The sequence below is a fragment of the Prunus dulcis genome, chromosome 2, assembly GCF_902201215.1.
Source record: "Prunus dulcis chromosome 2, ALMONDv2, whole genome shotgun sequence".
In the NCBI taxonomy this organism is placed as follows: Eukaryota; Viridiplantae; Streptophyta; class Magnoliopsida; order Rosales; family Rosaceae; genus Prunus; species Prunus dulcis.
In genome coordinates, this window is record NC_047651.1 from 16,532,274 (window position 1) to 16,603,453 (window position 71,180).

The 71,180-nt window shown below is 37.4% G+C and overlaps 9 protein-coding genes and 1 long non-coding RNA gene across 14 annotated transcripts in view; 7 read left to right on the forward strand and 3 right to left on the reverse strand.

Moving 5' to 3' along the window:
- The window catches only part of LOC117619208 (serine/arginine-rich splicing factor RS41-like), a 4,516-nt gene extending 2,260 nt beyond the window's left edge, over positions 1-2,256 (forward strand). For all 3 annotated transcript variants that reach the window (XM_034349100.1, XM_034349102.1, XM_034349101.1), the window contains 3 exons: positions 359-594; positions 1,079-1,567; positions 1,860-2,256. In XM_034349100.1, the coding sequence (XP_034204991.1) occupies positions 359-594; positions 1,079-1,567; positions 1,860-1,896 (762 nt within the window). In that variant the 3' untranslated portion in view covers positions 1,897-2,256. The remainder of the gene's footprint in view (positions 1-358; positions 595-1,078; positions 1,568-1,859) is intronic.
- A 3,178-nt stretch (positions 2,257-5,434) lies between these two features.
- LOC117619266 (protein CELLULOSE SYNTHASE INTERACTIVE 1-like) lies at positions 5,435-9,025 on the forward strand. Of its 3 annotated transcripts, XM_034349178.1 has the most exons (3): positions 5,435-6,008; positions 6,193-6,306; positions 7,099-9,025. In XM_034349178.1, exon 3 carries the CDS (start codon positions 7,146-7,148, stop codon positions 8,826-8,828), a length of 1,683 nt encoding a protein of 560 aa, XP_034205069.1. In that variant the 5' UTR covers positions 5,435-6,008; positions 6,193-6,306; positions 7,099-7,145; the 3' UTR covers positions 8,829-9,025. The 3 variants fall into 3 exon arrangements, with proteins under 3 accessions (XP_034205069.1, XP_034205070.1, XP_034205071.1); XM_034349179.1 differs by lacking the exons at positions 5,435-6,008; positions 6,193-6,306 and adding an exon at positions 6,701-6,841; XM_034349180.1 differs by lacking the exons at positions 5,435-6,008; positions 6,193-6,306 and adding an exon at positions 6,735-6,863.
- A 702-nt stretch (positions 9,026-9,727) lies between these two features.
- On the reverse strand, positions 9,728-10,831 carry LOC117618263. The gene has a single exon (XM_034347859.1). It carries the CDS (start codon positions 10,829-10,831, stop codon positions 9,728-9,730), a length of 1,104 nt encoding a protein of 367 aa, XP_034203750.1.
- A 3,834-nt stretch (positions 10,832-14,665) lies between these two features.
- Positions 14,666-15,713, reverse strand: LOC117618264. The gene is made up of 2 exons (XM_034347860.1): positions 14,806-15,713; positions 14,666-14,705 (listed from the first exon to the last, which is right to left on the reverse strand). The coding sequence occupies exons 1-2, from the start codon at positions 15,711-15,713 to the stop codon at positions 14,666-14,668; spliced, it is 948 nt and encodes a 315-aa protein (XP_034203751.1).
- Positions 15,714-20,385: 4,672 nt separating this feature from the next.
- On the forward strand, positions 20,386-21,801 carry LOC117618266 (receptor-like protein EIX2). Its single transcript, XM_034347861.1, has one exon. It carries the CDS (start codon positions 20,386-20,388, stop codon positions 21,799-21,801), a length of 1,416 nt encoding a protein of 471 aa, XP_034203752.1.
- A 10,265-nt stretch (positions 21,802-32,066) lies between these two features.
- On the forward strand, positions 32,067-34,930 carry LOC117618267 (receptor-like protein EIX2). Its single transcript, XM_034347862.1, has one exon. It carries the CDS (start codon positions 32,067-32,069, stop codon positions 34,776-34,778), a length of 2,712 nt encoding a protein of 903 aa, XP_034203753.1. The 3' UTR covers positions 34,779-34,930.
- A 9,813-nt stretch (positions 34,931-44,743) lies between these two features.
- On the forward strand, positions 44,744-46,123 carry LOC117618268 (receptor-like protein EIX2). The gene has a single exon (XM_034347863.1). It carries the CDS (start codon positions 44,744-44,746, stop codon positions 46,121-46,123), a length of 1,380 nt encoding a protein of 459 aa, XP_034203754.1.
- Positions 46,124-53,661: 7,538 nt separating this feature from the next.
- LOC117620343 (receptor-like protein EIX2) lies at positions 53,662-57,135 on the forward strand. Its single transcript, XM_034350510.1, has 2 exons — positions 53,662-56,656; positions 56,823-57,135. The coding sequence occupies exon 1, from the start codon at positions 53,773-53,775 to the stop codon at positions 56,638-56,640; it is 2,868 nt and encodes a 955-aa protein (XP_034206401.1). The 5' UTR covers positions 53,662-53,772; the 3' UTR covers positions 56,641-56,656; positions 56,823-57,135.
- Positions 57,136-58,752: 1,617 nt separating this feature from the next.
- Positions 58,753-59,977, forward strand: LOC117619686. Its single transcript, XR_004584605.1, has 3 exons — positions 58,753-59,072; positions 59,156-59,273; positions 59,806-59,977. It is a non-coding gene; the product is annotated as an uncharacterized LOC117619686 (long non-coding RNA).
- Positions 59,978-67,443: 7,466 nt separating this feature from the next.
- LOC117618269 overlaps positions 67,444-71,180 on the reverse strand; it is a 5,298-nt gene continuing 1,561 nt past the window's right edge. Inside the window, exons 2-3 of the mRNA XM_034347864.1 lie at positions 70,151-71,180; positions 67,444-70,015 (exon numbers count right to left, since the gene is read on the reverse strand). The exon at positions 70,151-71,180 is cut by the window's right edge and continues 142 nt beyond it. Of these exons, the coding sequence (XP_034203755.1) occupies positions 67,444-70,015; positions 70,151-71,180 (3,602 nt within the window). The remainder of the gene's footprint in view (positions 70,016-70,150) is intronic.

Genomic DNA, 71,180 nt, shown 5'->3' on the forward strand with positions numbered 1-71,180 from the left:
GCATAGTTGTTGAGCATTTTGGCATCGCACAGAGCACGATCCTAAACATACAAGTATAATACTAGATCCTGACTTTTCTGTCTGGCATGCAAATTTTAGCTTAATCTATTCCTTTACATAATTTTAATATTGTGAGTGTGTTGGTCAAAACCATATTCCCTATACCTCCTTGCTATATTTTCTGAACTTATGCATGCAAAGGGTACATATGTTTGTAACTGCTTCATGATGCTCGACTCCTCTCATTTATATAAGTTGGTAGTACACAAGATCAAATGGATAAACAAAGTCGCAGGATTTACTTGATTATTTTGTCAGAATTTGCACTCATTTAATCACATTTTATTCTGTATTGAAGCATGAAAGAGGGATTAGGAAACCTGTTGATTCAAGAAGACCTTCAGCGAACACGAAGCCCTCGAAAACCTTGTTTGTTATCAATTTTGATCCAATCCATACCAGGACAAGGGATCTGGAGAGGCACTTTGATCCATACGGAAAAATAGTGAACATAAGGATTAGAAGGAATTTTGCATTCATTCAATATGAATCACAGGAAGATGCTACAAAAGCATTGGAAGCAACAAATTCAAGGTTCTATTTTCCTCGATAACTTCTAGAATGATGTTTGCTTGATTTACAAATTCCAAGGTTTTTGCCTTTGGACAACCATCTCAGCATATGATTGTTTGGAAGTGACTTCAAATGGAGAATGGCTCTAACTTCTGTAGGAAAATCAGTTTTGATTGAGTGAAAAGCCATGTCATTTGTAGGCATTTCATTGCAGCAGCTTAGTGTAAACATTATTTACAAGAAATTTTACCAAAAGAAGCTGGTATACGTGGTTGCAAAGAAAATGAAATTTGCTTTTTGGTATTGTCGTTATAAAAAGTCTTATAAATTTGTTCTTGAGATTTAAGTTTTACCCTTTTGAATTAACATTTTAAAAGAAGAGACAACTACATTTAGATAATATTCTCAATGGTTTTATTTAGCAAAAGATATTCTGTATGAATCCATCTCAACAATTTGCAACTTGCTTCATATTAACTTTAATTAATTTCTTTTTGAGGTACAGCAAGTTCATGGACAGGGTTATTTCCGTGGAATATGCTGTTCGTGATGATGATGATAGAAGAAATGGACACAGTCCTGATAGAAGGGGCCGTGACATGTCTCCTGAAAGAAGAAGCAATGATCGTGGGCGATCTCCGAGTCCATACCGCAGAGATAGGGCTAGCCCTGATTATGGCCATGGCTCCCGTATAAGTTCTAGATCTGATCCAAGAAGAAGTCCTGATTATGAGAGAGCTGAAAGCCCAATCAATGATAGATCCCGTCCTAGTTCTAGACCTGAACCAAGGAGGAGTCCCAGTTATGAGAGGGCTGCTAGCCCAGTCAATGATAGATCCCGTCCAAGTTCTAAACGTGAACCAAGAAGAAGTCCCAGTTATGAGAGAGATGCAAGCCCAGTCAATGATAGATCCCGTCCAAGTTCTAAACCTGAACCAAGAAGAAGTCCCAGTTATGAGAGAGCTGCAAGCCCAGTTAATGATAGATACCGCAGGTTTGAGCTTTTAGATCCTGAAATTATGAACCTTTTTTGTTTTTTTGTTTTTTGTTTTTTTGTTATTTTGTTTGGGGGGGTGTGGCGAGGTGGGGGGGTTGTTGCAATGCATTAATAAAATCACGTTCAACTATGTGTTTAATTGCTAGAGGGCACCAATAGTATTCATCTCTTTTAACATGATTGATTTCTGTTTGCATTTCCTTCTGATTTGTCAATGTTGTATTTATATGTAAATATATTACATATGGTAGCCCCATTTTGAGTAACCTTTTTATTGTTGATAATGCAGCCGTTCACCCCCACCGCGGGAAAGATCCCGTTCCTGAGAACCAGCAGGATGGAGCCTCGTTGTAGTGGTTAGCTGGTCTTCTCTTTCATTCGTAGTTGACAACTGAAGTTTGGTTATTCCTTTGTTGTTAGTATTCAGAGATATGATGAGTTTGAACTTTTAAAGTGATAAATTCGGAAGTTTATTAAGTAGCCAATCATGGTTTATGAGACTTTGTGTTTGATTTCTATTTGTTTTTTAGTTTGTTTTCTATAAATTTAAACTTGGAAGTTCTCAGTTGTACGGTAGCTAGTGAGGGTAAGGTCAATCTGTATCATTGTTATTTCGTAAGCCTAGTTTGGCATGAATGTTGGAGGTTGCACCTCAGTTTAAAAATATATTATTTTTTCCTTGGAAAGAAGGCTCACTTTATGGATTTGGGAGGAGATAGAACAGTCTTTTTTGGTACTTTGCACAGGGAGTGATTCTTGGGTTTTGTATCCTGGAATTAGATGGGTTTAAAATTTTTGAAGTTTGAATTTGTACCATCTTCGGGTATAATTTAATAAACTTGCTAGTTGCTAGTTGTTTATAAATAGGGTTTGGGGTATCAAATGACAGGCAATTTGCGACGTTTTTTATGCTACCTAGGTCCAGCCTGAAACCACCACTCATGAGTTTTGTATGTTTGGTATTTTATTCAATTTCTCTGTTGGATTCGAATGTTTATGCCTCGTTTTACTGTTTTTTTACATACAACATAATTTGAAATTAGCATCTACCAGACCACTACTCTCTCATCTCAATGTTACTTAGAGTTCTGCATTGACATGGGTCTATAACAGGAGGTGTAACTCAAAAATAAAAAGATCCATCTTGAAAGTGGGTGGCGGTCAGTTGTTGATGTAAGTGACTCTCACAATACTAACCGGTGTACAGCTAAACCAACCTCGCTTAGCGCCTTACAGCTAAACCAACCTCGCTTAGTGCCTTACAGCTTAGCCAACCTCTTAGACTTAGGCGACTGTTGTTGTCGTAACTCATATAAAGGCAAGCAGATTTAGAAGCGCCATCGTCAAACGCTGATATGGGAAGTCCAGTTGTAGTCCTATAGTGAGGAAATGGTGGAGAAAAGTGGAGCGCGAAAAGGACAAGAGAACGTGTGAAGGATACACAGCCGACAGGCAACAGCGTCACGTCCCCGGCCACGCAAGGCCAAAGCCCAAGGCGTTTGTCTAGATCCACTCGCTCAAACTCTAATTTCAATTTAGGCTCCTCCTCTAATCAGTAGGCCCCATTTATGAATTCCCAAAAGCTAGGTGCTTTGCTTTGTTTCCTGCAGCCATTTTGAAATTGAAAGCCGACAAAAGAACAAGGACAGTTTACCACCTTAACCAACGACTAGTTGATTATTTTATTATTAGCAAAAGCAATTTACTACTTGATTAATTTAACTCAAATTCAGCAAAAATCCCAGCCATAACCGAAAAAGTTGGTGAGAAATAATACCATGAACTGTTTTTTTTTCCTTTGAGCAATGATCAGCCCTCATTGTCAACTGGGTGCCATCATTTGGCAAATGTCAAATGTAAAATGGTAAATTTGAAGTTGAACTGTTAAGTGTCCATTTGACAGTCCATCCGAAATGTCAATAAAAATCATTTTATTATTTTTTGAGCTGGTACCTATAATATTATTAAGAAAATAGAGAGAATTTTAGTGATGCCCCCTAGATTATAAACCTTGTTCCATTTTGCCTTTTGAACAATTCCTCTAATCTTTCAAATGTTCCCTCTTTCGTCAAATTTGCTAATTCTTCCATCAAACTCAAGGGCTTTTTTATCCATTTAAGTTAGGATTTAGTTTGACCCACTTAAACCCTAATTGACTCGACCCATTCTACCATTCAAACCTCATTTTCATTTTTTTTAATGTCCATTAAAAATACAATTTGAAGGCATAATGGGCCGAATCAATTAGGGTTTAAGTGTGGCAAACCAAATTCTAACTTGAATGGACAGAAATACTCTTGAATTTGACAAAGGAACAACCTAAATTGAAATATTAAGGAAGCTCAAAACCAAATTGAAAGTTGGGAGGGCAAAGTAGAATATCGCCTATATATAGTTGAGGGGACATTGCTAAAAAAACCCCAAAAAAATATAATTCCCGCACCCAAAAAAGAAAAACAAAAAACAAAAAACAAAAAGAACTGAAAGACAACATACATAGACTATTTACAACAAAGTTTAGAATATAAAAATAACTATGGTAAATAAAATAAAATTAAAGAAACAAATATCCTAATTCTCAAACCATCATGATTCACCATACATGAATATATCATATGTTTTATAGTTTACTAGATTAATCTAGCTTTATTGTCAATTAAATTCTTCCTTTAAAATCCTTCGACCTATATGAATTTGGAATTTGTTAAATAGTAACTTTAAACCATCGTGAAGTGGATTTGGAAGACTTATATATGGTGAATCATGTAAATACTCATGTAATTTTTCTTCTTCTTATATGTTTCTTCTTCTTTTAATGTTAGCCTAAATGACTTTGGACTTATCTTCTTGTCTTATGGTGAATTATGTAAAACTGGTGTCTTTTTTGCTTCTTTTTATAGTAAAAATACAACCATTTATGTGTATACCTCAGTGATTGAACCAGTCTCCTTGTCTTGTCTATTCTTATTTTTTGTTGCATGTTTTTGGCATTGTAATCATTTTGATTCCTAACTTCCACTATGTTTTTGGCATTATAATTATTTTGATTATTGACTTTTCATGTGTTTACTAGCACAAAAGGAATAAAATATCAAGTTAGTTCCAAGATTAAAATTCATAATTCAATACATGAAAATCAGGAATTAGATTAATTAGAGAACAATTCATCTCATACCTATTCATTCTTTCCTTTATTCCAAACTTTCCCGATTCGTGATTGAATTCCTAAAAGACGTAAGCATGAATTTATTATAGTCATGTCAACCACTTTAGTTAGAAAATAGAATAAATTTGAAATATATTAGTTAGGTCAGTTAGTCAGGATAATTTACCCACTTATTTGCATCAAAATTTAATTTTCCTTCTTAAAAATTAGAGTAGTTTAGACTATCACTCGTTAAAAGAAATTTCGATTTGTAATAATGTTTGTAAATAAGCCTTGAGCTTGTGGGTTTATATTTTTTAACCCCCGGATATATCAGTAATCTTAATTGAAAGAAGTTGAGATGATGCCCCATCCATCTTCCACACATTCAAAAGATCTTCAACTTCTGTGAACCATAGCAAAGGTTATATAGGTAACTTCAGTAACATGTCATTTCCCAACAAACTATGTCTCTCACGGAAGTGACCATCTTGAAAAGTCACAAGCCGTCCCCACCTCACACGTGGCTACAATTCCACGTAATCACATCGGTAACGTAACAATTCGAATAATTAAAAGAACATTCAAAATTTACACTATAGGCAACGGTCGGATTTTCTGTCCCACTCGTAGTCACAGCCGTCCGATCCTGCATCATGTTCGACATTTAAAACCTGTTGCCTGAAGGCTGAAGCATGAGCACACATTTCTCTCTCCACAATACATAGTGAAAAGATACTTCCTTTTCTAAATTATTTTCTTCCATTTAGAGAGAGAGAGGGACATAGACATTTTGTCATTTTCATTTAGAGAGAGAGAAATTTGAATGTGAATGGGATTTTATACGTCTATATATTTCTCTTGTCTGGTTGTGTTAAAAAAAGCTCGAAAATTTGAAGTGGGTTCAGTTTGAAATTGAGCATCCTCAAGGTGTTGAAGATTCGTTTCTATTTTCCAGAGTCTGTGTCTGTTTTTTAATGGATTTCGATCGTTTCGTCCTGTTTCTCAACTAGCAAACAGAAATCGTTTCTGGGTAGTTTCGGAGTGAGAAAGAGAGAGATTAAGATCCAGCTGCTCTTTGATTGCTGATTTTGGAAGCATTGCTGAGTTGGGCTGCAATTCGTAAAGAGAGGGGAAGAGGGTTTTAGAGAAAGGGAGGGGTCTGAAGGTCAATTTGATCTGGGTTGCTGACCCTTGGTCACAGAAAAAACAGAGAGGTTTGAAGGGCAAGCTATAGTGGGTTGCTTTTTAAAGAAAAAAGTATACACGTTTCTGTCTTTCTGAGTCTTAAAGGTTGGTTCTTGGGCTTGTTTTTTATGCTTTCTTTAACCCCTCCACTTCAGAATGTAAAAAAGCTAATTTCTTTGTCATTTTCTCTGGATTTTGTGATAATCAGTTTTCACTGATACTTCATAGCTAGATATTTATCCCATTAATTTCAGTTCTGGGTATCATTGTTTCCCTTTTGTGCTTGCAGGAACAGAAGGGACTGATAGCGAGAGAGAGAAAGAGAAGGGGACATTGTCTCATTGCTTGTGGCTGTCAATGGTGGAACCATTTGAATTTTTGAGAAAAGTCAAATCAACTTGAGGTATTGTTTCAGAATTTTTTCTTTGAATTTTCCTTGAAAATTATTTGTGGGGTTTGGTCCATCTTGCTGAAGTTAAACACACTCTAGTTATACAACTTGGGATAGAGACTGGAATCTTCTCTTTGAAGTAAAGTCTAACTTCCTCTCTCTCTACCCACCTAGCTTCATTTATGAGGAAAAATGGCAACAAAGCTAAGAATCCCAACTTTCCCAGTCTCTTTCCAAGAAATCTTAACCCTTGGATGTCGATAAAAATCAAGTTTGTGAAATCCAGTAAACTAATATGATATCACAGTTACCATGGTCATGGTTGAAAAAGTAAATTTGTAACAAAAGAAACATGTGCCAACTACGGCTTCTTAATTGGACGGCACTGCTTAGCCTTTAAAAGCAACTTCATTTATTGTCATCAACAATTTCATATTATAAAGTTCAATGATCATTATAAATCTTATTTTTTTAGGATTCCAATTTTCGTTTGGGGATTTAATGATCACTTACCAACAGTAAGATGGACTCCTTGGGCATCTTTTAGGTATTTCCATATGGTTGGTCGGGTATGGTTTTCAGCGAAGCAAGCTTTCTGTGATCATACAAGATTCTCGAAGCTCTTGATGTTGGCCCAATTGTTTTATTATAGCTGATATTATTTAATTGCAGCCCTGATACATAATTTATGTTTTTATGATTGCAACTGCTCCACTGCCTTTTTAGTTTTATATGCACATATCTTTACTTTGCATTTTCTTATCCGTTTAATCCTTACAAGGCTTTGTTTTCTTCAAATTTCAGGTGGTTGAGCTCTGGTCGCCAATTTGATCAATACCCATATTGAAATCATGGTGGAGAATGGTGGCAATGAGGTTTTGACCGGTACCCGGTCAGCTGAAGAATGGTTATCACATGCACGGGAGCTTGTTCCATTGGCACTGAATAAGGCAAGAGAGGTTAAGGGATTTCCAGGTCGGTGGAAGATGATCATTTCAAAGTTGGAGCAGATCCCGTCACGTTTATCTGACCTGTCTAGCCATCCATGCTTTTCCAAGAATGCTCTTTGTAAGGAGCAATTGCAGTCAGTATCTAAGACACTGAAGGAGGCTATTGAATTGGCTGAGTTTTGTGTAGGGGAGAAACATGAAGGAAAACTTCGGATGCAGAGTAATCTTGATGCGTTGTCTGGGAAATTGGATTTGAATTTGCGAGATTGTGGGCTTTTGATCAAGACCGGGGTGCTTGGTGAGGCTACGTTGCCTTTAGCTATGGCTGGTTCTTCAACTGAACCCGAGGCTGCTGCTCATGGTAACATAAGGGAACTGCTTGCACGGCTTCAGATTGGGCACTTGGAGGCAAAACATAAAGCTCTTGACAGTCTTGTTGAGGGCATGAAAGAGGATGAAAAGAATGTATTGTCAGTTATGGGTCGTAGCAATATTGCTGCTTTAGTCCAATTGCTCACTGCAACATCTCCTCGTATCCGTGAGAAGACTGTAACTGTAATCTGCTCGCTTGCTGAATCTGGAAGTTGCGAAAATTGGCTTGTTTCTGAAGGGGTTTTGCCACCTCTAATAAGGCTTGTTGAGTCTGGCAGTGCAGTGGGTAAAGAGAAGGCTACAATTTCACTTCAAAGATTGTCAATGTCCGAAGAAGCAGCCCGTGCAATTGTTGGGCATGGTGGGGTTAGGCCACTGATTGAGATATGTCAGACTGGTGATTCTGTTTCTCAGGCTGCTTCTGCTAGCACTTTGAAGAACATATCAGCTGTCCCAGAAGTTCGGCAAACTCTAGCTGAGGAAGGGATTGTAAAAGTTATGATTAATCTCCTTGATTGTGGAATTTTGTTGGGTTCCAAAGAATATGCAGCAGAGTGCTTGCAGAATCTCACTGCAAGCAATGACAATCTAAGGAGGTCTGTAATATCAGAAGGTGGAATTCGGAGCCTGTTGGCTTATCTTGCTGGTCCATTGCCACAAGAATCTGCAGTCGGGGCATTGAGGAATTTGGTTGGCTCAGTTTCTATGGAGGTTTTGGTTTCTCTTGGTTTCCTCCCATGTGTGGTTCATGTGCTTAAATCCGGTTCACTAGGTGCACAGCAGGCTGCTGCATCCGCAATTTGCCGGGTTTGCAGCTCAACAGAGATGAAAAAACTGATCGGTGAAGCCGGGTGCATTCCTCTCCTTGTGAAGATGCTTGAAGCTAAATCAAACAGTGCCAGAGAGGTTGCTGCACAGGCAATTTCAAGTTTGATGACCCTTTCACACAATTGCAGAGAAGTGAAAAGGGATGACAAATGTGTACCAAATCTGGTCCAACTGCTTGATCCCAGTCCACAAAACACGGCGAAAAAGTACGCAGTTTGTTGCCTTGGATTGCTCTGCTCAAGCAAGAAATGTAAGAAGCTGATGGTCTCATATGGAGCAATAGGGTACCTCAAGAAGCTCACAGAGATGGACATTCCCGGAGCCAAGAAGCTACTTGAGAGATTGGAGAGAGGGAAGCTGAGAAATTTCTTCACAAGAAAATAGAGGGAAGAAATGCAAATGTACCTCTTGTAAGCCCTTTTTAAAAGATCTTTTTCTGCATATGTAGTTGTTTCATGGTCTATATGAAACGTAGTTTATCGTATTGAACTGGAATGCGCAAGCCTGGTAATATATGTTATGTTGTCTATGTTCTATTATTTAAAGTAGAAAATTTTATGAAAATATTATCTCTACAAGTCTATTATGTTCTTCAAATTTGGAGCTTTCTGCCATTAATTTGTAAATGTTTCTAGGATGCCATAACAGCTTATCCCTTAAATCAAGGCTTCCCCATCTCCTCCAGTTCTTGAAATTAATTAACTCCAAACAACCCAACAGCTAACTAATTATGATCTGGTGAATCATAAGATCAAATCAGATCAGATCATCAATTCCTACAATCCAAATATCCTCTGTTGTGTATCCGTGCAGATCAACAATAAGTTGAAAAGGTGATAAAAGAATATTGAATTTGTGGTATAAAGAAAGAAAAACAATTCGACTGCAAAGTAGGAAGGAAAAAAAAACCCTTGTTGCCCAAGCAAGCAGGCAGCGAATCTATAATTACGTCAATAACCCACCCTTCTTTTCCACCAACCGCCCTCCCTCCCTCCCTCCCCCCCTCCTCCCTCTCTAACAAAAGAGAAGAAGAAAAGAAAAGAAACAGAGAAACAAAAAGAAACAGAGAGAGAAACAAAGGGTATTCATTTCATTGGAACCCCAAAAATCAAGAGAGAGTGTTGAATTTGAATTAGAGGAATATTATTAGAGATGATGAATGAAAGCAAATGAAATTAAAGGTTAATTAAGATTCTACATATGAGATGATGAATCATCTGATGGATTCATCAATCCCTCCAAATATCTAATGCACTGATCTTCATCTTCATCTCAGTTTAAATTCAGTCGACCACACAGAGGTTCTGGTACTCTTCGTCAGCTATGGCTGCTTCCATGAGATGGCGTCGGCCAATTTCCCCACCATTGTCCAAGAAGGACTTAATCAATGTGTCGGAGATGCCAGCCAACAGTGTCACCCGTGGGTGAGGTTCTTCTATACGGGACATCCACCCCCCTAAGTCGTAAATCTGCCAAAGCAAAATGTGTGGCATCGCATCATCCCCATACCCTTGCTCCCTAAATTTGCTCCGCATTTCCTCATACGGAGTCTTGCAGGATGTGCTGCAGCCACCAAATCTTACCTGGTCTGTGAACACAAACACCTTCTTGATCATCTGCTCTGCCTTCAAGTTCTCATTCACAGCCACTTCCAGAATCAAATCACACACCACCTGAAAATCAACACCCTGGTTGTGCTTGCTGATGCATGTCCTCATCATGAACTCGTACTTGGACTTGAGATCACTGCCTTGTAAGGAATGCAGCAGCGGCCGCTCATCGGGTAATGGACTGAGACTGATCACCTTTTGTTTCCATGCCGGCTCTTCAGTTAGTTCAGACACCAAAATTCCCAAGCTCGCCGCCAATTCTATGATTGGCACGCCCATGAAATCGGTGATGTTACAAACTGCCAAGCAGTTTTTAAATTTGCCCGAACCCTCCTTCCCCTGCTTTTGCTTTAGGTACATGTCCTCCACCATTGCCTTCCACTGAAGCTCAGCTGCCTCGCTGACATCCTTATCTTTTACGTATCTTATGATATCATTTGGAAGCAGTGCATCCGGCTTTATGATGCTGCTGCCGCCTGCTTTCACCTCCTCCAAATACTTCTTAACCACACAGGGCTTCCGAATGAAATACATGCGTCGACGATGCTCGTCCAAGGGCTCCAAAAACTCCTTTCTAAGGAGTTCCCACTCTTCTGATTGATCCGACTCTGGCGAGAAAATTCTACTCCCAAGGCTTTCAAACAGCAAAACGGCGCGTCTGGTGTGGTCGTCTTCGCTGTTGTTGGGAGTGCAACAGGCTGCAGCCCCGGTAACAAAAAGAGTAGTACAACCTTCTTTATCATCAGCTTCGGATGGCGGTTTCAATTCCGATTCCATCCTTAGCCTGTGTTGCTTCAATTTGTTTGTCAATATCAGACTTCAACTGCTCCGCCAAGAGATCCATAACGCGGTCGTGTAATAACTTATAGCCCCGGTCACGGTGGAGCCTCTGCGCCGCAGTGTCTTGGCCTTGTTGTAAAAGAAGGCCGTAGAGAATCTCGACAAGGTCCCACAAACGAGCTAACGAGCCAGAGTTGGCAAAGAAGGGAACATTGCATAATAGCGTCTTGGGGTGATTGTGGTGGAGCCAAAATGCTGCCGTGTAGAAGGCCTCCGGATAATGTTTTCCGGTTTGAACAGAGGCAGAATTGAGATTAAAGATGAGTTTGAGGGTGGTTAGCGGATTGTGGGACCACGCCACAGGCAGCAGTTGCTTCAGATAGTTAATGGAGGCCTGCTTCTTCTGCAGCTTTTTCATGGTTTCTTCATACGTCACGTTTTGCACAAATACTGCAGTTTTCCTCTCTTATAAATATCTGAAAAACAAAGCTTACAAAATAACAATCTCCACAATAACCACTAACACACAAGTGCAGATTTTGTGGAGTTCAACTACCTTAAGCAACGGAAGCAAATTTGAACGTGGGGAACAGACTAAACCACAACTTCTACATTCTAGGACTTCAGCTTGACTTGGTCTCTACATGGCCATGTCAGCATTATTTAATTAAAAAACTAATTAAACTTAACTAAATAACTTTTAACACCCTCCCTTAAACTGATTTTTACGAAAAACAGTTTAGGATCTCTACACCATCACATAGTCATCTTCCTGTTCAATGCACACCATCACATAATCATCTTCCTGTTCAATGCTTTGAAATGAACAAACTCCCAACATGCTTCTCAGCTTCTCAAACGCAGGTTGCTTCAAAGGCTTAGTTAAGATGTCTGCAACCTGCTCCCCACTCTTGCAATATTCAAGTACAATCTTCCCATCACTGCACAGATCACGCAAAAAATGAAAACGTACATCAATGTGTTTACTTCTCCCATGCATGACTGGATTCCTCGATAGCTTTATAGTTGATATGTTGTCGCAGTAGATGGTTGTTGGTCCCTTTTGAACATCACCAAGCACTTCAAATATTTTCTTAAGCCACATAGCTTGACAGGAGCTTGCAGCTGCTGCTACATATTCAGCTTCTGTTGAGGAAAGTGTCACAATTTGTTGCTTCTTTGAGGACCACGATATTGCACCAGAGTTGAGCAGAAATGTGTGACCGGAAGTGCTCTTACGATCATCTATATCACCTGCATAGTCACTATCTGTGTACCCAACAAAACCAGAACCATCTTCCCTTTTATAAAACACACCATAATCAATTGTCCCCTTTACATACCTGAGAATTCTCTTTGCTGCATTGAGATGCATTTCAGTTGGTTTTTCCATATATCGGCTCACAAGACTCACTGCATACATGATGTCAGGCCTCGTGTATGTTAAATACATGAGACTCCCAATTATCTGTTTATAGAAAGTGCTGTCAACCTCCTTTCCACCTTTGTCTTTGCATAGCTTTAAGCCGTGTTCAGCTGGAGTTCCAAATGGCTTGCAGTCATCCATCTGAAACCTGTTAAGAATGTCCTGTGCATATTTTTTCTGGTAGATGAAATTACCAGCAGTAGTTTGAATGACTTCCAATCCAAGAAAATAGTGCATTAATCCTAGATCAGTCATTTCAAACTCCATCATCATAGACTTCTTGAATTCATCAAACATTTTAGCATCACTTCCAGTGAATATCAAGTCATCAACATACAAGCATACCATGAGTATTTTACCTTCTTCCTCAGTCTTGACATAAAGTGTGTGCTCAAAAGGACATTTGTGAAATCCAAGCTTAGCAAAGTGAGCATCTATGCGACTGTACCAAGCTCGAGGTGCTTGTTTCAGTCCATAGAGTGCTTTCTTCAGTTTGAACACCTTCTCTTCTTTTCCTTTTCTCTCATAACCAGGTGGTTGATCAATGTACACCTCCTCTTGCAGGTTTCCATGCAGGAATGCTGACTTTACGTCTAACTGAAAAATTTGCCAGGAATTTTGAGCTGCAAGAGAGATCACTAACCTAATCGTGTCGTGCCTCGCAACTGGGGCAAACACCTCTTTGTAATCAATGCCATGCTTCTGCTTGTAGCCCTTAGCTACCAAACGAGCTTTGTGCTTGTCAACCTCACCTTTTTCGTTCAACTTTGTTCTAAACACCCATTTAACACCAATGGTTTGCTTTCCCTTTGGAAGATCAGTTAACTCCCAGGTTTGATTCTTCTCAATGGACTTGATTTCATTGTCCATTGCTTCCCTCCATTTCTCCTCTTTAACAGCCTCAGTATATGTGATTGGATCACTATCTACAAGTAATGCAAAGTGAGCATTTTCATCATCAGAACTTGAATAACTTACATCGTAGTCCATCATCCATGCTGGCCTCTTCCTTGAGTTCTCATCTCTCAAATTGTATCTCTCTTCTTCAAACTGTTGAGATGACTGAACTTCAAGTTGAGGTGGCTGCTGGGCTTGAGTTTCAGGAGCTGCTACCTCTTCATTGTCTAAATCATCATAAACTGGAATTTGTTGTTGAACCGATCTGTTCTCAGACCAATTCCACATAGTGTCTTCATCAAATATCACATCCCTGCTTACCACTATCTTCTTTGTAACTGGATTGTACAGTTTGTACGCTTTTGAGACTTCACTTACACCAAGAAAAACACATTTTTCACTTTTGTCATCCAACTTCTTTCTTTTCTCATCGGGGATGTGTGCATATGCTATGCACCCAAACACCCTAAAGTGATCAACCGCCGGCTTCAATCCACTCCAAGCTTCTTGAGGAGTCATATTCTTAACAGAAAATGTGGGACTTCTGTTTAAGATATGAACTGACCATAGCACAGCTTCAGGCCAAAACTTCTTGGGAATTCTTCCTTTGACTAGCAGACTTCGAACCATGTTGAGAATGGTGCGATTTTTCCTCTCACTTACACCATTTTGTTGTGGTGTATAGGCAGTGGTCAGCTGTCTCTTGATGCCTTTCTCTTTGCAAAATGCATCAAATTCCTTCGAACAGTACTCTCCCCCACGGTCAGTTCTTAGAGTTTTAATCTTCTTTTCTGATTCATTCTCAACTAGAGCTTTGAAGCTTTTGAATGCTTCAAATGCCTCTGATTTTTCTTGCAAGAAATATACCCATGTCTTTCTACTAAAATCATCAGTAAAGGAGATGAAATATTTCTTGTTACCATTTGAGATGGGATTTATTGGTCCACACAGATCAGAGTGAACCATCTCCAGGATTGATTGAGCCCTTGCTGCCTTGCCACTTGGAAAAGAGTCTCTTTTGTGCTTCCCAGTGATGCATTCTTCACACATCTTTGATGGAGGAGTTATATCAGGTAAGCCAGTGACCATCCCTTTCTGGTGAAGTGTTCTCAAGCCATTAAAATTCAAATGGCCATATCTGTAGTGCCATCTCCACGGGTCATCTACTTTGGCAAATAAGCAAGCCTGCAGAGTCTTGATTTTCAAAGGAAACAATCTGTTGGAAGACATTTTTACAACAGCAATGGACCCTCTTTTTGGGTCGTACACTTCACACTCTCCTTTATAGATTGTAATCCTGTAGCCTTTATCTTGTAACTGACCAGCACTCAGCAAATTTGTCTTCAAATCAGGAATATAAAAGACATTTGAGATAGTTTCAATAAAGTCATTTTTAGTTTTGATTTGAATATCTCCCTTACCCATTACTTTCACTGTTGACTTGTCACCAAAACTCACTACTGTGTGAAAGCTTTCATCCAAATTAATAAAGGAAGACTTACATCCACTCATGTGATTGCTGCAGCCTGTGTCCACATACCATGTCTCCTGATCAGTTTTTGTCAGTGCATGAAAAGCCATCAAAAGTGTCTCTTCCTCCTTCTTTTTCTCCACAAAATTTGACTTTTCTCCTTTTTCTTTTGGTAACTTCGTGTAGCACTCATTCTTGTAGTGCCCAAAATTTCCACATCTATAACACTCCACTTTTGACTTATCAAAGTGGTACGTTCCTTTTTCTTCAAAGTCATCATCTCTTTTGAAAACATGAGATGACTTGCTGTCATCTCTATGTCCAGACCATCCACCTCCTCGATGACCTCGACCACTTCTTCCTCTACCACGTCCACCTCTTCCACGACCTCTTCCTCCTCGAGAACTTGAGGACTCAGAAACAATGGAAGCTTTCAGAGCTGTTTGTTCTTCACTAGCAGTGGTGCGGTTAAGTCTTTGTTCATGCACTAACAAAGAGCTTTGTAGTTCATCAACTCGTAACTCAGCAACGTTCTTTGCCTCTTCAATTGAACAGACAATGTAGTCAAATTTTGGAGTCAATGATCTCATAATTTTCTCCACAACTTTGACTTCTTCCATGGTGCCACCATTGGATCTCATCTTGCTTGCTATTCCCAGAGTTCTAGCAAAGAAATCAGTGATGGACTCTCCTGATTTCATTTGTAAAGTTTCGAAGTCCCTTGTTAGAGTTTGAAGCACTGCACGCTTCACCCTCTCTGACCCTTCATATTTCTTCTTCAAAGAATCCCATATTTGTTTGGAGGTCTCCTTCTCGAGTATAGTCTCCAAGATGGATCGATCAAGTGCCTGAAAAAGGTAATTTTTCACCCTCAAGTCCTTCAGCTTCTGTTCAGCAACCCTCTTTTGTTGTTGTTCAGTCAACACAACTCCCTCTGCTGGGGCGTCAATTCCTGATTCCACAAGATTCCAATACTCCTTTGACCTGAGAAAATTTTCCATCAGCATGCTCCAATGGTCGTAGTGACCATCAAATCGTGGAATCGCTGGTTGAATAAAACTCTCAGTGGCTTTCTCAGTTGCCATTGTTTCTTGCTGCTGCAAGACACAATCTTTCACCTTTTTCAAGTTTGTTCAGGCCCAGAAGGGCTCTGATACCAGATGTTGAGAAACTGAAATTAACTTAAACGTAAAAGGACTCTTTGAGCAAACGTATTTCGCAGCTATGAAATACTGCAGTTTTCCTCTCTTATAAATATCTGAAAAACAAAGCTTACAAACTAACAATCTCCACAATAACCACTAACACACAAGTGCAGATTTTGTGGAGTTCAACTACCTTAAGCAACGGAAGCAAATTTGAACGTGGGGAACAGACTAAACCACAACTTCTACATTCTAGGACTTCAGCTTGACTTGGTCTCTACATGGCCATGTCAGCATTATTTAATTAAAAAACTAATTAAACTTAACTGAATAACTTTTAACAGGTGGAAGCCATTAATCTTCGAGCTATTGAAGTTGGAAGTGAAGGAGCAGGAGGAGCCAATACTTTGAGAAGCCTGGTGAAAGTTGAACATACTTGCAAAGGCACTGGTTTCTTCATCTCTTAATTGCTCTGGTTCAAATTCAACACTCTCTCTGTGTTTGGCGTTAAATTTTCACACACAAAAAAGAAAAATAATTAAATAAAACTGATTGCATGCCAAAGAGAGATTTGGTGGCCATTAAGAGTAGATTGCAATCAAAATTAATTGATTGAAATCAAAGAAGACAAGTATCAAGAGAAGGCTTGCAAGAAAAGAAAAAAGATGTCGAGGAATTAATTCTCTGTGCTCGTTTAATTTGCATGCAACTTTTATGTGACAAATATATAATTCATTCTTCTTGTAAGTAGGAAGACCATCGTTTTAAAACCATAATTTCTAGTCGATCTTTGAAGCATAGTTACCACCACATAGAGCAACACCTCAGACATAGATTTTGGTGAGAGCAACAGTCTCAATTATGAATTCATAATTACTGAATTTGTAACATAGAAACAAGAAAAAAGACAAAAATAAAAAATAAAAAATTTGAAAACAGCTGCAACCAAATTGAAAGTGCAAACCAAATTAAACTAAATCTTACTAAACTAACTAATTAAGAGTATTCTACCTACGAGATGATGAATCATCTGGTCAAATATCTTATTCATTGATCTCGCTTTAACTTCAGTCGACCACACAAAGATTTTGATCGCTCTCAACGTTTTTAAAAACATGAAGAGATAGGAGCTGATAGCCCCCATATTTATTGGCAAACTAGGAGTCTTGTGTGTTCGATCGCAGGTTGTATTTTCATTGATGTATCTTTTCTTTTTCTTCAAAACACCTACCTACTCTATCACTATATAGACTAGTCTATTGTCTATTTTAACAGTATGGGTCATTTTAAGGCCCCATTAGTGAGATCGGGCCAGGACTTACCTATCTTTCAATTTGCTAATGGCATGTGCTAATTTATAAAGCTGCAATTTTATTTTGGTGCATGCATTCACATGGGCCTGCAAGGCTGTATTAACTTCTTGATTAACCATAATTCTGCAATTTTACTTTTTTGTCAACCATGGTACAGCGGAAATATTAGTAAGATCAAAATATTATTGTTCCAAAATGTGGTATTTTCTCACTGTAATTTCAACTAAAATGAATTTTGTTTGACAAGTTCAAAAAAGAAAGCACATTGCTTTGCTTTGCTCTTACCTGGAAGAAGGTATTTTACAAATCACAGTTTGACATATGCAAAAAATAATTTATCAAAAACATTAAAAGAAGAATCTCAGCACACATGTCAAATTGTGATTAGTAGGAAGGTAGGAGTTTCTACTTCCGAGGGAATGAGGCAAGTGATAAAGTAATACATTCACAAGACACCCAACAACCCAAGAAAAAAGAGCAAACTACTCAAGACACCCAGCAGCTGTGCACTACACCTCATTTGAAGACTATAGAGCCAACTCACTCCATGCTAACGTTGAGAGGATATGGATGAATATAGCATATTCCATTTCTATATACTTATTCTGGAGGCTTCTTATATAGGACAAATATACACACATTATAAATGTACACAAAATGTAAAGAGAGAGATTGAGACAATGAACATAATAAAAAATTCATATTCAAAATTCCAGCTGAGGAATCTTCTTCCTTTTTCTGAAAACTTCAGTCCCTCTTTCTTGTCTCCATAAATGAATATATCCCTTCTAGTGTAATTTCTCACAGCAAGTATTTTCCCAAAAATAATAATAATAAATGGACTGGAAACCAAGTTTCAATCAATGTGGATATAGTAGACGGTAGACCCAAACTCAGACGAGTACAAAACAATTATCTAATCATTGGGATTGAGATAATTTATTTGTGTTGGTTGAGTCTGGATCTGGATCTATGTTGATTGACAGGAAGTTGGGTTCCAGCCCTCCATTATTTTTCTTCCATTGGTTCCACTTCCTTCGTATCACTCACTGTTTTGTAAATGGTGTTTGTTTTGTGTTCCCGCGAAATTCTTTCTTATGGTTGTGGACTCACATTTGAATATGTTGCTCTGTTTTAGCTTACACCGTGCTTTTCAACTAATTACATACGCAGTGTTTGCATGTGTATGTGCAGTGTTCCCCAAACATTTCCGCATAGTATTTTAAATCATAACATTTGCAGAAAGCAATTAAATTTCTTTCTTTTTTGTTCTCCACCATCTCATTCTCATAGTTTGACAAGATTTGCATGTATACATTATAATCAGACACAAACGTGCGAACTAAAGCCTAACTAAGCACAAACCAATGGCAACCACATTTATTATTAATAATCTATCTTTATGCTGAAACTAAGTAAATTAATATGGTAGCCAACTACCAGATAAATAATTCCAAGACTCATTCAATTACTGAGTCAAGTTAACTGAGGACGGCAGCGGGATCGGTCCGATTATCCCCCCACATCTCTATCCTGATCATCTCAGCGAAGCAAAGCCTAGTCAATACCTGCAAGTCAGTTGGGAGTTATTAAAAATGTAAGTCAATAGAGAAAAATAGCAAACTTATTTGTTAAGAATTGGCCGGCATACTAGTAGGTACTATCTAATAATTTGAAACTTATTTGTCAAGAATTTGCTCCAATCAATATTCTGTATTCCAAATGAAGCAGATCATTGTTGTGGACCCACATTTGACGAACTCCTTCTTATGGTTTTGTCTTGTATGAACATGTTGCTCTGTTTTAGCTTACACCTTGATTTTCAAACCAATTACATATGCATACTTTTCATTGTGAAGGCTTTCCTTTTGTTTCTCTATATATATGGAGAAGAACGGAGGCAACCATATATCAATATACTTGCAGTGTTTGCATGTGCAAGAGCTTTGGTTGTGCCTATCCTATTCGACATATATTCCATTGGCATTTGAATCTATTAACATGCAGGGTCACGGAAGATGCTTGAAACTCTTTCTTGCATTTGCGCTGCTTTTGCTGCAGTACACCCAAGGAGGAGAGGTGGACCACAGTCAGAGGGATACTAACGTTACCATAAGGTGCATAGAGAGGGAAAGGCAAGCACTCCTTGCATTCAAACGTGGCCTGGTGGATAAGTCCGATTTACTCTCTTCATGGGGTTCAGAAGCACAAAAACAAGATTGTTGCAGATGGGTGGGAGTCTCTTGTAGCAACCAAACTGGCCATGTTCTTCAACTTGATCTTTCATACAAAGTTGTAGGCAAACTTGACAATTTTCAAGGTAAGATGATTAGTCCTAAACTGATTGAGTTGCACCGTTTACAACATTTGGCCCTTCCTTGGATTGATTTCACTGGGAGCCAAATTCCAGATATCATTGGTTCTCTATCCAATTTAAGATACCTTGATCTGTCTTGGACTTATTTTCAAGGGAAGTTTCCAAGTCAGGTCAGAAATCTTACGAACTTGGTGTATCTGAACTTAAGTGGTAATCGCCTTACAAATGTGGAAAATCTGGACTGGCTTCCTCTTCTTTCGTCGTTAAGATATTTGGACTTGAGTTTCTCGAATCTCAGTAATGTTTTCGATTGGCCGGCAGCCATTAATAAGCTTCCTGAACTAACAAACTTGACACTAGAGGGATGTGATCTTCCTTCTCCAATTCTTTCCACTCTTTCTTACATAAACTCTTCTAAATCTCTTGCTAGCGTTGACCTTCATTCCAACCGTGTGAATAGTACTTCTTCAATATTCCTCTGGTTGTCCAACTATAATACCAGCCTTGTTCATCTTGCCCTCTCTTATAACCTTCTAACTGGTTCAATTCCTGATGTTTTTGGAAACATGAGCTCTCTGGCACATCTTTATCTCACTAATAACCAACTTGAAGGAGGGGACCCGCATTCTTTTGCCAGGTTATGTAGTTTGCAATCATTGTATCTCTCAAGGAATAATCTGAGTGGACAACTTTCTAAGTTTGTTCAAATATTATTCTCTACATGTGCTCAAAACTCATTGGAGGAGTTGTATCTCTCTGGGAATGATCTTGTAGGGTCTTTACCCGATCTTACAAACCTTTCATCTTTGGAACTCTTGTACTTAATAACAATCAATTAAGCGAAGTAATTTCAGAAATTCATTTCTCAAAACTTTCTAAATTACAGTATTTGGATTTATCTTCTAACTCGCTAGTTTTAGACATCCATGCTCATTGGATTCCTCCTTTCCAACTGAACTACATACGTTTGGGGTCTTGCAAGATGGGTCCAGATTTCCCAAAGTGGCTTCAAACTCAAAAGGATTTCTCATACCTTGATATTTCTGATGCTGGAATTTCTGACATCTTTCCAAGTTGGTTTTGGAGTTTATGTCGTAATGTGAGAATTATGAATCTCACAAGCAACCAAATTAGAGGTACATTTGCAAATTTGACAGTGGAATTTTCATATTTCCCTAGACTACATCTGAGTTCGAACAAGTTGGAAGGTCCAATCCCTTCAGTTCTATCAATAACCTCATATCTAGATCTCTCTTATAATAAACTTTCAGGGTCAATTTCATTCTTGTGTTCAAGTGCAGCTATTTATTTAGGCTTTCTTGACCTCTCAAGAAACAATGTTTCTGGACAAGTTCTAGATCGCTTGACACATTTGGAGAATCTAGTCATGCTTGATTTGAGTTACAATGCTTTGTCTGGGAAAATTCCTACAACAATAGGCTCTGTATTTCGGATTGAAACACTCAAATTAAGAAGCAATAGATTTGTGGGACAATTGCCTTCGTCGATGACGAATTGCACAAGGTTAGAAGTCATTGATGTTGGGGATAATAACTTATCTGGACCAATACCTGAATGGTTAGGAGTTAGCTTAAAGAATTTGGTTCTCTTGATGCTTTCGTCTAATCACTTGAATGGAAGCCTGCCCTCACAATTATGCCATCTAATACGAATTCAAAATTTGGATTTCTCTATAAACAACATCTCTGGAAGAATACGTCCATGCCTCAACAATTTGACTGCTCTGTCTCAGAAAGGAGATTCAAGTCTAACCAGCACACATTATAATAACATTTCTACTGATCAACGTTCATATTTTTATAATTATGACGATGATGCAACCTTCATGTGGAAAGGAGGAATGCGGACATATAAAAGTACTTTGGGGCTTGTGAAGAGAATTGATCTGTCAAGCAATAGATTATCCGGGGAGATTCCAAGTGAAATCATTCATCTTGTTGGGTTGGTTTCTTTAAACCTATTGAGAAACCAATTAACAGGTCAAATAACTCCAGAGATCGGAAAGTTGCAATCATTGGATTCTCTTGATTTGTCAAGAAACCATATATACGGAAGAATTCCAACAAGCCTTGCTGGGATAGATCGTCTTGGTTTCTTGGACTTGTCATATAACAACTTGTCTGGCAAAATTCCAGTCGGGACTCAGCTCCAAGGCTTTGATCCCTCTGTTTATGCCAGGAATCTTCAACTCTGTGAACCTCCACTTAAAAAGATGTGTGCTGATGAAGAGGAAAGAGGTCCAAGTGAGCAAACTGACTTCATCAACCAAGAGGACAAGGAAGAGCTAATAACACTGGGATTCTACATTGGTATGGGGCTTGGATTTGCTGTCGGGTTTTGGGGAGTTTGCGGCACCTTGATATTTTCAAGAACATGAAGATATGCATACTTCAAGTTCTTGAATGGTTTAAATGATTGGCTTTTTGTGAGGATAGCTTTGTTGAAGCGGCAATTGAAGGATGCTTAATTACTAAAGATCAACGGTATGTAATCTCTCTCTCTCTCTCTCTCTCTCTCTCTCTCTCTCTCTCTCTCTCTCTCTCTCTCTCGTAGTTTATTATTTCTTTATTGATTTAATCAACATGCATGCATGATTCATTTGGTTTTTCTAATTTGTTATATTCATGCAAACTAATGAACATGCAGGTTAATTACAAGCTGACAGCCTTCCTTCCTTGCCTCCCTGAGGTGCTAGTGCGTCTGTGCTGGAGGTGGACGAGCACCCTTTATGAAGGCGTCATAGTTACTGGTCTCTAGTTTGATATTTTTCTAGTTTTTTGCTTCCTGTGCCTTTGGTTTCTTTCTGTTTTATCCTCCTATTGTCTTTTCTTTCGTTGAATGAAAGTACATTTTATCCTGTTTTTGTGTGTGCGCATTTTATCTTTTTATCCAGCATCTTCGGAGACATGTCTTCTCTTCAGTCAAATGGCTTTGTAATGGTAGTTGAATTGTAGTAGCAGGAAACGGATTTTCTTTTTTCTTTTTTTGTCAAAAAAGACAAGTTGAACTTCTTCAAAGAGTTTACAATAAGTTATTTATGTTTATGTTGAATCTATAACTGAAATTATTAATTAAATGAGGATAATATGACAATTCACATTTTTTCATGTTAAATTTTTTAAAATTAAATAAGTTAATGGGTCCTATTTTAATAGAACACAACGGCCCATTATCTTTTTTAATTCTAAAATAAAATAAAAATAATAAAATCAATTGGCACACGGGACAAGTAATAGTAAGTTATCAATGTTATCCTCTCATTTATTTTTGAAAATTTTAAAATAAAATTCATCATACGGGTAATTATATTCAAGGGCTAACGACATTTTAACTTCTGAAGGTTTGGGGTTATTCACATTCTTTTCATCCTTCCTTTTACATACTATCAAATTTCCTACATTCTTTTCATCCTTACTTTCACATGCCGACACGTGGATGTCACAAATGCTATCCGAAAATATTAGGGTCTAAGTAGTACTTTAATTGAAGTAACCAATACATTTAAAGAATATACTAAAAATGAATAAAATATTGAGAGAGCTATGATTTATGGAGACGGTAAAATTATAATCTTACACTATTTTTGTTTATGGGTGGGTTATTTCATGTCATTGAGGTTACTCACAATGAAGTGAAGGAAGTGTGGTAACATTTTCTTCATCTGGGTTACTACTTCTTTTCTTTTTGACCTTATCATTCAAGCCGCTCAAAGCGAGCCTGCCATTTCGAGAAACCACAATTTTGTAAAGAGCGTTAATCGTGATTGTAGTAGGAAATGGATTTTGATAACCCCACGACATTCAAACCAAATGAAAAGGCATGCATTGTACGCTTTCTTAGCTGGCATGCATGCATAATTCGTGAGTGAGCCGATGCTGAGGGAAATACATGTACCTTTTTAGCCTCTTGCATTTATACTTCAATATATTCTTCAAATTTTAAAAAGTATTATTATTTCTTTTAATAAAACATACGCTGTTCACTTTAGAATTAATGCACCCTAAACACACTACTTGCAGAGATATATAGAGATATATATATATATATATGCACGTTTGGTACGCATGACTAGATTGAATTGAAAATACTAAATTCAAGGACTGACTTGGATTGAATTAACTTGGATTTAGTCATGTCATATAGTTGGTGGGGTGCTGGACTAAAGGGAACTAGGGGCAAAATAGTGCTAAATAGCATTAAATCCTTTTTTTTTCAGTTGGAAACTTGTTTCTCTTTTTAAGAGGGAGAATTTGGGTTATGTTTTGGAATTGACTCCAACCTCACCAATAATAACATCAATCTCATTGATTGGACGGTGGCATGTCCTTAAATTTGAGCTCTGGAGTTTTGGCCCGAATTCAAATCTGAGCTATTAATACAGACCCAATCAAATGAATTTGGAGTTAGGAGTCCAAATTCAAATTCACTCCTCCTACCCAAACAAACGGCCCAAAAATTATTTAAATTCTCAAATTTTCTTCGGCAAAAAAATTAAAGACTTGCAACAAAACATAATCAAATAGAAATATTGTGCTCCCAACGACAAAGGGTTGAATCACAATGTGGGCTTTGGTGGGCTATAGTCCAGTGATGTTTTTGGAGGAAACAAAATTGTTTGGGCCAAAAGTAAAAATGCACGCCAGCCCACTTCTCACAAAGACCCATAAAAGAAAGAGAAGACAAGGGACTGGACTTTGATTCAAAGTACGGGAAAGCCCAAAAGAAAATAAATCTGAAGGCCCATGGTTTTTTTTTCACAGAAGTGGCAGAATTGTAAAAACGTCAAAATTCAAAAGGGCAATCAACCCCTGAAGCAGTTCAATAAAAATTGAGAGGAAAATTGAATGGGGCCCAGCTCCTGGTTCACCAACTATTTTCAGAAACCACGTGACTACCTGACTGGGACAGAGTCAACAATTTCAACTATCACAAAAAAGTTGATTGTGAATTAAATGAAAGCAGGTCATTAGCAAAAGACTTCTTTGAAACCCTGGGGCTAAAATATCAGAATCCTTTTTTATACGATTTTGCGTCAGAACAGGTGATCATTCCAAGAGATAAGCAAACTACAATCTCAAAAAGAGATAAGCAGAAAAACAGGGAGTTGTTCAAACTGAAAAATCAAACTAACCATCACAGTTTTTGAGCTCTCACAAGGGGCAATTGGAAATTAAAGAAGGGTTAGCTTCTCTTTTAAAAACAGGGAAGTGACTGCTGAAGAGCTTATATGCCAGAATTGGGAAAAGCCTTCCTTTTTTGCATTTAAAAATAAAATATTTTTAAAGAATTTTGCCGCCCATTATTAAAAGAAAGAAACTCTACTCCAAAGCATTTCTTATAAATATAGGAGAAGGTGGGGGAAGGGACACTCAAAAAATCCAACAATCAAAAATCAACCAAAGGCAAAAACTCAAAATGATCACTTGATCATTGAGAACCTTAAAAACAAACTGGAGCAACTAAAAGTTCAGTTGATCCACAAAAGAAGCCAACTATAGATCAGAATTTTCGAAGTTTAGACTTAGAGAAATAAGTCATTCAAAACGAGAATTCTTTCGTTACAAAATTGGTTCAGCAAAAGCCAAGACAAGCAGAGTTTGAGTTTTCACAAATATGAAAACCTCAACAAATTTATGTAGAGCCCTGATCAAGTAGAACAGGTACTACAGTGCAGTTCCAGCTCAGTCAGTCCTCAAACCCAGCCACTTCTACCCTTTCAGATTGAAGAAACCGCAGTTCTGCCCATTCAAAAGTCTCCTAAGGCTTGAAATAGATTAAAGCTCTACCAAAATTAAACTTTGGTATCGATTTACAGCTGAAACTAAGTAGTTGAGGCTGTTGACAATTCAGTCTAGCACAGACAAACCCAGTCCAGCCCGGATCAGAGACTTCTATCCAGGCAGAAATGGAAATCCCAGCTTTCTTTTTGTCTTTCTAGAGTTGATTCTTTCCTTTCTAGTTTTGTAAAGGGCAGTTCTGCCTAAAAACAATCCACTTTATTATCATTTATTATGGCCAAAACTACCAATCTTGTACTGAGATAAATTGTGAAGTTCTCACTAGTCTGAGGCAGGAAAAGAACTTACTTTGGACATATTCCTTTTTTTTTAAAAACAAAAATACATTGAAAGTTTAAACAATAACATTTTCATTCCTAATCAACTAATCAAAACACAAAATAGGTAAATAAAAAAATAAATAAAAACCCTAAGCACAAGACCCAAATCAAATATTTAAAAAAAAGAAGCCCTAATTAATAAACTAATCAAAACACAAAGCCCTAATCAATTAATCAAAACACAAGCATTAATCAATTAATGAAAATACTATCAATAAACCCTTAATCAATTGTTGACAAGAGGAGGAAGAAATATTCATTTGGGGGGGTTTAATGAGGGGGTGAGTCTGGCTGGGCAAGTAAAAGGGGTGTTTGTTACCAGTACAGTTGTAATATATGAGGAAATTGATTGAAGATCAACATATATATAAAGACAAGATACATAATTCTTTTTTGGAGTCAAGTCAATACCTAACCACTTAATTGCATCGTGGAAATTATAATTAATGTCTAACTTAATTTGTAGCAGGGGTTCTAAAGGAATCACTAGTGTAGTGGTTTGGAGCAAATGCTCCCTTTAGGGAAGGTCCTCGGTTCGAGTCCTAGCATCCTGTAGTGTATGTGAGTTTAATATGCTATCTTCCCTCTCTATATATATCCCCTTGAGGTTTTCTTTGTTTTTATTTTTGGTTGTTTTAAACAAAGGAAGCAGAAAGGGACAAATAAAGCCTGCATTGAAAGACGGTTAGAGAAAGTTTAGATGAATAAGTTGGAAATCTGCACCATTCATTCTTTATTTTTTCTTATTTTTGGTCCTGAAAAGTTCCATAAAAAAAAAGCCCAAATACATGGCTGAGAAACAAAACAGCCCAAAGTTGGAAGAACCAAGCAAAAACAAGCAAATAGAGTCCAAGGCTCCAAGCCCACGAAACGAAAATCACACAAGACAAGAGTGACAAATTGCCAAAATTATAGGGCTTGAATTATACAAGTAATTGATCTGAATGATATTTGCCCACGTGATACTCTCAAAGAAATGAACTTGCCCCAAGCAATTCCTGAGCACTAGTAGAGGGTGATGATGATCAATATCAATAGGATGGAGAAAACTGATGAGAGGTTTATTCATGAGGTTAATTGTATAGACCAAAGAAGAACTGTATCACTAAATTAAATGGCATCCCTTTCTTAGGTATTTTTCTTTGTTTTCTAGTCTATGTGCACTACTGCACATGGAAATGAAAGAGAAATTTCTTCTTCACTTTCCTTTTTTTCCACAAGGAAGCAAAAAAAGCAAGCAAATTAAGTCAATGATGAGTAGAATTTAAAGTTGGGATTTATAACTTCCAAATTCCATATTTTTTTCTTACAAAGAATTTCCTTGATTTTTTAATCCAAACATGAGAATTGGTTTATGTCATCAATTTAGAAATTTTAATTTCGTGCAAAATCCCAAATTTATTTCCCTCATCCAAATTCCGAACTTTATAGTCAGCACTAAGTATGCTATTGCTTCAAAAATCTCTTTAAAATTACTATAATATGAGAAATTTTCATGTGTAATCGTAAGGCCCCACACCATGTAATGTAACATTAATATGTGGCTCGGTTTTGGTCTCTTGTCTGTGTGTGAATATTTGAAATACGTTACAATGACAGGGAAGCATTTCAAAGGAAAAAATCCCATCTCACGTTGAAAGGATGTGCCAACTCAATCAACTTCCAATGCAAAATTTCCACAAGTCTTCTAGTTCTCAACTCAATCAACTTCCTATTCAGACCCAAGAAATAAGAAAAAAGTGATTATTTGATTTGGATACTCTTCAACATGCATCTTTCTTTCATCTATCAAGTCAATCAATATGGTTTCATCTATCAAGGCAATCAATATAGTGTGATCCAAACTAATTGAGAATTCCAAAACTAATCAAGTAGTAGAGGCTACCCTATATTGCTATGACCAAGTTTTTCCTTTTGACGAATCAACAAGAAGACAACATACGGCACTTAAAAAGATATAGGCAGTCCGCAGCTCTTAAGAAAATCGAAATGGTTAGATCTTTATCTAGATAATAACCAGATTGAAGGAGGAAACTTGAAATCTTTTGCTGGGCTATGTAGTTTGCAATCATTGTGGCTTCAAAGCAATCATCTCAGTTGGCCTATCCAAGTTTGTTCAACTATTGCCTATGTGTGCTCAAAACTCATTAGAGTTTTTGGATCTCTCCTGGAATGGCCTTGCGGGGTCATTAACTAATCTTACGAGCTTTTCATCTTTGAAATTCTTGTATCTTAATACCAATTGATTAAGAGGAAGAATACTTGAAAGTCTTGGCCAAAATGTCCCAACTGATACAAATCGATTTTGGCATGAACTCTCTGAAAGGGGTGGTTTTAGAAAGCCATTTCTCAAAACTCTCCAAATTACAGTATCTGAATTTATCATCTAACTCATTAGTTTTAAACTTCATGATATTCCCCATTGCGAATTTGTTTCCATCCCTATTCATAAAGAGTTGGCTAAAAGTCACAAATAATCTGTGTAGTTTTGCCTTGATTACTAAAGAGACCATCTTTATAGACCAACTTATGCACCATCTCTTTAATAAAAGTGGAGTTGGATACAAAATGAAGGACACTTTGACTTCCTTGCTCCTAAACTTTAGCGATCAAATTCAGCACTAAATATACTCCTTCCTACTTAAGAATTTCGTGATCATCACTATAAATTATAATATGAGAAATTTTATGAATAATTGTAACACTATATGTAATATTAATTTATCTTAGTTTTAATGTGTTTGGTGGAAGATTTATGCTTTACTATATAAGTATCAATAAATATATAGACATATGTTTCAGTTAAGTCAAGGTCCATATTTGCAAGAAGATAATTGTAGTTTGTGTCCCGCTTTGAATATGGTACAAATTTTTAAAAGGTTGAGTAGACACAAAAATGCACCGTTACAAACTTACCATGTCAAGTAAAGCCCAGTCAATAACTACAAGACAATAGTGAGAAAGATTCCGGTGTGAGTTGGAAGGCAAATCACCATCCTAATTCTCAAGTCTAGTCTAGGTTAATAGATGAGTGGACATGACCCATAGGATGCTGACTCACAGGATGCAGAAAAACTTGTATGAAACCATCTCAAGTCAAGTCAAGTCAATACCTACAATAATTTGTTATGATTTTTGGTGTGGAGCCAAGTCTGTGAAGTTAAAGTCTTATGTGGAGCCACACACATTCATTCTTCCAACTAATACCAAATTTGCCACAATTATTAAGAGCATCATTTCTCTTTTCTTTTTCTTTATTCTGGATGACACAAAACCTTGTCCGCATATCACACGTTCATTCTTCCAATACAAATTTTCCACGAGTCTTCTCGTCCATTAGTCCCGAGCTCAATCAACTTCCCATTCAGACCCTACAAATTAGAAAAAGAAAAAGTGATTATCTGATTTGTATGCTCTTCAGAAATTTATAATAAAACTCATTCGTTGCCTTTTATATATAAAACCTATACATTGAAGAAGAAAAAAAAAACTAGTTGTACTATATTTTTTATTTATTTTGAATGATGTGTGAAATACCATTATTATCCTTGCATTATAATTTTTTTAAAAAAAAAAATTGTGATGGCTGTATTGTAATTTTTAGGTTTTTTTTTTTAAAACTTGTATGGTACATTTGGTCCCTCCTTACGTTGAAAAAAAAAAAGAAAAAAAAAAGGAAAAGTCAAATGAGTTTTTTCCCAAGATTTGAGTATTGTTGGTGTTTATTTAATATTTGTTTTACATGTAGGACCCTATTTATGAGCTTACTTACATATGAAAAGTCCTTGTTTTTATCTATCAAGCCAATCGAATATCGATAAAGTGTGATCCAAACTAATTGAGAATTCCAAAATTTATCCAATCGCTTAAGTCAAGTCAATATCTAACCACCTAATTGCATTGTGGAAATTAGTATCTAGCAAGGGCAGATGATTCATACTCTTTTTCTTGTCCGGTATTGTATAAAAATATGGCTCTATTTTGGTTTTCTGTCTATCTATGCAAATATCTTTAACACATTACAAGAATGATGGAGAAGCATTTGAAAGGAAAGAATGTCATCTCAACTTGAAAGGAAAAAACTTCTCATCCTCATCCTCTACCTAGTCCCTGTCAAGGATTATCCATCCACACAAACATTGAGGACCATATTCCCCATTGCGAATCTGTTTCCATCCCTATTCATAAAGAGTTGGCTGAAAGTCACAAATAATCTATGTAGTTTTGCCTTGATTACTAGGAAGACCATCTTTATAGACTAACTTGTGCACTATCTCTCTAATAAAGGCGGAGTTGGATACAAAATGAAGGACACTTTGACTTCCTTTCTCCAAAACTTTAGTGATCAAATTCAGCACTAAATATACTCCTTCCTACTTAAGAATTTCTTGATTATCACTATAAATTATAATATGAGAAATTTTATGAATAATTGTAACACTACATGTAATATTAATTTATCTTAGTTTTAATATGTGTTTGGTGGAAGATTTATGCTTTACTATATAAGTATCAATAAATATATAGACATATGTTTCAGTTAAGTCAAGGTCCATATTTGTAAGAAGATAATCGTAGCTTGTTTCCCACCTTGAATGGGAGGCAAATTTTTAAAAGGTTGAGTGGACACAAATATATGTGCGTTGGTAGACATATCTACGTATGTTTCAAGTTAGGTCAAGTCAATATTGCAAGAAGCTTGTGCCTTGAATGGGATCAGGAAAACTTGTATGAAACCCTCTCAAGCCTATTCAAGTCGACTCAATACCTACAATAATTTGTCATGGTTTTTGGCGTGGAACTCGGGATTCTCAAGTCTGTGAAGTTAAAGTCTTATGTGGAGCCACACACACACGCATTCATTCTTCCAACCAATACCAAATTTCCACAAGTCTTATGATCCAGTAATTTCCCCAATTCATTGAAATACATGTTCAGACCAGAAGAAAAAGAGAAAGGCTACCTACCTAACTTTACGCAAAGACTATAATTCAATAGATAATTTCTGAAGATTTGTACTTTCATATATAATATTTGTATAATTTGTGAAATATATCTCTATAATTTGTAAAACTGTATGAAACCATCTCAAGTCAAGTCAAAGTCAATACAAATTAGAAAAAGAAAAAGTGATTATCTGATTTGTATGCTCTTCAGCATGCAGCTCCTTTTTGTTTTTCAGAAATTTATAATAGAACTTATTCCTTGCCTTTTATATATAAAACCTATAAATTGAAGAAAGAAAAAAAAAAAAAAACTAGTTGTACTATATGTTTTATTTATTTTTTATTTTGAATCATGTATGAAATACCATTTTTATCCTTGCATTATAATTTTTAGGAAAAACAATTATGATGGTAGTATGTAGTTTTTAAGTTTTTTAAGGCTTGTATGGTATATTTGGTCCCTCCTTAATTTGGGAGAGAAAAAGTAAAATGGGCTTCTTTTTTTTCCTATGGTTTGAGTATTGTAGGTGTTTCTTTTTTATTTTAAATTTTAAATTTTTAAATATTTAGGGCCCTATTTATGGGCTTACTTACATATGAAAAGCCCTTGTTTTTATCAGTCAAGTCAATCGAATATCGATATAGTGTGATCCAAACTAATTGAGAATTCCAAAATTTATTCAATTACACAGGTCAAGTCAATATCTAGCCACTTAATTGCATTGTGAAAATTAGCGTCTAACTTAATTTGTAGAAGGGGCAGATGATTCGTGGTCTTTTTCTTGTCATGTCTTGTGTAAATATTATGGCTATGTTTTGGTTTTCTGTGTGTCTGTGTGAATATTTCAAACACGTTACGAGGATGATGAAGAAGCATTTGAAAAGAAAGAATCCCATCTTAAGTTGAAAGGATGTGCATTCTCAAAAAAAACAAAAAAACAAAAAATAATAAATATATATATTGAAAGGATGTGCCAAAATTAATACATGCTCATCTTTAATCCCAAAAAACCACTGGAGGATGCCTGTGCACCTTAACAATACTGGGAGTTTTAGAAATCATTTTCATAAAATGTTTTAATAAAATGAAAATGAGAAAACGAATTAATTCCCCAATTCAATGAAGTTTTTGTGTAGAAACACTCAAAAAATGAAAATGCGATGTTCTTATTTGGATACCTTTTAGTATGTCGTTTCTGTTTAAGAATGTCATTTGCGTTTTAAGTATGTCGTTTATATTTTCATATATAATATTTGTATCAAAAAATATATGTGCGTTGGTAGAAGATATAATTATATGTTTCACGTTAAGTCAAGTCAATATTGCAAGAAGATATGATTATAGCTTGTCCTTGGATGGGATCATGGGACGCAAATTACGGTTGAGTGGATACAGACTTGCAGACTTGCAGCATATGACAAAATTTGCATACTATTGAAGCTAGTAAAGACTTTCTTTTTTCCCCCTATATATATATATATATATATATGGAGAACCACGAAGACAAGCATATATCAATAATTAAATCCTAAACAATTGTGTCTCTTCTCTTCATTGGATCGTGTTCATCTATTAACATGCAGAGTCACGGAAGATGCTTGAAACTCTTTCTTGCATTTGCGCTGCTTTTGCTGCAGTACACCCAAGGAGGAGAGGTGGACCACAGTCAGAGGGATACTAACGTTACCATAAGGTGCATAGAGAGGGAAAGGCAAGCACTCCTTGCATTCAAACGGGGCATGGTGGATAAGTCCGATTTACTCTCTTCATGGGGTTCAGAAGCACAAAAACAAGATTGCTGCAGATGGGTGGGAGTCTCTTGTAGCAGCCAAACTGGCCATGTTCTTCAACTTGATCTTTCATACAAAGTTGTAGGCGGCTATTTCAATTTTCGAGGTAAGATGATTAGTCCTAAACTGATTGAGTTGCACCATTTACAACATTTGGACCTCAATGATATTAATTTCAATGGGAGCCAATTTCCATATTTCATTGGTTCTTTAACCAATTTAAGATACCTTGATCTTTCTTTCACTAATTTTCAAGGGAAGTTTCCAAGTCTGGTCGGAAATCTTACGAATTTGGTGCATCTGAACTTACATGGTAATGACTTTATAAATGCTGAAAATCTCGATTGGCTTCCTCTTCTTTCGTCGTTAAGATATTTGGACTTGAGTTTCTCGAATCTCAGCAATATTTTCGATTGGCCGGCAGCCATTAATAAGCTTCCTGAACTAACAAACTTGACACTAGGTGCATGTGATCTTTGTTCTCCAATTCTTTCCACTCTTTCTTACATAAACTCTTCTAAATCTCTTGCTAGCGTTGACCTTCATGCCAACCTTTTGAATAGTACTTCAATATTCCTCTGGTTGTCCAACTATAATACCAGCCTTGTTGATCTTGACCTCTCTTTTAACCAACTAGCCGGTTCAATTCCTGATGCTTTTGGAAACATGAGCTCTCTGGCACATCTTGATCTCTCTTATAACCAACTTGAAGGGTCATTACCTGATCTTACAAACCTTTCATCTCTAGAAGTCTTGTCTCTTAGTGACAATCAATTAAGCGGAGAAATTTCAGGAACTCATTTCTCAAAACTCTCCAAACTATGGAATTTGGATTTATCTTCTAACTTGCTAGTTTTAGACATCCACGCTGATTGGATTGCTCCTTTCCAACTGCAGTCCATAAATTTAGAGTCTTGCAAGCTGGGTCCGCATTTCCCAAAATGGCTTCAAACTCAAAAAAATATCTCATTCCTTGATATTTCTGATGCTGGAATTTCCGACATTCTTCCAAGTTGGTTTTGGAGTTTATGTCGTAATGTGGAATATATGGATCTCGCACGCAACCAAATTAGAGGTACATTTCCAAATTTGACATTGGAATTTTCATATTCCCCTATGCTAGATCTGAGTTCGAACAAGTTGGAAGGTTCAATCCCCTCATTTCTATCAAAAGCCTCATATTTGGATCTGAGTTCGAACAAGTTAGAAGGTCCAATCCCCTCAGTTCTATCAAAAGCCTCATATCTGGATCTGAGTTCGAACAAGTTGGAAGGTCCAATCCCCTTAGTTCTATCAAACGTCACATATCTGGATCTTTCTAATAATAAACTTTCAGGGTCAATTTCGTTCTTGTGTTCAAGTGCAGCTATTGGTTTAGTCTTTCTTAACCTCTCAAGCAACAATGTTTCTGGACAAGTTCCAGATTGCTGGACACATTTGGAGAATCTAGTCATGCTTGATTTGAGTTACAATGCTTTGTCCGGGAAAATTCCTACAACAATAGGCTCTGTATTTGGGATTGAAACACTCAAATTAAGAAGCAATAGATTTGTGGGACAATTGCCTGCTTCGTTGAAGAATTGCACAAGTTTAGTAGTTATTGATGTTGGGGACAATAAATTATCCGGACCAATACCTGAATGGTTAGGGGTTAGCTTAAAGAATTTGGTTATCCTGATGCTTTCGTCTAATCACTTCAATGGAAGCTTGCCCTCACAATTATGCCATCTAATACGAATTCAAAATTTGGATTTCTCTATGAACATCATCTCTGGAAGCATACCCAAATGCCTCACCAATTTAACTACTCTGGCTCAGAAAGGAAATTCAAGTCTGAACATCTCACATTCTTATGAAATTTCTACGATCAATTTGGTAGATTTTTATGACGATGATGCAACCTTCATGTGGAAAGGAGGAATGCAGACATACAAAAGTACTTTGGGGCTCGTGAAGAGAATTGATCTGTCAAGCAATAAATTAACAGGGGAGATTCCAAGTGAAATCACTCATCTTGTTGGGTTAGTTTCTTTAAACCTATCGAGAAACCAATTAACAGGTCAAATAACTCCAAAGATCGGAAACTTGCAGTCATTGGATTCTCTTGATTTGTCACGAAACCATATAGACGGAAGAATTCCAACAAGCCTTGCTCGGATAGATCGTCTTGGTTTCTTGGACTTGTCATATAACAACTTGTCTGGCAAAATTCCAGTCGGAACTCAGCTCCAAGGCTTTGATCCCTCTTTTTATGCTGGGAATCTTCAACTCTGTGGACCTCCACTTAAAAAGATGTGTGCTGATGAAGTGGAAAAAGGTCCAAGTGAGCAAACTGACTTCATCAACCAAAATGACAAGGATGAGCTAATAACACTGGGATTCTACATTAGTATGGGGCTTGGATTTGCTATTGGATTTTGGGGAGTTTGCGGCACCTTGATATTTTCAAAGTCATGGAGGTACGCATACTTGAAGTTCTTGAATGGTTTAAATGATTAGTTTTTTGTGAGGATAGCTTTGTTTAAGCAGCAATTGAAGGATGCTTAATTACTAAAGATCAACGGTAAGTAATCTCTCTTTCTCTCTCTCATTGTTTATTATTATTTTATTGACTTAATCAACATGCATGATTAATTTGGTTTTTCTAATTTTTTATATTCATGCAAACTAATTGGTCGTTTTTTTCTTCTTTTTTGTTTTTTTGTTTTTTTGTTTTTGCATTTTATCTTTTTATCCAGCATCTTCGGAGACATGTCTTTCCTTCAATCAAAATGGTGCAAAGTTGCCATGGACAGTTGGAGTGTCTTAACTCCTTAATAAGAAGATTAGTGGATGGGTTGGCACGAAATTGTTTGTTTTGCTTTGTTGTCGTTATTATTCCTTGTTTTGTTTGGATGTGTTGTCGTTTCCTTTCTTTTGAGTAGAAAACTGAAGCTCCCAGAGCATGACTTGGCATGTTAGTGGCCTTGCCTCATTAATATGAAACTTATTGGTCAAGAATTTGCTCCATTGCCAACGGAATCCAGTCTAGTGACAATTCACTTTTTTTAGTATTGCTTGAGTCAAACAATATGAGTATAATATTTTTCAGATTGTATTTCATTCTTCAAAAGAATGTATTTATAGTACAATGATGTGACCCTAGTAGGGTCAAACTAGGAAACAAGATAAAATCCTAATTACACAATATCTGTACAAAAGGAAATAAATATAATAATAATAAACTAGGAAATAAATATCCTAATTAAGCTAGGATCTCGCTAATAGCTTGTACTAAAAAAACAGTGACGATGCATCTAATAGCTTAATCAGAAATAGTTTTAGAAAACAAAAACAGTGAAACCATTTTTGTTAAGTTTAATAAACAAATTGTTCCAAAAATGATTGCCCAAATCAAGCACAATAATCTATATATATAAAGCAAAAGGCATAGAATGGTGAAACATTCAAAATACCAGAAAATGCCCTTGGTTAATTCAAACATTAAGAATTGAATTTATTAATTAAATGAGGATAATATGGTAAATTCATATTTTTTATATTAAAAATTAAAATTAAAAACAAAATCAGATAATAGATCCTACTTTTATGTTATACTAGCCTCTCTGCACGCGCTTCCGCGCCTGCAAGAGGCTTTTTTAAAAAAAAATTAAATTTATTTTAGAATTAAAAAAGATAATGGATAGTTGTGTTCCATAAAAATAAGATCCATTATCTGAATTTTCTTTTATTTTTAATTTTTTTAATACGAAATTTTGAATTTACCATATTATCCTCATTTAATTAATAATTTCAATTTGTAATGTTTGCATTAACCAAGGGCATTTTCTGGTATTTTGAATGTTTCACCATTCTCTGCCTTTTGCTTTATATATATAGATAACTACCCATATTATTTTTTCTTCATTCTAAAAATTAAATAAATAATAAATAAAAAAATCAATTAGCACATTAAATAAATAATAAATAATAAATCAACCGTCACTTGACACTACTATATTATTGAATTTTTTACCGTTGAAATTTTATGTTGATCTTTTTTATGTTCTTTTCATCAACCAATGTGGAGATGGATGATTTTTTTTTTGTTTTAATGTATTTATGTTACATTTTATAATTAATTTATAAGTATTTTAACTTGATTAATGAATTACTCTTAATACTAAAATATAAAAATACATTCATTTAAGAAAGTAATAAATAAATCAACACTATGTAATAAAATAATATTTTAATTTGACATATCATGTGGGATGTAAAACCATGCAGGATGTCAAATTGCCACATTAGCTATCAAATTTAAATTTGATATTTGATATTTGATATTTGACATTTCCCTTGGAGATGCTCTAAGCACCGACATGAGAAACATGTCAGTTGGGTTATGTTTTGGGATTGAATCCAACCCGACCAATAATAACATCAATCTCATTGATTAGACGGTGGGCCTGTCCTTAAATTTGAGCTCTGGAGTTTTGGCCCGAATTCAAATCTGGGCTATTAATACAGATCCAAACAAATGGATTTGGAGTTAGAAGCCCAAATTCAAATTCACTCCTACCCAAACAAAAGGCCCAAAAATTATTTATATTCTCAAATTTTCTTCAGCTAAAAAATTAAATACTTGCAACTAAACAGAATCAAATAGAAATATTGTGCTCCCAAAGACCAAGGGCCGAATCACAATATGGGCTCCGGTGGGCTGTAGTCCAGTGATTTTTCAGTGGAAAAAAAAAAAAAAAAACATCAAACTTATATAAGCCACTATCTTAATCTAAAAATACACAATTTTATACATTAGCAACATCAATAGACATAGTCAGAGGTTTTTCACGTTTGTATATGGTGTCGAAGACTGTCCCAATACTAATAACCCACAATAAGGGTAAAGTCCTTAACTCTAACTCTCCTTTTTTTTTCTTTATTGATTTGTCTCCAAAAGAGAACCATTTTTCTAAATTAAACTTCCTTTCATGAATAATATGGCTCTCATTCCATTATTTTTCTTGTGTTTATAACTAGCATGATTTGTACTAATGTATACTTTTATTTATATAAAGCCAATGGAAATTGTAAGTAAAAAAATTGAACGTTGAATTTTAAGCTAATAACTTTAGCTATCCTATCCGATGATAAATTTCTAATTCTGCTCTTGAACAAATATCATATAAATCATATGCAACCACACCAGACACATGACATAGCTAATGTATTTGAAAATGAGTAGAGGTGCACAAGCGAAACATATCAAATACCTCTGAATTTCTTTTTCTTTTTTTCAATAAATAGAAATGGCAACCTCTCATTGATTTATGAAAATTTGAAATAGAATCCAACCTATGTAAATTTGTAATTATGTTCAATCTTAATCATTGTTTGAATGGTTACAAGAATAATTATTACTATGCCGAGATAAATACAATTTATAAATTACAATGCTGCCTTTATACTTCAATAATATTACAAACTTATAATTAAAAAAATTACAAACTTATAATTACAAAAATTATAAACTAAAAAATAAATCCAAAACTAATTTAACTATTTTCAAAGTCTTCAACCAATATAAATTCAAAAGTCATCAAGTACCAATAACATATAAATTGGATGCAAGGAGATCTATGCCTTCACTATAATCCTTCAAAAGATGCACAAGAATTCTTCCAAAACAGAGATAGAATTTGCACATCTTCATGCTTCCAGACACCTAATGCCAATGCAACCAGAGCACAAAGCTCAAAATATGGATTGGTAGACAGAGAGAAAAAAACGTGTCGACATATATACATATGAAAGAGAAAATCTATAGAAAATATGCAGAAAATTTTACTTATCATAAGAACCATTTATAATAATCAATGCAAAGGAAAGTTGAGTTAGCATATATAATAGATGGTTTATGTTGAAGGCATATGCAGAAGGAACAGAGATGAGGGCTGATGATTCAGCAAGTGATTTGATGCTTGTTACTTTCGATCTTCGCTCTCACCGTTGGAGCAGCAGCAACTGGAGCCATTGCTTGAAATTTCAAACTAGTGTTTGTGTGAAAAAGAGACTCATAGTTTTAACTAAGAAAATGAGAAATATATTGACTTTCACATTGGAAAGTTGATTTTGTTATATATTCTTTAAAGATTAGGGGGTTTCTTCCAAATTGACAATGAAGTTATAATGCTACATTCAAAACATGAAAAAACGTTGAGAAAAATTGTAATGTATTTCAGGAAAAACATTGTGCATTAATATATGAACTTTGTCTTCAGTATGGCGTTGAACTTTTTACTCTTACTTACTTTGTTGTTTGGATATGCCTAGATACATATAGTTTAATTATATTATTGCCTTTAAAATTTTTTAAAAATATGAAGGAACAAAAAAGAGTGTTAACACAATAACGGCAAATAACAAATAAGTTCGGCCAAGATAAAATAAAAAAATAAAAAACCAACAGGGTACCCATATCTTATTCATTTTCTTCCAACTGAAATTAATACAACCGAGCTCATCCAAAAAAAAAACAAAAAAAAAACAATCAAAGGTGATCAACCATCCTGTTTCCTCTATTATTAGTCTATATATCAGCAAACAAGATGCAATCTTCCTTTTATAACATGGATGCTCAGAAAATAAAAAATTATGATGCATTCACTAATGGACCCAGATTTTTTTTAGCGGAGGTGTAATATTGATTAAGTATGAAAAATAGTTTTTCGGAATAATCATTTTTCTCAAGATAATTTTTGGCGGCTTTTATTCCTTACACATCAAATAAGAAAACTTGATTTTATGGGATTTTAGTATGAAGTATATAATGACTTAATGAGCTATCATTTTTAGCCTAAATCGTATGTTGCACTAAAACCGAATTTTTATATTTTGATTTGGTGGGAATTTGATTTTCTAATATTTTTATTTGAATCCAAATAGGGGGTACTTCCTTATTTACATTATAAACTTAAGTAAATTGAATAATATAAAAATAAATAAAAGTAAAAGGACAAAGAATATAAAAATAAATAAGGTAATTTGTATATTAGTTGAGCAAAGGGGCAATTTCAAGCACCTACAATGATTTTTCCGACGAAGTAAAATGCAGTTGCACCTCATTACGCCTCACTATCACTAGGTCCGCTAGTGGATGCATTGAACACTTTATTTTTCGTTAGCTCAAAGGGGTTAATATCAGATGAACGAGTTCTGCGGGAAAAAAACAAATTACATATATATAATATATGAGCTTCAGATAGTTAATGGAGGCCTGCTTCTTCTGCAGCTTTTGCTTGGTTTCTTCATAGGTTGGCTCTGCTATTTTTATATTTTTTTTAAAAATCATATTTTTAAAATAAAAAACCAACAAAAAAGAAAAAGAAAAATAGAGGAGTAGAAATCGGGATAGAGGGAGAAGAGAGAGAGTTTAATTTTAATTTTTTTAAAGTGATGACATGATTGCTGTTATAGTTGACTAATTGTTGAAATTATGCGTGCATATGTTGGAGCTCCAGCTTAAATTATGTATGTTCATGCTTCGTAGATTGTAGAATATACAACTACAAATTTTAGATTGCCAAGCAAAACAGCTAAATGTTGTATATGATTAAATGTTGTATAAAAAGTGATTTATGATTTGGATACTCTTCAGCATGCATCTTGCTTTCATCTATATATCAAGTCAATCAATATAATGTGATACAAACTAATCGAGAATTTCAAAATTTATTCAATTACTTAAGTCAAGTCAATACCCATCCACTTAATTGCATCGTGAAAATTAGTGTCTAACTTTTAATTTCTAATATGGACAAATAATTCATGATCTTTTTAATATCATGTATGTCGTGTATAAATATATGGCTCTACTTTAAGTTTATGGATCATCTTTTGCAATATCCCACACTCGTTCACTTTTGAAAAATCTGCTTTTGGTAAAAATTTGACAAAGCAGACACATGTCATGGTACTTTAAAAGAAATCCGAATTATTGAAGATGTGCTTTTTGTGGAATTAAACGGTCCAAGCTTTCAAGGTCAAGTTAATACTTACACTATTAAGAAATTGGGTACGAAGGAAAAAATAATTATGAAACATAGCCGCGAAAATTATAAGTCACCACATAAAGTTTGCTTAAGAAATATACATGTCATCGCTGAAAGTTGGGTTAAGAAATATCAAAAGCCTAGTCAAGTCGACTCAATACCTACAGTAAGTCAACATATCAATGTTATCCTCTCATTTATTTTTGAAAATTTAAAATAAAATCCATCATACGGTATACTTTAACCTTTGGGATTATTCACGTTCCTTTTCATCATTCCTTTTACATACTATCAAATTTCTCACATTCTTTTCATCCTTCCTTTCACATGTCGAAACGTGGATGGCACAAATGCTATCCGAAAATATTAGGGTCTAAGTAGTACTTTAATTAAAGTAACCAATATATTTAAAGAATATACTAAAAATTAATAAAATACTGAGAGAGCTATGGTAAAACTATAATCCAGCACAATTTTTTTAAAATAAAAAAAGCTATAAATTTTGGATTAAAAAAACTGTGACACTTGTTGAAATTAACTCTCCGAATTTAAAAAAAATCAGCCAATTTAGTCTTTCAAGAAAAACAAAATAGCCAATTTCAACCTTGCTGCTAGATTTTATCGCATTTCATCCACTTTTCTGTCTACCACTATATAGACCATAATATATTTAATATTTTAACATTGTGGGTCATTTTAAGGTCCCATTATGAGATTGGGCCACGGACTTACCTATCTTTCAATTTGCTAATGGCATGTGCTAATTTGTAAAGCTGCATTTTTATTTTGATACATCCATTCACATGCGCCTGCAAGACTGTATCAACTTCTTGATTAGCCATATAATTCTGCAATTTTACTTTTTTGTCAACCATGGTACAAGGGAAATATTAGTAAGATAAAAATATTATTGCTCCATAACGTGGTATTTTCTCACTGTAATTTCAACTAAAATGAATTAAGTTAGCATCATTGGCCTGTACATGAGGAAAGAAGAATAAAAATGGTCCTAATCCCAAATCTTTTAGGTAAGCAGAATCCAATTCTAATAGCTGAGCAGAAGCTAGGCTAAGACAGACAGACAATCGAATATCAATCAGTGCAAAAGTGCAAATAACATTATAGATTGCTAAACTAATTAATTAATATTTTAGGTAAGCATAATCCAATTCTAGTAGCTGATCATATCATATCATCAACTCATACCAAATTTCAGAGATTTACAGTGGTTTGATTTTGATGACCTTTAGATACTATTATTTGGAGTAACTTTCTTGAAGAAACCATATTGATTTGAGGAGGAATCATAAATCCAGATACAAACAATAGATCCAAACCCAGCCGAGCACGAACCAATTATCGGGATTGATTGAGATAATCTGTTTGTGTTAGTTTGAATTTGGATGTGTGTGAACCAAAAAAATCAAATATTAAAATAAAAAATAAATAAAAACACTGCTTCGCTCCTTACTTGGAAGGAGGTACTCCTATAAATCAAAGTTTGATACAAATGCAAAATCAATTCATCAAAAACACAAAAAGAAAAATCTTAGCACACATGTCAAATTTATGATTAGTAAGAATGTAGGAATTCCTACTTTTGAGGGAAATAGGCAAAGTATTTTCCAAAAAATAATAATAATAAATGGACTGGAAACTAAGTTTCAATCAATCTGAATACAGTAAACGATAGACCCAAACTCAGACGAGTACAAAAAAATTATCTAAGCATTGGGATTGAGATAATTTATTTGTGTTGGTTGAGTCTGGATCTGGATCTATGTTGATTGACAAGAAGTTGGGTTCCAACCCTCCATTATTTTTCTTCCATTGGTTCCACTTCCTTCGTATCACTCACTATTTTGTAATGGTGTTTGTTTTGTGTTCCCGCTAAATTCTTTCTTATGGTTGTGGACTCACATTTGACGGACTCCTTCTTATGGTTTTGCATTGTATGAATATGTTCTCTGTTTTAGCTTACACCGTGCTTTCCAACTAATTACATATGCAGTGTTTGCATGTGCATGTGCAGTGTTCTCCAAACATTTCTGCAGAGTGTTTTAAATCATAACATTTGCAGAAAGCAATTAAATTTCTTTCTTTTCTGTTGTCCACCGTCCCATTCTCATAGTTTGCAGCCTTATGCAAATCCTGTCAAACTATCTTGAACATTTTCTTATCAAAGTAATAAAAAAAAATGTATATCCATGTATACATTATAATCAGACACAAACGTGCGAACTAAAGCCTAACTAAGCACAACCAATGGCAACCACATTTATTATTAATAATCTATCTTTATGCCGAAACTAAGTAAATTAATATGGTGGCCAACTGCCAGATAAATAATTCCAAGACTCATTCAATTACTGAGTCAAGTTAATTGAGGACGGCAGCGGGATCGGTCCGATTATCCCCCCACATCTCTATCCTGATCATCTCAGTGAAGCAAAGCCTAGTCAATACCTGCAAGTCAGTTGGAGTTATTAAAAATGTAAGTCAATAGAGAAAAATAGCAAACTTATTTGTTAAGAATTGGCCGGCATTCTAGTAGGTACTATCTAATAATTTGAAACTTATTTGTCAAGAATTTGCTCCAATCAATATTCTGTATTCCAAATGAAGCAGATCATTGTTGTGGACCCACATTTGACGAACTCCTTCTTATGGTTTTGTCTTGTATGAACATGTTGCTCTGTTTTAGCTTACACCTTGATTTTCAAACCAATTACATATGCATACTTTTCATTGTGAAGGCTTTCCTTTTGTTTCTCTATATATATGGAGAAGAACGGAGGCAACCATATATCAATATACTTGCAGTGTTTGCATGTGCAAGAGCTTTGGTTGTGCCTATCCTATTCGACATATATTCCATTGGCATTTGAATCTATTAACATGCAGGGTCACGGAAGATGCTTGAAACTCTTTCTTGCATTTGCGCTGCTTTTGCTGCAGTACACCCAAGGAGGAGAGGTGGACCACAGTCAGAGGGATACTAACGTTACCATAAGGTGCATAGAGAGGGAAAGGCAAGCACTCCTTGCATTCAAACGTGGCCTGGTGGATAAGTCCGACGATTTACTCTCTTCATGGGGTTCAGAAGCACAAAAACAAGATTGTTGCAGATGGGTGGGAGTCTCTTGTAGCAACCAAACTGGCCATGTTCTTCAACTTGATCTTTCAAACGAAGTTGTAGGCGAATTTGACAATTTTCAAGGTAAGATGATTAGTCCTAAACTGATTGAGTTGCACCATTTACAACATTTGGCCCTTCCTTGGATTAATTTCAATGGGAGCCAATTTCCATATTTCATTAGTTCTCTAACCAATTTAAGATACCTTGATCTGTCTTCGACTAATTTTGGAGGCAAGTTTCCAAGTCAGGTCGGAAATCTTACGAACTTGGTGTATCTGGACTTAAGCGGTAATGACTTTACAAATGCTGAAAATCTCGATTGGCTTCCTCTTCTTTCGTCGTTAAGATATTTGGACTTGAGTTTCGCGAATTTCAGCAATATTTTCGATTGGCCGGCAGCCATTAATAAGCTTCTTGAACTAACAAACTTGATACTGGGGGATGTGATCTTCCTTCTCCAATTCTTTCCACTCTTTCTTACATAAACTCTTCTAAATCTCTTACTAGCGTTGACCTTCATTCCAACCGTTTGAATAGTACTTCTTCAATATTCGTATGGTTGTCCAACTATAATACCAGCCTTGTTTATCTTGACCTCTCTTTTAACCAACTAGCAGGTTCAATTCCTGATGCTTTTGGAAACATGAGCTCTCTGGCACATCTTGATCTCTCTTATAACCAACTTGAAGGGTCATTACCTGATCTTACAAACCTTTCATCTCTAGAAGTCTTGTCTCTTAGTGACAATCAATTAAGCGGAGTAATTTCAGGAACTCATTTCTCAAAACTCTCCAAACTACAGAATTTGGATTTATCTTCTAACTTGCTAGTTTTAGACATCCACGCTGATTGGATTCCTCATTTCCAACTACACTCTATACAGTTGGAGTCTTGCAAGATGGGTCCGCATTTCCCAAAGTGGCTTCAAACTCAAAAAAATATCTCATACCTTTATATTTCTGATGCCGGAATTTCCGACATCCTTCCAAGTTGGTTTTGGAGTTTATGTCGTAATGTGGAACATATGGATCTCGCACGCAACCAAATTAGAGGTACATTTCCAAATTTGACATTGGAGTTTTCATATTCCTCTGAACAACATCTGAGTTCAAACAAGTTGGAAGGTCAAATCCCTTCAGTTCTATTAAATGCCCCATATCTGGATCTAAGTTCGAACAAGTTGGAAGGTCCAATCCCCTCAGTTCTATCAAAAGCCTCATATCTGGATCTGAGTTCGAACAAGTTTGAAAGGTCCAATACCCTCAGTTCTATTAAATGCCCCATATCTGAATATGAGGTCGAACAAGTTGGAAGGTTCAATCCCCCCAGTTCTATCAAAAGCCTCATATCTGGATCTGAGTTCGAACAAGTTGGAAGGTCCAATCCCTTCAATTCTATCAAAAGCCTCATATCTGGATCTGAGTTCGAACAAGTTGGAAGGTCCAATCCCCTCAGTTCTATCAAACGTCACACATCTGGATCTCTCTAATAATAAACTTTCAAGGTCAATTTCATTCTTGTGTTCAAGTGCAGCTATTGGTTTAGTCTTTCTTAACCTCTCAAGCAACAATGTTTATGGACAAGTTCCGGATTGCTGGACACATTTGGAGAATCTAGTCATGCTTGATTTGAGTTACAATGCTTTGTCCGGGAAAATTCCTACAACAATAGGCTCTGTATTTCGGATTGAAACACTCAAATTAAAAAGCAATAGATTTGTGGGACAATTGCCTGTGTCGTTGAAGAATTGCACAAGTTTAGTAGTTATTGATGTTGGGGATAATAAATTATCCGGACCAATACCTGAATGGTTAGGGGTTAGCTTAAAGAATTTGGTTATCCTGATGCTTTCGTCTAATCACTTCAATGGAAGCTTACCTTCACAATTATGCCATCTAATACGAATTCAAAATTTGGATTTCTCTATGAACAATATCTCTGGAAGCATACCTCCATGCGTTAAAATTTTGACTACTCTAGCTCAGAAAGGAAATTCAAGTCTAACCAGTGAACATTCATATCCCACGCCTAGTTATCTCAGTAGATATAATTATCCTAATGTTGATGATGCAACCTTCATGTGGAAAAGAGGAGTGCAGACAATCAGAAGTATTTTGTGGCTCGTGAAGAGAATTGATCTGTCAAGCAATAAATTAACAGGGGAGATTCCAAGTGAAATCAGTCATCTTGTTGGGTTGGTTTCTTTAAACCTATCAAGAAACCAATTAACAGGTCAAATAACTAAAGAGATCGGAAACTTGCAGTCACTGGATTCTCTTGATTTGTCAAGAAACCATATAGACGGAAGAATTCCAACAAGCCTTGCTCGGATAGATCGTCTTGGTTTCTTGGACTTGTCATATAACAACTTGTCTGGCAAAATTCCAGTCGGAACTCAGCTCCAAGGCTTTGATCCCTCTTTTTATGCTGGGAATCTTCAACTCTGTGGATCTCCACTTAAAAAGATGTGTGCTGATGAAGTGGAAAAAGGTCCAAGTGAGCAAACTGATTTCATCAACCAAAAGGACAAGGATGAGCTAATGACACTGGGATTCTACATTAGTATGGGGCTTGGATTTGCTGCTGGATTTTGGGGAGTTTGCGGCACCTTGATATTTTCAAGGTCATGGAGGTACGCATACTTGAAGTTCTTGAATGGTTTAAATGATTGATTTTTTGTGAGGATAGCTTTGTTGAAGCGGCAATTGAAGGATGCTTAATTACTAAAGATCAACGGTAAGTAATCTCTCTTTCTCTCTCTCATAGTTTATTATTATTTTATTGACTTAATCAACATGCATGATTAATTTGGTTTTTCTAATTTTTTTATAGAATAATACTAGTCATACCATATTTTTTATACCACAATTTTATACCACATGATGTGGCAGCTGATGTGTACATACCACAGCATATAAAATACTAGTTTCTGTTTTTCTAATTTTATTTATTAAAATACACTTCATTCATTTAATTGATGTGGCATATGATATGGATATGCCACATCAAGTGGTATAGAAATGTGGGATAATAATATGGTAAATGTAGCATTACTCTTTTTTATATTCATGCAAACTAACTGGTCTTTTTTTTCCTTCTTCTTATTTATTTATTTATTTTTATTTTTTTGCATTTTATCTTTTTATCCCGCATCTTCGGAGACATGTCTTCCCTTCAATCAAAATGGTGCAAAGTTGCCATGGACAGTTGGAGTGTCTTAACTCCTTAATAAGAAGATTAGTGGGTGGGTTGGTCCGGAACTGTTTGTTTTGGTTTGTTGTCGTATTTATTCCCTATTTTGTTTGGATGTTGTGGTTTCCTTTCTTTTGTAACATATGGGCGCGCTCTTTGTTTTGAGTAGAAAACTGAAGCTCCGAGAGCATTACTTGGCATGTTAGCGGCCTTCGCCTTATTAATATGAAACTTATTGGTCAATAATTTGCTCCATTGCCAACAGAATTCAGTCTAGTGAAAACTTATTGGTCAATGATGTTGAAGGTCTTGTAGATCTCTTTCGGTGTCTTTCCCTTGATCATATCTGACACAATTTGGCACGTCAAATCCAGCAAGCTTTTAAGCAAAAACAAAAAATTTATGCCAACAACTAGTGAGAAACAACCAAAACCAATAAAGTCATATAATCAAATTAGAAACGGCTTATTATCACAAAACATCCCTAAGGTTTACGAAACTATCAGATTGCATCCTTAATGTTTTTTGGTGTCACTTATGGTCCTCAACGTTAGTATGTGCAATCACAAATGGTCCCTAACGTTAGGTTCTGTCAAAAACTCTGTCAGTTTGCTGACGTGCCATACATATATATCACAAAACATCCCTGAGGTTTACACACTTATCACAAATGGTCCTTACGAATTTTTTTTAAAAAAATTTAAAATTCATAAAATTTTGGTTTTCTTTTTAAAATTATTTATAAATGAAAATTTTTTTATAGAAGGATTTTAATCTTGAGGACCATTTATGAAACCCTAAACCTTTAGTTTTTTTTTTTTTTTTTAAATTTAATTTTAAATTATTTTTAAAAAACTTCATTAGTTTGTTGATGGCATATATATGGAGCCCACATCTACAATAATATAGTGTCACATGTATTTAAAATTTAATATATATTTTAAAATAATTATAATTCATAAAATTTTAAAAAGAAAACAAAAATTTTAAATTTAAAAAATTAAAAAATTTCGTAAGGACCATTTGTGATAGGTGTGTGAACCTCAAGGATGTTTTGTGATATACATATATGCCACGTCAGCAAACTAACGAAGTTTTTGACGGAACCTAACGGCAGGGACCATTTGTGATCATGCATACTAACCTTGAGGACCACGAATGACAAAAAAAAACATTAAGGATGCAATTTGATAGTTTCGTAAACCTTAAGGATGTTTTGTGATAATAAGCCAATTAGAAACTACAAAGTATGAGAAAAAATAAACATATTAATAAGTGAGGAACCAAATGCAAAACCATGATGAAAGTACTAAACGGAAATGGAAACTGCAATTTTCTGCATTGCAGTTTCCGTTTTCTGCAATGCAGTTTCTGAAAAAAGTCCCAAAATAACTACAAAACTAAAAACTACATGACCACATCGAGTAAAAAGAAACCTAAACCCATCAAATCAACAACTGAAAACCATAAATTCATGCCAACAACCAGTAAGAAACAACCAAAACCAATAAAATCATATAATCAAATTAGAAACTGCACTGCAAACTATGAGAAAAAATAAATATATTAATAAGTGAGGAACCAAATGCAAAACCATGATGAAAGTATTAAAACGGAAATAGAAATTGCAATGCAGTTTTTGAAAGTCCAATTTTGAGTTCCCTTGCCCTTGGGTAGTTCTACTCTTCTCTTGTCCATCCAATTCCTCATCTAGGTAGCCTTTACTCTTCAAATTGGTGGGGATGAAGGCCAAGGAAAGAGCAAAAATCCAATTGTAATTAAATGAAAACTGAAATGCAGTTTCCAAAAGTCCAATTTTGAGTTCCCTTGATCTTGGGTAGTTCTACTCTTCTCTTGCCCACCTAATTCCTCATCTAGGTAGCCTCTACTCTTTAAATTAATGAGGTTGAAGACAAAGGAAAGAGCAAAAATCCAATTGTAATTACCAAAACTGCAATGCAGTTTTCGAAACTACAATGTAGTTTGTGCAAAACTATAATGCAGAACCTGTATAAAATTTCACTAAACTAACGTTTAAATGGTATTGCAAAATATCATATGATAGTGATGGCATCAACCATTTCCAAATCAAGACAAATGCATAGTATTTTATCTTGTTGGTGGGGATTGAGATTTGAACTTTGTGATGGCTGAGCATAAAGATTATGATGCTGCTGTTGTGGATAGTTTTGTTGCTGGTGTAAATGAGCCATTTTTAACTACAAATAAGCAGACACTCTCATAAGCTAAAGGACAATGAACTTTTTGATAACATGTGGAAGCACAGAGGGGGGAAACACCACCATATCGACTACAACTACAAGCAGAAGGAAATCTACGGAGATAAGAGCACCTTAATCAGCATATTTGTATCTTCAATAGGCATAATAGGACCAGCAAAGAATAAAGATTATGAATTTACATAAGAATTTGGTCATTTTGAGATTCTCAACTTCAGAGATAGACAACAACGAACAATTGAGTTTCAAAATTCAGAAAGAATGTCACTTTGATGCATTCAACATATATATTACCATTGTGTTAATATAGGATTGGAAACTAAAGAAAAGAAATTATCCAAACAGACACAACAAACTTTCTAATTGTAGGAATCTAAAAATCTATCCATCCATCAAAAACTTACTGTGAGAGGCCACCTTTCAAAGTCAAATTGTTACCACCTGATTTGATCCTGAAACAAAAGACTCTAACATGTAAGCTACAAGCATAATTATACAATACCAGAACAATCCTTTTAAACTCTTTGCAACTCCTAACTGTACAACTTGTGCCTTAATGGAGAACTTACAATAGCCAAGCGCAGACACGGCAATAAACTTGAAATTAACTTAAACTTGAAACTTACATTTCGCTAGAGGATCTTATACTAACGGTCAAGATCTGCATCGAAGGCCTCCAATCTTCGTTGACTGCCATCAAGCAATTTGTTGAGGCCAAGCTTAGGCTTTTAGTGAAGAACCTGGCGGATAATCGCGCTTTGATCGGCAAGTCCAGTGCGGTCCGTGTTTTAATCTGGTTTTCGATGATTGGGCTTTACTTCAGAGCAGACTCGGCACGAGGAAGAAGATAGAGCGCTTTAAATAAAAAAATGGGTAAAATTGTATTTTACATATATAATTTAGACAGGCCCAACGAATCTGGGCCTCTTCTTTGGCCTAATCCAAAATTACAATTCTTTTCTAGGTATTAAAACCCAAACTAAAATACTCAATGTCTCAAATACTAATTAGTAAAGTTAGTTATGTCCAATACCTAATTTTTCTTATTTAATATTTGTTTTATATTTAGGACCCTATTTATGAGCTTACTTACATATGAAAAGTCCTTGTTTTTATCTATCAAGTCGATCGAATATCGATAAAGTGTGATCCAAACTAATTGAGAATTCCAAAATTATCCAATCACTTAAGTCAAGTAAATATCTAGCCACTTAATTGCATTGTGGAAATTAGTATCTAGCAAGGGCAGATGATTCGTACTATTTTTCTTGTCCGGTATTGTATAAAAATATGGCTCTATTTTGGTTTTCTGTCTATCTATGCAAATATCTTAAACACGTTACAAGAATGATGGAGAAGCATTTGAAAGGAAAGAATCTCACCAAGTGGAAAGGCAAAAACTTCTCATCCTCATCCTCTACCTAGTCCCTGTGAAGGATTATCCATCCACACAAACATTGAGGACCATATTCCCCATTGGGAATCTGTTTCCATCCCTATTCATAAAGAGTTGGCTAAAAGTCACAAATAATCCATGTAGTTTTGCCTTGATTACTAGGGAGACCATCTTTATAGACCAACTTGTGCACCATCTCTCTAATAAAGGTAGAGTTGGATACAAAATGAAGGACACTTTGACTTCCTCGTGCCGAAACTTTAGCAATCAAATTCAGCACTAAATATACTCCTTCCTACTTAAGAATTTCGTGATCATCACTATAAATTATAATATGAGAAATTTTATAAATAATTGTAACACTACATGTAATATTAATTTATCTTAGTTTTAATATGTGTTTGGTGGAAGATTTATGCTTTACTATATAAGTATCAATAAATATATAGACATATGTTTCAGTTAAGTCAAGATCCATATTTGCAAGAAGATAATTGTAGCTTCTGCCCCACCTTGGAAGGGAGGCAAATTTTTAAAAGGTTGAGTGGACACAAAAATGCACCGTTACCAACTTACTGTGTCAAGTCAAGTAAAGCCCAGTCAATAACTGCAAGATAATAGTGAAAAAGAGTCTGGTATGCGTTGGAAGGCAAATCACCATCGAATTCTCAAGTCTAGTCTAGACTAATGGTTGCATGGGAAGAAAATTAGGAGGAAACTTGTTTGTGTGGATGGTCCTACTAAGTAAGCATTGATATTTTGTCGATAGACATACCTTTCACAAAGGCTGGTCCAATTAATTTATTAGTAGCAGGCTGCCAAAATTCATGAAAGACTCATGGGTCTGTGGTTAGTGTCCACGCTGATGAAAGAGTCCTACGCCTTCTGTCCACAGCTTCTCAAGGAGACATGATATTTTGGCATATACATTATTTTCCACCCTCAATTAATTGTCATTGTATACACAACAATATCTACCCTAAACCCTTGCTATGACCAAGTCATTCCTTTTGACCAATCTACAAGAAGACAGCATACGGCACTTAAAAAGAAGATATTTATGCATGCCGAAGTTAAGCCAGGCCAAACCAAACTGAGTAAATACCTACAAGTCAGGTTGAGTAAATAGTTTAGTGCATGTAGGAAGACAAATCACCATATTAAGTCTAAGTCAATAATTACATGGGGAGAAAAGGAGCAAACATTGGGCCAACGTTCTAGTAAGCACTATCTAATAAGTATTGAAACTTATTTGTCAAGAATTTACTCCAATGCATTTATATAAAAAAATAAATTTAAAAAAAAAAGAAAAAAAAGTTGAGTTCCATTTAGCACACCCTCAAACTTTTCTCCACTTTCAATATAAAAATAGAAGTGATTGAAATATATTGTCTATCAACATTTTCAACAATAATTTCTTTGTAATTATCTCCTATGCATGCAATCTCGGAAAAGCACCATCACTTTAATCCAAAGAAACCACTGGAGGATGCCTGAGCACCTCAACAGGATGCCCACGAACTCCAATAGCACGAACAATACAATGTTGCCACAATTATTAAGAGCACCACTTTCTCATTTGTATCAAGTTAGGTCAAGTCAATATTGCAAGAAGCTTGTGCCTAGTCCAAACACGGTTGACTTGAGTGGAGATGACCCGGTCAAGCCAATATTGCAAGAAGCTTGTGCCTAGTCCAAATACGGTTGACTTGAGTGGGCATGACCCGGTCAAGTCAATGTTGCAAGAAGCTTGTGCCTAGTCCAGTGGCGGAGTCGGAAAATTTTCACAGAGGGGGCATCTTATATATTGAAATATATTTTTTTTAGGGTGACAATGAAACTAATTTTTTACTTGATACAAAATCCCTAATTTGTGTACTCTATTATTTTACATATTATATTAAAACTATCTACTGAACATCAATCCAAGGAAAAAATTAAATGAAATGTAATTTATTAAAAATACATACTAAGAAAATTTGAACTGTAATTTATCACTACAAATTAAAGTACGACAATAAGAGATGTGAAAGGATAGCAATGATAGTGATAAAAGGAAAATTAGAAAAATACATGGACACTTCACAATTTAGTTAAAAAAGTATGATTATATTAATAATACAATAGCCTAAAATAAAATTTGAGAGGGGGCACATGCCCACCCTGGGCCTTAATACCTACAATAATTTGTCATGATTTTTGGCGTGGAACTCAAGATTCTCAAGTTTGTGAAGTTAAAGTCTTATGTGGAGCCACACACACGCATTCATTCTTCCAACCAATACCAAATTTCCACAAGTCTTATCATCCAGTAGTTTCCCCAATTCATTGAAATACGATAATTCACTTTATGCAAAGACAATAATTCAATAGATAAAGACGAACTTCTAGCTTGTTTTCATGGAGGCTATAATATGGTTGACTTGAGTGGACATGACCCGGTCAAGTCAATGTTGCGGTTGAGTGGACATGACCCACAAGATGCAGAAAAACTTGTATTAAACCATCTCAAGACGAGTCAAGTCGACTCAATACTGACAATAATTTGTGGAGCCACGCACGCGCATTCATTCTTCCAACCAACACCAAATTTCCACAAGTCTTATCATCCAGTAATTTCCCCAAGTCATTGAAATACATTCATGGCATGTTTATTAATCTGTAATTGAATTATAAGGAATTGAATTAAGGATGAATTAAATTGAGAAGGAGTTAGATTGAGGAGAATTAAATTCTGGATTCTTAATGAAGTTGTTCACTAAATTATATGGATTGAGGGGAGTTAAATTCCAAATTCCTATTGAAGTTGTTTACTAAACTATATGGAATTGAGGTAGGAGTGGTACTAATTACTAAAATGTCCTCATTTTTAGGTTAAAGTATATGACATATTTGGAATTTTGAAAATTGTGTGATGATATAATGGATAAAAAAGATGAATTCCTACAGGGTGAATTCTCCAGGAATTAGAATACCATCTCCAATTTAGGAATTGAATTCCTCCAAAGTTAGGAATTCAATTCCTAATTTTGTGTGGGCCCCGCTTACTTTTCAATTCCTTAATTTGAAGTAAACGCAAGAATTCTCCATAAGCGGAATTTAATTCATTATGAGAATTCCAATTCCTGATTAGTAAACATGCCATTAGACCAGAAGAAAAAGAAAGGCTACCTAATGAACTTTATGCAAAGACTATAATTCAATAGATATTGCGTGTTCCAAATTAATAATTCCATGGTTCATTCAATTACTAGCAGAAGCGGATCATGGATGTGGTCCCGTATAAAAATGTGGCTTCAGACCCAACAAATAAGAAAAAGGAAACAGAAAAGTCTATGTCAATAATATGACAAAATTTGCATACTATTCAAGCTCGTAAAGAGTTTCTTTTTTCTCCCCTATATATTGTGATACAAGCTCAGAGACAACCATATATCAATAATTAAACCCTAAACAATTGGATCGTGTTGATCTTGCCTTTCAATCTTTTAACATGCAGGGCCACAGAAGGTGCTTGAAACTCTTTCTTGCATTTGCGCTGCTTTTGCTACAGTACGCCAAAGGAGGAGAGGTGGACCACAGTCAGAAGGATACTAACGTGACCAGAAGGTGCAAAGAGAGGGAGAGGCAAGCACTCCTTGCATTCAAGCGTGGCCTGGTGGATGATCACAATCTCCTCTCTTCATGGAGTTCCGAAGCCCAGAAACAAGATTGTTGCAGATGGATAGGAGTCTCTTGTAGCAACCAAACAGGTCATGTTGTTGGACTTGATCTTTCAATCGATGTTCTAGGCGGATTTGACATTTTGCGAGGTATGATGATTAGTCCTAAACTGATTGAGTTGCAGCATTTACAACATTTGGACCTCAATGAGATTAATTTCACTGGGAGCCAATTTCCAAATTTCATTGGTTCTCTAACCAATTTAAGATACCTTGATCTGTCTTCGACTAATTTGGGAGGCAAGTTTCCAAGTCAGGTTGGAAATCTTACGAACTTGGTGTATCTGGACTTAAGGGGTAATGACTTTACAAATGTAGAAAATCTCGATTGGCTTCCTCTTCTTTCGTCATTAAGATATTTGGATTTGAGTTTCACGAATCTCAGCAATGTTTTCAATTGGCCAGAAGCCATTAATAAGCTTCCTGAACTAACAAACTTGACACTATGGGCGTGTGATCTTCATTCTCCAATTCTTTCCACTCTTTCCTACATAAACTCTTCTAAATCTCTTGCTAGCGTTGACCTTTATTCCAACCGTTTGAATACTTCTTCAATATTCGTATGGTTGTCCAACTATAATACCAGCCTTGTTCATCTTGACCTCTCTTGGAACCTTCTAGCCGGTTCAATTCCTGATTTTTTTGGAAACATGAGCTCTCTAGTACAACTTGATCTCTCTTTTAACCAACTCGAAGTAAGGGACCCGCATTCTTTTGCCAGGTTATGTAGTTTGCAAGAATTGTATCTCTCAAGCAATAATCTGAGTGGACAACTTTCTAAATTTGTTCAAATATTATTCTCTACTTGTGCTCAAAACTCATTGGAGATTTTGGATCTCTCTGGGAATGATCTTGCAGGGTCATTACCTGATCTTACACACCTTTCATCTTTGGTAAGCTTGACTATTAGTTACAATCAATTAAGCGGAGGAATACCTGAAAGTATTGGGCTAATGTCGAAGCTCCAAACTATTGAATTTAACATGAATTCTCTGGAAGGAGTGATTTCAGAAGCTCATTTCTCAAATCTCTCCAAATTACAATATTTGGATTTATCTTCTAACTTGCTAGTTTTAGACTTCCATGCTGATTGGATTCCTCCTTTCCAATTGGACATCATAAATTTGAGGTCTTGCAAGATGGGTCCAGATTTCCCAAAGTGGCTTGAAACTCAAAAAAAATTCTCAACGCTTGATATTTCTGATGCTGGAATTTCTGACATCTTTCCAAGTTGGTTTTGGAGTTTATGTCGTAATGTGATACTTGTGAATCTCACAAGCAACCAAATTAGAGGTACATTTGCAAATTTAACATTGGAATTTTCACAGTTCCCTACACTACATCTGAGTTCGAACAAGTTGGAAGGTCCAATCCCCTCATTTCTATCAACAGCCTCATATCTGGATCTCTCTTATAATAAACTTTCGGGGTCAATTTCATTCCTATGTTCAAGTGCAGCTATTTATTTAGGCTTTCTTGACCTCTCAAGCAACAATGTTTCTGGACAAGTTCCAGATTGCTTGACACATTTGGAGAATCTAGTCATGCTTGATTTGAGTTACAATGCTTTGTCCGGAAAAATTCCTGCAACAATAGGCTCTGTATTTCGGATTGAAACACTAAAATTAAGAAGCAATAGATTTGTGGGACAATTGCCTTCGTCATTGAAGAATTGCACAAGTTTAGTAGCCCTTGATGTTGGGGATAATAAATTATCCGGACCAATACCTGAATGGTTAGGGGTTAGCTTAAAGAAATTGGTTATCCTGATGCTTTCGTCTAATCACTTCAACGGAAGCCTGCCCTCACAATTATGCCATCTAACACACATTCAAATTTTGGATTTCTCCATGAACATCATCTCTGGAAGCATACCCAAATGCCTCACCAATTTAACTACTCTGGCTCAGAAAGGAAATTCAAGTCTGAACATCTCACATTCTTATGAAATTTCTACGATCAATTTGGTAGATTTTTATGACGATGATGCAACCTTCATGTGGAAAGGAGGAATGCAGACATACAAAAGTACTTTGGGGCTCGTGAAGAGAATTGATCTGTCAAGCAATAAATTAACAGGGGAGATTCCAAGTGAAATCACTCATCTTGTTGGGTTAGTTTCTTTAAACCTATCGAGAAACCAATTAACAGGTCAAATAACTCCAAAGATCGGAAACTTGCAGTCATTGGATTCTCTTGATTTGTCACGAAACCATATAGACGGAAGAATTCCAACAAGCCTTGCTCGGATAGATCGTCTTGGTTTCTTGGACTTGTCATATAACAACTTGTCTGGCAAAATTCCAGTCGGAACTCAGCTCCAAGGCTTTGATCCCTCTTTTTATGCTGGGAATCTTCAACTCTGTGGACCTCCACTTAAAAAGATGTGTGCTGATGAAGTGGAAAAAGGTCAAAGTGAGCAAACTGACTTCATCAACCAAGAGGACAAGGATGAGCTAATAACACCGGGATTCTACATTAGTATGGGGCTTGGATTTGCTGCTGGATTTTGGGGAGTTTGCTGCTCCTTGATATTTTCAAGGTCATGGAGATACACATATTTGAAGTTCTTGAATGGTTTAAATGATTGGCTTTTTGTGAGGATAGCTTTGTTGAAGCGGCAATTGAGGGATGCTTAATTACAAAAGATCAACGGTAAGTAATCTCTCTTTCTCTCTCTCATTGTTTATTATTATTTTATTGACTTAATCAACATGCATGATTAATTTAGTTTTTCTAATTTTTTATATTCATGCAAACTAACTGGTTTTTTTTTTCTTCTTTTTTGTTTTTTGTTTTTGCATTTTATCTTTTTATCCAGCATCTTCGGAGACATGTCTTCCCTACAATCAAAATGGTGCAAAGTTGCCATGGACAGTTGGAGTGTCTGAACTCCTTAATAAGAAGATTAGAAGATTAGTGGATGGGTTGGCCCGAAACTGTTTGTTTTGGTTTGTTGTCGTAATTATTCCCTGTTTTGTTTGGATGTGTTGTCGTTTCCTTTCTTTTGTAATATATGGGCACCCTCTTTGTTTTGAGTAGAAAACTGAAGCTCCCAGAGCATGACTTGGCATGTTAGCGGCCTTGCCTCATTAATATGAAACTTATTGGTGAAGAATTTGCTCCATAGTCAACGGAATCCAGTCTAGTGCAAATCCACTTTTTTTAGTATTGCTTGAGTCAAATAATATGGGTAGAATATTTTTCAGGTTGTATTTCATTCTCCAAAAAAAGGTATTTATAGTATAAGGATGTAACCCTAGTAGGGTCAAACTAGAAAACAAGATAAAATCCTAATTACACAATATCTGTACAAAAGGAAATAAATATAATCATAATAAACTAGGAAATAAATATCATAATTAAGCTATGATCTCGCTAATAGCTTGTACTAAAAAAAAAAAAAAAAAAACAGAAAACCTATTTGTATTTTCAAAATTTGAGGATGCTTCTAATAGCTTAATCAGAAATAGTTTTAGAAAACAAAAACAGTGAAACCATTTTTGTTAAGTTTAATAAACAAATTGTTCCAAAAATGATTGCCCAAATCAAGCACAATAATATAGTTATAATGTACATGGACTTTTATAGCCGGAGAGAATGAGAAATGCATGCCAACAATTAATAATAAAATGCACATATTCTCAGTTCGCACATATGAAGGATTTTTTTATATTCTTTTTTTGGGTCAACTCAAATCTCATCACATATTTCATGCGGCAGAATAAGGTGAAAAAAGACACGTTCAACTTCTTTTCTTTGTTCTTTTTTCTTTTTCAAAAAAGACAAGTTGAACTTCTTCAAAGAATTTACAATAAGTTATTTATGTTTATAACTGAAATTATTAATTAAATAAGAATAATATGATAATTCACACTTTTTCATATTGAATAATTTAAAATGAAATAAGATAATAAGTTCTATTTTTATGGAACACAATGATCCATTATATTTTTTAATTCTAAAATAAAAAATATAAAAATAAAACCAATTGGCACGTGCAAGGGATTGGTAATAATAAGTTATCAATGTTATCCTCTCATTTATTTTTGAAAAATTAAAATAAAATCCATCATACGGGTAATTATATTCAAGGGCTAACGACATTTTAACCTATGAAGGTTTTGGGTTATTCACATTCCTTTTATCCTTCCTTTTCATCCTTCCTTTTACATACTACCAAATTTCCTACATTCTTTTCATTCTTCCTTTCACATGCTGACACGTGGATGTCACAAATGCTATATGAAAATATTAGGGTCTAAGTAGTATTTTAATAGCTTTTTATCACAAATGGTTCCTTAGGTTTGCAAAATTATCACATTTCTTCCATAACATTTTTTTGTGACACCAATGGTCCTTAAGGTTAACCTCCACCCATTAAAATGGTCTCTGCCGTTAGCTTCCATTAAATTTTCTGTTAAATGGTTAATGTGGCACATGTGTGGAGCCCACACATTCAATAGTATACTTAAAATTAGGGGTGGGCATTGGAACTGTAAAACCGCAAAACCGAACCAAATCGAACCGAAAAAATCCAAAAAAAACCGTATTGACAAAAAAAGTCAAAAACCGAGACAAATCCAAACCGAACCGGTTCAAACCGGTTCCGGTTTCGGTTTTCCACCACACAGAACCGGTCCAATATAATTATTTTATATATTTATATTATATTTTTTTTTTAACATGTGGCCATTTTTTATTGGTTGTGTATGATGTTACCGTAGGCGCGCGCACACACATTCATCACAAAAATTATAACGCGATTAGGGTTTTCTTTCTTCCTTCATCCTCCCATTTCGTTTCCTCTCTCCTTCAGCCGCCGAAACCTCTGTCTGCGCCAAACCTCTCTCTCAGCCATCCTCTCTCTCACCCAAACTTCTCTCTCAGCCTTCCTCTCTCTCAGCCATCCTCTTTATCCTTCAGCCGTCGCGCCGCCGAAGCTCTCTCTCAGCCATCCTCCTCTCTCTCAGGCAAACCTCACTCTCAGCCAAACCTCTCTCTCAACCACACCTCTCTCAGCCGCTGCTCCTCTCAGTCGCCACTTTTCATAGTCGTCGTCGTCATACAGGTTAGATTCTCTATCTTTTTTTCCTTTTTTTTCCTTTTCCCCCTTCGATTCTCTGACCAACTCTCTCTGTCTGCAATTCGCAGCTTCCTCTGTCCTCCAACAATTTGCAGATCCAGCACCAGCAGTTCGCAGATCCAGCAATCCACCTCTTCATCTTATCCTCTCTCTCTCTCTCTCTCTCTCTCTCTCTCTCTCTCTCAGGTATGTCACTGTGATGCGCCAAAAAACCTCCAAATGCCAACTGCTTGTATTTTATCAAATTGATTAGCACTTCTTGGTGATATGAAAAGTATTTTATATGCCTATCTTGATATTATGCTGTCAAAAGAAGAAATGAATTGAAATAAGGCAGATTGAAACTATATCAAATTGAAGTTCCAGTATATCAAATATATATCAAATTGGATTGGGTTGTGGTTGTCTGAATATGTGCATGTGGTTGTCTCAATCTGTGAAGAAAAAACAAACATAAATCTGGATCCAATAGAGAACATGATGGGTATTCTGGGTATTCTGAGAACATGTTAGAGACATGAGAAGCAGTGTATGTTGTTATCAAAATGGGCAAGCAGGTAACTCATTTGGCTGTCTTTGATCATGAAAATGGTCTAGTTTTCTGATAGTTTTCTTTTGCTGTTGCATTTCTTGATCCATTTTCACTTCTGGGTTTCCGGAGTTATGTTTTTATTTTCCACAAATTTAGATTATTGATGGCAATACATGGATCTGGTAGGTTCACTTGGTGTTCGGAGATGCAGCAACAAAAGAGCAAAAGAATGGAGTTGTAATTTTAAATTTGATTGTAATTTATTTTGTTTTATTATGTATTTTTTTGTTGGGTTGTAATTTTAAATTGAATATTGGATTGTTTTATTATTTTTGACAAAGAATAGTGGTTGTTTCAATATGGGAATTGGGCCAATTGTGATGTTGAAGCCCAAAAATATTAAAAATCAGATGGTCTTAAAGCTTAAATACCCAAGAAAATAAAATGGGCTTTACAACAAGCCCAAAACCGTGAGAACCGGGAACCGAACCGGAACCGGGTAGGTTCGGATTGGTTCGGGCTTATTTGTGGATTTTTGTCAAAACCGGACCGGACCGGACCGAACCGGTCTTCATTTCCGGTTTAGGTTCTAATTTTATGAGAAAACCGGTCCAAACCGGACCGTGCCCACCCCTACTTAAAATTAAAAAAACAAAAAAAACCCTGTACCCATATGCGTTCTCCCTCTGTTAAACGCCTCCTACCCTCGCAAACCCACTCTTTGCCTCTCTCCCCCCCCCCCCTTTCATCTTCCTTGATTTTTACAGAATAGCAAACCTGGTGGCTGGTACAGTTACAGAGTCATAACATAAGCATTGAGTTGGGTTTTTGGATTAGGGAGAGAGAGAAGGGAAAGCCTGAGAAGTCAAGGAAGATGAAGATGAGAGAGAGAGAGGGAGCGAGAGGCAAAGAGTGGGTCTGCGAGGGTAGGAGAAGTTGGCAGAGGGAGAACGGAGATGGTACAAGTCTTGTTGGTTTTTTTTTTTTTTTTTGGATTTTAAGTTTTAAAATATTTAAAATATAATATATTTTATTTAAAGCCACGTGTATGTATACTATTGGATGTGTGGGCTCCACACACGTGCCACATCAGCCATTTAGCAGAAAATTTGATTAAAGCTAATGGCATAGACAATTTTAATGTGTGAAGGATAACCTTAGGGACCATTAGTGTCACGAAAAAAACGTTAGGGACAAAAAGTGATAATTTTGTAAATCTAATGGATCATTTCTGATAAAAAGCGTATTTTAATTGAAGTAACCAATATATTTAAAGAATATACTAAAAATTAATATAATATTGAGAGAGCTATGATTTATGGAGACGGTAAAACTATAATCCAACACTATTTTTAGAAAAAAAAAAATTGCAAATTAAATTTTATGGATGGGTTATGTTTAGCCTTCAACTACTGGAGATGGCCTAAGTATAATTTTGTGCTCTAGGATCACTTTTTCTATATATTATTAAAATTTATAACAAAAAAGGTATCTCGAATGTAAAGTATGAATAAGCACCGACATGAAAAACATGTCAGTTGGGTTATGTTTTGGGATTGAATCCAACCCGACCAATAATAACATAAATCTCATTGATTGGACGGTGGGCCTGTCCTTAAATTTGAGCTCTGGAGTTTTGGCCCGAATTCAAATCTTGGCTATACAGATCCAAACAAACGGATTTGGAGTTAGGAGCCCAAATTCAAATTCACTCCTACCCAAACAAACGGCCCAAAAATTATTTATATTCTCAAATTTTCTTCAGCTAAAAAATTAAAGACTTGCAACTAAACATAATCAAATAGAAATATTGTGCTCCCAACGACCAAGCCCGAATCACAATATGGGCTCCGGTGGGCTGTAGTCCGGTGATTTTTTGGTGGAAAAAAAAAAAAAAAAACATCAAACCTATATAAGCCACTATTTTAATCTAAAAATAAATAAAAGGCTTATTATCACAAAACGTCCCTAAGGTTTACGAAACTATCAGATTGCATCCTTAACTTTTTTTGTGTCATTCGTGGTCCTCAAGGTTAGTATGCATGATCACAAATGGTCCCTACCGTTAGGTTCCGTCAAAAACTATGTTAGTTTGCTGACGTGGCATATATACATATCACAAAACATTCCTGATGTTCACACACCTATTACAAATGGTCATTACGAAATTTTTTAATTTTTTAAATTTAAAATTCATAACATTTTTGTTTTCTTTTTAAAATTTTATGAATTTAAATTATTTTAAAATATATATTATATTTTAAATACATGTGACACTATATTATTGTAGATGTAGGCTCCATATATATGCCATAGTAACAAACTAATGGAGTTTTTAAAAAATAATTTAAAATTTATAAAATTTAAAAATGAAAAAACTAAAGGTTTAGGGTTCATAAATAGTCCTCAAGATTAAAATTCTTCTATAAATGATTTTTTCATTTATAAATAATTTTAAAAAGAAAACCAAAATTTTATGAATTTTAAATTAAAAATTAAAAAAAAATTCGTATGGACCATTTATGATAGGTATGTGAACCTCAGGGATGTTTTGTGATATATATGTATGTCACGTCAGCAAACTAACAGAGTTTTTGACGGAACTTAACAGTAGGGACCATTTGTGATTGCACATACTAACCTTGAGGACCATGAGTGACACAAAAAAACTTTAAGAATGCAATCTGATAATTTCGTAAACCTTAGGGACGTTTTGTGATAATAAGCCTAAATAAAAATACACAATTTTATACATTGGCAACATCAATAGACATAGTCAGAGGTTTTTCACGTTTGTATATGGTGTCGAAGACTGTCCCAATACTAATAACCCACAATAAGGGTAAAGTCCTTAACTCTAACTCTCCAATTTTATTTTTTTTCATTGATTTGTCTCCAAAAGAGAACCATTTTTCTAAATTAAACTTCCTTTCATGAATAATATGGCTCTAATTTCATTATTTTTCTTGTGTTTATAACTAGCGTGATTTGTACTAATGTACTTTTATTTATATGAAGCCTATGGAAATTGTAAGTAAAAAAAATTGATCGTTGAATTTTAAGCTAATAACTTTAGCTAGTCTATCCGATGATAAATTCCTAATTTCGCTCTTGAACAAATATCATATAAATCATATGCAACCACACCAGACACCTGAAAATGAATAGAGGTGCACAACAGAAACATATCAAATACCTCTGAATTTCTTTTTCTTGTTTTCAATAAATAGAAATGGCAACCCTCTCATTGATTTATGAAAATTTGAAATAGAATCCAACCTATGTAAATTTGTAATTATGTTCAGTCTTAATCATTGTTTGAATGGTTATTACTATGCCGAGATAAATATAAATACAATTTACAAAATTACAATGCATCATGCATGCAGCTAAGCCTCGTGCCTTTATACTTCAATAATATTACAAACTTATAATTACAAAAATTATAAACTAAAAAACAAATCCAAAACTAATTTAACTATTTTCAAAGTCTTCAACCAATATAGATTCAAAAGTCATCAAGTACCAATAACATATAAATTGGATGCCTTCACTATAATCCTTCAAAAGATGCACAAGAATTCTTCCAAAACAGAGATAGAATTTGCACATCTTCATGCTTCCAGACACCTAATGCCAATGCAACCAGAGCACAAAGCTCAAAATATGGATTCCTCCATGGATTGGTAGACATAGAGAAAAAAAACGTGTCGACATATATACATATGAAAGAGAAAATCTATAGAAAATATGCAGAAAATTTTACTTATCATAAGAACCATTTATAATAATCAATGCAAAGGAAAGTTGAGTTAGCATAGATTACCTTGATATGAGATGGATTTCAGCAACTTGATGAACTGGTTTGACACGTATTGCTTAGTGATAGGGAAGTCTTCAGAAGAGCAAGTTCCTGAACGTTCGGTAAGCTTGGGGTAGTACCGGCCGATTGCAGTACAAGTAAAGATTTTGGGTATAGGGGTTTCCTTATATAGACCTTGGGAGGTGTGCTTATTTTGGAATTTCCGATGTGGGACTGTAGGAGCGGACTGTGAGCATGACACGTGTCCAAGGGCAAAAGCATCAAGATGTATATGCTTCGGTAGGGTTCCTGCCGAAGGGCCTGTGATGTCAAGTTGTCGTTTCCGTCTACGTGTCAGGTGGTCATTGGTCGTTAATATACGGTATAAACAGTAGTCCCCCAAGTTCTCTTCTGAAGGTTCTTCGGAAGGGAATTTGGTTTCATCCTGAGGGTTCATAGATGCCCTGCCGTTCGGCAAGTTTGTTTGTGGAAGGCTCCCCTGAGATCTGAAGGGTCGCCGATGCTGAGAGAGGTGAAGGCAGGGACGCTTCGTTTCCCGCGCCTGGCGCGTGGAGGCGCTTCTCCTTCTGCACCCGGCGTGCAGAGACGCTTCGTCTTCTGTACCAGGCGTGCAACTGACACCACCATCCACCGGGCGACACGTGGCCAGCGAAGCGACGTCTGACGGCTGTAATTATGAGCCGTTTGGTTTCCCGAGGCGTACCGTTGCAGCCCTCTCCCTATAAATAGAGATCGTTCCGGACATAGAGCTCACTTTGCATTTGAGAGTGACGCGAGAGCTCTGCGTAGGCGATTTCAGAAGATTGTGAACGGTAACCAAGGCGATTTTTGAAGGTGTTATCGGCAATTAAGGCGATTACCGAAGCGTCTGAACGGCAATCGAGGCGATTCTCAAGCAGTTTACCGGCAACCAAGCTCCCAACAACACCCAAGGTAAGATACCATTCGGTACTCCCAACTCTTTTTATTTGATGGTATCTCCTTATGGCGTAGGCTTGCCGATCGTAACATAGGATTTCTTTCTGTAGTCTAGTGGACTATAGGTAGTGGCTTAGAAATCGGTAGGGTAGTTCATTACAGAACCTTAGCCACCCTTTTTCCTTTTTCTTGTAGATGTCTTCTAGCGAGTCCTCCTTCGGCAGTGAGCCCAACGCTTTCGATGGGGAGTTGTCATCGGGCTAGGACACGTGTAGTTTGGCCGTGAGCTTTGATGCCGAGGGGCAAGAGGACACCGATGTTCGAATTATCGGTGAGGAGGTGAACTCCGTTCCTGCTCATGGCGTCGGCAAGGGGTTGATGACGGGGCAGCCGTTTCCGTTAGCTGCAGTCTTCAAAGACGGTACCCGGTTCGGTACCCCCGATCCCCTGCCGGAGGCTTCTACCTCTGGTCGTGATGAGATCATTGCTGGTCCCTCTCGGCCGAGGATAACAATCGTCCACCGGGAGCGGTCTAGGATACCGGTAGGCGTGCCGAAGAGAGCTCTATTCGGGGTCGACTATTTAGAGCCGAATAAGATCACCGAACGGGAGCTCCAAAAGATTAGGGCCGAATACCGCATTCCACATTCGGTGAAGATGAGGATTCCGAGCCCTACGGAATGCCTTAGCGAACCCAGGGACGGTGAAGTCGCCTTCTTCACCGATATGCTGGTGCAAGGGGTCAGGTTGCCGTTCCAGCCTGTCGTCCAGAAGATCCTAGCCCAGATCGGGTACGCCCCGGGCCAATACAACCCCAACTTCTGGGTGGCCCTGATGGGGGTGATAACGGCATTTGGGATTGCCAGGGAAGGGGAGCCCTCCTACGAGCAGTTCTCCCATCTCTACAGCATCACCAAATCAAAGAGTGCCGACCATGGTGGCTGGGTTCAGGCGAACTGTCTGAAGGCTTCCGAGCGGGGGCACTTCATCAGCTCGGTACCGACTTCCCAGAAGTCGTGGAGGAATCGGCGGGTTCTACTCTCCGGGGATTGGGAATCGCCGTCGGGAGTACGCCGGCAGTTCCCTGTGCCCACGACTTTCCAAACCGCCGGTAGGGTTCCTAGTTGCCGATCGGTAGGCTGTCTTACTTTTTATTCTTTTTTATATCCGCTACTGATTCATTCTTCGGACAGGCAAACTCAAGCAGCCGACTCCTACACAAGGTCAGATTCGGCAGATCGACAGGGTGAGGCTGAAGGTACCGGCTGCCGAGCGAGTGTATCCGCGTTTCCTCTTCACCGACAATCTCATCAGAGCCGGACTTGTCAACCCTGCCGAGAGTAAGTATACTAGTTGGGTTTTCCATCTCTCCCTTTTTTTTTTGTATGCACGCTGATTGATTGGTTGCATTTAACCAGTGACGGACTCGAGGAAGGCTGCCGAGGCCAAGAAGATGAACGAATCTTCGAGGCGGCGCCTTATGATGGGCCTCGAGAAGAAGAAGAAGAAACAACTTGAGGCCCCTGCCGTTCGGAAAGAGACGGATCCCGAGGACGTGGTCTTCTCGGAGCGTCTGCGGCAGTTGAGCTCCGAAGCCGCTGCCCTGCCTGCTGCCGAGGGTCAAGTCCCGAGGCAGCCGGATGCAGAAGCTGCCGCTTCAAAGGCCGCCGGCAAACGGCCGGTGATGGTGGACTTGGAGGCCTCGCCAGCTTCCAAATGGAGCCGGCCTTCGGAGGCTTCAAGGGCCGTCTTCGCGGCCGAGGACGAGGACAGGCCTACCGAGGCCGTCACGATCGCCTGTCCGTCGAAGACGGTGCAATTCGTCAACCACATGATCCTCGGATCTCAAATGGAGCTGCCCGAGGTCGACGAGTTGCCGAAGAAGCTTCTGCGGAAGCAGGCTGGACGCGCCTTCCGACTGCAAGCGGCGGTAAGGATCTCACCCTTGGTTGTCATTTCTTAATTCTTTTACTTGAGTGGGGTTTCTAACTATCTGCTGTGTGCAGGCGTCCATGGAGATGTGGCTCTGCGTCAAGCGGGCCATCTCCGCTGCCGAAAAGGCGAAGAGGGCCTATGATGACGGCAGGGCAAAGGTCGCCGAAGCTGGCAAGGCTATCCAGGCCCACGCCCAGCTACTAAAGGAGAAAGAGGCTGCCGAAAGGCGTGCCCTTGCTTCGGAAGCGATGGCGGGCGAGGCGCGGGCTGAATTGGAGGCAGTGCGGGCGGGTCTGGAGGCTGCGCGGGCAGCAGCGCGTGATGCCGAGGCCGTTTCTGAGGCGATACAGGACGCCATGCAAGAGTCAGAGCGGACCAAAGCCGCGGAGGTTGAGGCTGCCGTTAGAACGGCAATCCAGGGATACCGTTCGTCGGAGGAGTTCGCTGCCCTGCTGGACGGGGAAGTTGGCTCTGAGATGGCGGATATGTTGTACCGATTCAAGCGGTACAACCCTGGCCAGAAGCTGAACCTCAATTTTGCTGCCGATCCCCCTCCCCTTCCCGAAGGACTAACAGAGGAAATGATCGAGAACTACGATGGGAAGGAGGCTGCTGAGGGGCCCGGGTCTGCCGAGGCTGCTGGGGGAGACGAAGCTGCCGCTTGAGGGCGTCCTTTTTTGCATCTTTGTAATAGCTTAGCTTTCATTTTCTGTTTGTCCCGAACACATTGATGCCGAGGGCATCTTCTAATTCAAATTTATGCTTTTTTAATTCAACCATCAATTGTCCAAATCTTATAATTGCTAATTGCCGTGGGCTAATTGCCGGTAGATCATTTAGAATCAATTTTCGAAAATTATAACTGCTAGTTGTCGTAGGCTAACTGCTGGTCTAAAGTTACTTATTGCCGTAGGCTAATAAGGACGTTATTGAATTTTGACAAGTCCCGAAGGGATCTGTAGGGTAAGATTTGAACAGTCATTCGTTGCCGTAGGCTAGTATAGAAGCCGTGGGATGTTAACATTTAGTTGCCGTGGGCAAAAATGATAATCAAAGGAAGGCTTAAGTAATAGTGCCGAGGGCTTTCTATTAATTCCAATAAAATAAATACATCGAGTCATTACAGTTCCAACCTGCCGTAGGCTAGGTCACTTGTAGTAGTACTTGAGATGTTCTACGTTCCAAGGATGGCCGAGGGCCTTGCCGTTGGAGCCTCGTAGTCGGTAAGTTCCCGAGCGGAGGATGCCGATGATTTCATAAGGTCCTTCCCAGGAAGGTCCGAGGGTTCCTTCCGTGGTATCCTTCGTTGCAAGCGATACCTTGCGCATGACCCAGTCCCCGATTCGGAAAGAGCGGGGTCGGACCCTAGAGTCGTAATATCGAGACACGCGCTGTTTGTAGGCTTCGTTCCGAAGGTTGGCCTGTGCTCGGTGCTCCTCGAGTAGGTCAAGGCTTAGCGACATGGCCTCCTCGTTCCGCTTGAGTGCGAAGGTTTCCATTCGGTAGGAAGGCTCGCCGATTTCCACAGGCACCACCGCTTCCGAACCAAAAGCCAAGGAAAAAGGGGTTTCCCCCGTGGACGTTTGGTAGGACGTCCGAATGGCCCAAAGTGCCTCTGGAAGCTTATCCGGCCAGGCTCCTTTGGCCTTGTCTAGCTGCCGTTTCAGTAGCTTCTTCACTATTTTGTTTATTGCTTCAACCTGACCGTTCGACTGTGGATGGGCTGGTGATGCAAAAAACAAGTTGATCTTCAAACGGATGCAAAATTGCCGAAAAAGTTCCGAATCAAACTGCCGGCCGTTATTGGTGATGATTGCATACGGGATACCGAATCGACAGCAAATATGAGTCCAGACGAATTCCTCGATTCTTGCTGCCGTTATGGTTGCCAAGGGTTCGGCTTCTACCCATTTGGTGAAGTAGTCAACGACAACCACTGCATATTTTACCTGACCCTTGTCTTGCGGCATTGGGCCAATCAGGTCCAGTCCCCATTGTGCGAAAGGCCAAGGACTCACGATCGGCGTGAGAGGTTCAGCAGGGATATGTGGGATGTTACCGAAGCGCTGGCATTTGTCACACTTCTTCACCAGTGTATTAGCGTCCTGATGCATGGTTGGCCAAAAGTATCCCTGCCGAAAGACTTTGTAGGCGAGAGATCGGGACTCGGAATGGTCGCCACATACACCGTTATGAATTTCCCGAAGGACGTAGTCCCCTTGCTCTGCCGTAAGACATTTGAGATATGGGGTGGTGTAGCCACGCTTGTAGAGCACATCGTTGATGACAGTGTATCTTGCCGATCGGTATCTCAGCTTCCGGGCCTGGGCTTTATCCTCAGGAAGGGTGCCGTTCGTCAGGTATAAGTAGATGGGAGACATCCATGTATCCTCATACCGTACGGCACACGCTTCGGAGGTTACCGTGCTCGGTTGGGCAAGGATCTCCACTAGTACCTTTCTTCCGACTTTGTCGTTTATCGCCGAAGCGAGTCTTGCCAAAGCATCGGCATGGCTGTTTTCGCCTCTGGGGATCTGTTTGATCTCATATGCTTGGAAGCTTCGGAGTAGCTGATGGGCGGTTGAAAGGTAGGCGTACATGGAGGCATCCTTGGCGGCGAAGTCTGCCGTTACCTGGTTCACAATGAGCTGAGAGTCGCTGTGAATTCGGATTTGCTTTGCATTCATGCTCTTGGCCAACCGAAGGCCGGCCAAGAGGGCTTCGTATTCCACTTCATTGTTGGATGTCCGGAAGTCGAATCGGAGGGCGTACTCAATTTTGAGTCCGTTCGGTGTTGTCAGCACCAAGCCTGCTCCGCATCCTTGCTGGTTTGCCGAGCCATCGACGTGCAAACCCCAGATGGGAGTTGATGTGTCGAGGCGTTCGGCGCCTGGTTGATCCGGCAAGATGGTCTCAGTAATCGCCTCAGGTGTCGGCCGTATTGTTGCTGGGGTGAGCTCGGAGATAAAATCGGCAACAGCCTGGCCCTTTTCCGCGGGCCTCAGTACGAACTGTATGTCGAATTCCCCGAGTTCGATCGCCCATTTGATCAATCGGCCAGAAATTTCTGGTTTCTGGAGCACTTGCCGGAGTGGTTGGTTGGTCAGGACTTTGATCCCGTGTGCCTGGAAGTACGGCCGAAGTCTTCGTGCCGAGACAACAAGGGCTAGAGCCAGCTGCTCTAATGGTGGATACCGAAGTTCCGCGCTCTGGAGTGCCTTGCTGACGTAGAAAATTGGTAATTCTGCCTTCTCTGGCTTCCGAATTAATACCGAGCTGACGGCAGTTCCGGATACCGAAAGGTAGAGGTAGAGAATTTCCCCAGGCAGCGATTTTGACAAAAGGGGGGCTTTGCTCATGTAGTTCTTCAAGGCTTGAAATGCGTTATCGCATTCGGCAGTCCATGTGATATCCCGTTTGCCCCCTTTCAAGGCTTTGAAGAACGGTACACATTTATCGGTAGCCTTCGATATGAAACGGGTCAAGGCGGCCACGCGTCCGGTAAGGCTCTGAATGTCCTTCGTCGTCTTCGGCCTCTCCATATCGATGATTGCCTTTATTTTTTCGGGATTCGCCTCAATCCCCCTCTGACTAATCATGAATCCGAGGAATTTCCCGGAAGATACACCGAAGGCGCATTTCTTCGGGTTCAGCCTCATCCTGTACTCTTTGAGTATGCCGAACATGATCGATAAGTTCTGCAGGTGATCTTCGGCAGTTCTGCTTTTTACCAACATGTCGTCAACATAACCCTCCATGATGTTGCCGATGTAACCGGCGAAGATTTTGTTGACGAGCCTTTGATAAGTTGCCCCCGCGTTCTTCAGACCGAACGGCATGACATTATAACAGTACATCCCTTTGTCCGTTATGAATGCGGTATGTTCGCTGTCGGGAGGGTGCATGAATATCTGGTTATAGCCGGAGTAGGCATCCATAAAGCTCAGCAGTTCGTGGCCGGCAGTGGCATCCACGAGCTGGTCTATCCGTGGTAACGGAAAGCTGTCCTTCGGGCAGGCCTTGTTGGGGTCGGTATAGTCTTGGCACATCCGCCACCCGCCCGTGGACTTTCTTACCATGACGGAGTTAGCAAGCCATACCGGATATGTTGCTTCCCGGATGAAACCGATGGTTTGAAGTTTCTCGACTTCCGTGCGCATCGCCTCATACCGTTCGGCATCGTATGAACGGCGCTTCTGCCTTACTGGTTTGTAAGCGGGGGAAATGGTAAGTTTATGGCTGATGACGTCCGGGGCGATGCCGGGCATGTCCTCGTAAGACCATGCGAATACTTCCGAATGATGGCGCAAGAAGTCTATAAATTGCGCTCGGAGGTCTGCAGAAAGTCTGCTGCCGATTTTAACCTGTCGATCCGGCTGCTCATCGCTCAAGGTTACGGTTTCCAATTCTTCGGTAGGTTGCGCGTGAGGAGTAGGCGACTCATCTCTGGGGTCGTCAACCGGTCCCGTGCCGTTCGGCAAGTCCTGCATAGCCATGGTCTCGTTGGGGAGTTTGAAAGATGTCGCCTTGAGGGCCGTAGCGTAGCAAGTTCGCGCACTCAACTGATTTCCCCGGATTGCCCCCGTGCCGTTCGGGGTTGGGAACTTCATCAACAGCATGTGGGGTGAAAGGTGGGCCTTGATCCTTGTCAGTGCCGTTCGGCCAACGATGACGTTGTATGCCGTCGGGCAGTCGACGATGAGGAATTGATCGTACGTCGTCGCCTTTCTCGGCGCAGTGCCGAATGTAATTCGCAGTCTGACACTACCTATCGGTTGGACCAGGTCTCCAGAGAAGCTTAACAGAGGTGTCAACTGCCGGTCGACTTGGTTGTCATTGATTCCCATCTCTCTGAAAGCTTCAGCAAAGATTACGCTTACGGAGC

What these genes read in the sequence shown, in the direction of transcription:
- LOC117618267 (XM_034347862.1), top strand. Translation starts at nt 32,067, where the DNA reads ATGCAGAGTCACGGAAGATGCTTGAAACTCTTTCTTGCATTTGCGCTG.
- LOC117618266 (XM_034347861.1), top strand. Translation starts at nt 20,386, where the DNA reads ATGGGTCCAGATTTCCCAAAGTGGCTTCAAACTCAAAAGGATTTCTCA.
- LOC117618263 (XM_034347859.1), bottom strand. Translation starts at nt 10,831, where the DNA reads ATGGAATCGGAATTGAAACCGCCATCCGAAGCTGATGATAAAGAAGGT.
- LOC117620343 (XM_034350510.1), top strand. Translation starts at nt 53,773, where the DNA reads ATGCAGGGCCACAGAAGGTGCTTGAAACTCTTTCTTGCATTTGCGCTG.
- LOC117618264 (XM_034347860.1), bottom strand. Translation starts at nt 15,713, where the DNA reads ATGGCAACTGAGAAAGCCACTGAGAGTTTTATTCAACCAGCGATTCCA. An exon ending in AAGAATGAGTGCTACACGAA is followed by an intron (nt 14,706 to 14,805) that starts GTTACCAAAAGA and finishes AAAACTGATCAG; the next exon opens with GAGACATGGTATGTGGACAC.
- LOC117619266 (XM_034349178.1), top strand. Translation starts at nt 7,146, where the DNA reads ATGGTGGAGAATGGTGGCAATGAGGTTTTGACCGGTACCCGGTCAGCT.
- LOC117618268 (XM_034347863.1), top strand. Translation starts at nt 44,744, where the DNA reads ATGAGGTCGAACAAGTTGGAAGGTTCAATCCCCCCAGTTCTATCAAAA.